This window comes from Eumetopias jubatus, unplaced genomic scaffold (genome assembly GCF_037043125.1).
Source record: "Eumetopias jubatus isolate StellerSeaLion01/CBP00866 unplaced genomic scaffold, mEumJub1_p1.0 scaffold_5, whole genome shotgun sequence".
Taxonomy (NCBI): Eukaryota; Metazoa; Chordata; class Mammalia; order Carnivora; family Otariidae; genus Eumetopias; species Eumetopias jubatus.
In genome coordinates this window covers 1,481,434-1,552,244 of record NW_028274811.1, presented here as the reverse complement: position 1 = coordinate 1,552,244, position 70,811 = coordinate 1,481,434, and the positions used below count along the sequence as shown (strand labels likewise).

At 50.2% G+C, this 70,811-nt stretch overlaps 1 protein-coding gene across 1 annotated transcript; it reads right to left on the bottom strand.

Annotated features, from left to right (window-relative positions):
• Positions 1 to 18,484: 18,484 nt before the first annotated feature.
• On the bottom strand, positions 18,485 to 51,862 carry RASGEF1C (RasGEF domain family member 1C). Its single transcript, XM_028093779.1, has 13 exons — positions 51,686 to 51,862; positions 51,407 to 51,529; positions 50,083 to 50,220; positions 44,177 to 44,377; positions 43,017 to 43,091; positions 34,186 to 34,275; positions 32,555 to 32,657; positions 31,992 to 32,071; positions 31,814 to 31,909; positions 26,568 to 26,663; positions 24,665 to 24,788; positions 19,248 to 19,320; positions 18,485 to 18,741 (listed from the first exon to the last, which is right to left on the bottom strand). Exons 1-13 carry the CDS (start codon positions 51,860 to 51,862, stop codon positions 18,717 to 18,719), a joined length of 1,401 nt encoding a protein of 466 aa, XP_027949580.1. The 3' UTR covers positions 18,485 to 18,716.
• Between the last annotated feature and the right edge of the window lie 18,949 nt (positions 51,863 to 70,811).

Sequence of the window (70,811 nt, the reverse complement as noted above, 5' to 3'; positions counted from 1 at the left end):
TAGCATTGGCTACATTGGTTTGGGCAGGTGTCTATACCCTTTTAAGCCTCAAGTTCTTTATCTTTAAAATAAAGGAATTAATATTGATCTAACATGGTACTTGGGAATGTTGAAAGTTGTATTTTTGGGTTCTGATGCTGGTCAAGATGAAGTAAGACCACTGTAATCTATCTATCCCACTGATTACAACTAAGAACTCTCAACAAAGTAAACAAGGAACCAACTGAGGACTTTGACTTGTTAACAATGGCAGGCAGGTTGGAGAGAAGAACCAAAACTCAAAGAATGACCTGTCAATAGAGTGAGATTCCCAGTTTCTCCTTTTCTCCCTGGTTTCCCAGTTTTTTTTTTTAAAGATTTTATTTATTTGACAGAGACATAGTGAGAGAGGGAACACAAGCAGGGGGATTAGGAGAGGGAGAAGCAGGCTTCCTGCCGAGCAGGGAGCCCGATGCAGGGTTCGATCCCAGGACCCTGGGACCATGACCTGAGCTGAAGGCAGATGCTTAACGACTGAGCCACCCAGGCACCCCTAGTTTCCCAGTTTTGAATAGAGGTCAGCTCCAAGATAGAATGTGCAGAGAAACCATCTCTTTAGCCAGAGGACTAGGGTAGGGGCCTCTTCAAGATGAAGTGTGTGTAGGAAAATCCTTGAACTCACTTTATTTCATCTTTTTTTCCTCTCTTGCCTCTGCGCTGAGGACAGCCCCAGCTGAAGAGCTACACTATGGTACCAGCAGCACAAACACTACACCTCTGGGAGGAAACCCATGTGAGCCAGAGAATATGGGGTGAATCCTAGAGAGAAGGGAATTGGAAGAGGGAGTCCTATTTCTGTGGGTGAACTGACACAAATCCCAGGCGCACCTCCAAGCTGCACAGAGCAGATCCAAAGCAGTATGGCAAAGTTTTTTTTTAAAGTTTTTATTTTGAAATAATTATAGATTCATAGGAGTGTACCCTTCACCCAGCTCCCCCAACGGTGCATCTTAAATAATTGTAGTGCAATATCAAAACTAGGAAGTTGACAGTGGTCCAATATTATTAACCATACTATAGACCTTATGCAGATTTCACCAGCTTTCATGTGCACTCTTTGTGTGTGTGTGTGTGTGTGTGTGTGTGTGTGTGTGTGTGTAGTTTTATGCAATTTTATCCTATGTATAGATTTGTGTAAGCAACACCACAATCAAGACACAGAATGCCTCCATTGCTGCAAATAAACCCCCTCCTGCTGTACCTTTACCATTGCACCCACCCCCATCCCCTTCCCTGTCCTCTGGCAATCACTAACCTTGTCTCCGTTTCTGTAGTTTCATCCTTTTGAGAATGTCATATAAATGGAATCATACAGTACATAACCTTTAAAGATTGGCTTTTTCCACTAAGTGTAATTCCTATGAAATCCATCCAGATTGTGTCATGTATCAATAACCTGTTCCTTTTTATCATTGAGCAGCATTCTATCGAATGGCTGTGCCATTCTATTGAATGGTTGAAATTTAACAATCTACCTGAGGAAAGGCATTTGGGTTGTTTCTAGTTTGAGGCTATTCTAAATAAAGCTGCTGTGAAGATTCATGTACAGGTTTTTGTGTGAACATAAGTTTTCATTTCCCTGAGATAAATGCCCAAGAGTGCAATTGCTGGGTCATATGATAAGTGCATATTTAGTTTTACAAAAAACTGGTAAGCTATTTTCCAGAACAACTGTGCCATTTCACATTCCCACCAAGCAAAACCTTTGAAAACTAAGGTGACATTGAATCTACTAGTGACAGAAGATGAGACAAAACTTGTGGTCTGAACCTAACCAGAATTACTTGATTGCTAAAACTACTGTAACAAAATTCATCCTCCAAGGGATTTTAATAGTACCTGGCATCTCACAGCATGATATTCAAAACGTCCAGGACACCATCCAAAATTTGTTCAAGTATCAATAACAAGGAAAATGTGACCAATTCTCAAGTAGAAAGACAACCAACAAAAGATGCCAACCCCCAGATAACTCAGATGTTCAAGCAGCTATTAGAACTATGCTCTAGGAGGTAAAAGTAAATACTCTTGAAAAAAATGGAAAGATAGATATTCTCAGAAAAAAATGGAAACAGCCAAATGAAGATTTTAGAACCAAAAAATTACAGCTTCTGAATAAAAAATTCACTGAATGAGATATGTGGCAAAAGGGAGATGACAGAGGAAATAGTGGATTTCATGGTAGACAACTAGAAATGATCCAATCTGAATTATACAAAGAAGCGGAAAGTGCAAAACAAAAGAATCCTGAGGGATCATGGGATAATATTAAAAGGTTCATGATTCATGTTATTGGAGTCTCAGAGAGAGAGGAGGAAGTGATTGGTAGAGAAAAAAAATTAAAGAAATAATGGCTGAAATTTTCCCAAACTTGATGAAAGACACCATTTACAGATTCAAGAAGCTCAGTAAATATCAATAGGATAAACTCAAAGGAAACTACGCTCAAACGCATCATAATCAAGCCAATGAAAACTAAAAGTAAGGAGTAAATCTTGTATGCTGCGTTAATGGATTGGAAGAACTAATATTGTTCAAATATTCATATTACCCAAGGTCACCTACAGATTCAATGCATTCCCTCTCAAAATTCCAATAGCATTTTTCACAGAAGCAGAAAAGCGATCTGAAAATTTGTTTGGACCCACAAAAGACCCTGAATAACCAAAGCAATTCTGAGAAAGAACAAAGCCAGAGGCATCAAACTTCCTGGTTTCAAACTATATTACAAAGCTATAGTAATGAAAACAATATGGTAGTGGCATAAAAACAGACACACAGACCAATGGAACAGAATCAAGACTCCAGAAACAAACTCCCTCTTAGAAGGTCAACTAATATTTGATAAGGGAGCCGAGAATATTCAAAGGGTAAAGATAGTCTCTTCAATAAATGATGTTGGGCAAATTGGATATTCATATGCAAAAGGATGAAATTAGACTCCTGTACTATACAACTTACAGAAATTAACTTAAGACCCAAATATAAGACCTGAAACTGCACAACTCCTAGAACATAGGAAAAAGCTTCTTGACATGGGCCTTTGCAACAGTTTTTTGGATATGACACCAAAAGTACAAGCAACAAAAGCAAAAAATAAGTAAGTGGGACTACATCAAACTAAAATGCACAGCAAAAGAAACACTCAACAAGTAAAAATGCATCCTATAGAGTGGGAGAAGATATTTGCAAACCATACATTTGATAAGGGGTTAAAATACACAAGGAACTCATGCAACTCATTAGCAAAACAAAAACAAAACAAAAGAACCCCAGATACTCAAATTTAAAAAAATGGGCAGAGGACCCGAATAGACATTTTCCCAAAGACATACAAATGGCCAACAGGTACATGAAAAGGTGCTCAACATTACAATAATCAGGGAAATGCAAATCAAAACCACAAAGGGATCTCACCTCACACTTATTAGAATGGCTATTGTAAAAAAAGGCAAGACATAAGTGTGGGTGAGGATATGGAGCACTTTTGGTGGGACTCTGAATTGGTGTAGCCACTATGGAAAAAAACAGTATGGAGGTTCTTCCAAAAATTCAATTCAATTCCAAAATAGAGCTATATATATATATATACATATATATATATATGAATATTATTCAGGCATAAAAAAGGAAATCTCGTCCCTTTTTTGTTGTTGTTAAGTATGCTCTACACCCAGTGTGGAGCCCAATATGTGGGGCTTCAACTCTGACCCTGAGATCAACACTTGAGCTGAGATCAAGAATTGGATGCTTAACTGATTGAGCCACACAGGTGCCACAATCTTGCTTTTTTTTTGACAATATGGATGGACACTGAAGATATTGTACTAAATGAAATAAGTCACACAGAGAAAGTAAAAAACCATATGATACACAAAAACCATATGTGGAATCAAAAAAAGCTGAACTCAGAAACAGTAGAATGGTGGTTACTGGGGGTGGGAGGAAACGGGAAGATGTTGGTCAAAGGGTACAAATTTCAGTTAGAAGATGAATAAGTTTTAGGAACCCAATGTACAACATGATGATAGTTAACAATACTGTATTATAATCTAGACAGTTCCTAAGAGAGCAGATATTAAGTATTCTCACCACATACACATGCACAAAGAGTAATTATGTGAGGTAACGGATGTGTTAAGTAACCTTAACTTGGTAATCACTTCATAGTATACATGTGTATCAAATCATCATGTTGTACACCTTAAGCTAACATAATGTTATATGTCAATTGTACTCAATAAAATTGTGGAAAAAAAGAAATGCATTCTGGAAAACAGCCAGAGAAAAGCAGCACATTGCATACAGAGGCACAACAATGCAAATGATTGTGGATTGTTCATCAGAAACCATGGAGGCCAGAAGACAGCGGGGAAACATCTTTAAAGTGCTGAAGGAAAGGGGCATCTGGGTGGCTCAGTAGGTTGAGTGTCTGACTCTTGATATCAGCTCAGGTCTTGATCTCAGGGTCAGGAGTTCAAGCCCTGTGTTGGGCTCCCGGCATGTCTCAGGAAACCGAGATTTGTCACCAGCAGAAACACAATCAAAGAAATACTAAAAAAAGTTCTTTGGGTAGAAGAGAAAGGATACCAGAGGGAGACATGAGACTTCAGGAAGGAGGGAAGAGATATGTGCACAAATAAGAGGTCTGTGAGCACACAGCAAGATGGCAGGTATCTGCCTGCAAGCTAAGAGTAGAATCTTACCAGAAACAGAATCAACTGGCATCTTGGTTTTAGATTCCTAGCCTCCAGAACTGTGAGAAAACAAATTTTACTGTTTAAACTGCTCAGTCTATGTTGTTTTGTTATGGCAGCCTGAGGAGGCTAATATAAGTGCCTATTTCCCCACAAACTTGACAAGCTGTTAAGAGTGTGTTGCCAATATTATGGGTGAAAATGTGTTGTTGTGACTTTGCAATTCTCTTATCATGAATGAGAATGTGCACTGTTTCATATATTTAAGGGCCTCTCATTCCTCCTTTTTATGTATGAATTGTTTGTTCATTCTTTGTCCATTTTTCTGTTGGAATGTTTGGTCTTACTCTTTCCTATTTCTAGGAATGCTTTATTGGGATAAGTAATAATGGGATGATTCACCTTAGGAGCAAAATCTAAAAAGGCACTAAGCTAAGGATTGGGCAAGGGGGATTTCTCTTACTTTCTTGTGACCTTATATATGTATTTATCAACTATTGAGAGAGGTATGTTAAAGTCTTCCTCTATGATTTTGGATTTCTCTTTTTGGTTCTTTCAAGTTTGGCTTTTTATATTTTGAAGCTGTTATTGGATTCATACAGATTTTGAATTATGATATTTTGCTGTTGAACTGAGTTCTTTATCATTATATCTCTATAGTTTTAATATTTGTGTCCCCTCAAAATTCATATGTTGAAATCCTAACCCCCAAAGATCATGATATTAAGTGGTGGGGCATTTGAGAGGTGCTTAGGTTATGAGGGTGGAACCCTCATGAATAGGATTAACGTCCTACAAAAGAGGCTCCAAAGGGATTCCTTGCCCCTTCTACCATGTGGGGACACAGTGAGAAGGCACCATCTATGAACCCAGAAGGGGGCTTTCACCAGAAGGTAAACATGCTGGTGCCTTGATCTTGGACTTCCCAGCCATAAATTTCTTTTCTTTTCTTTTTTTTTTAAAGATTTTATTTATTTATTTGATAGAGAGAGACACAGCGAGAGAGGGAACACAAGCAGCGGGAGTGGGAGGGGGAGAAGCAGACTCCCCGCGGAGCAGGGAGCCCGACGCGGGGCTCGATCCCAGGACCCCGGGGCTACGACCTGAGCCGAAGGCAGACGCCCAACGACTGAGCCACCCAGGTGCCCCTCAGCCATAAATTTCTGATTGTTTGTAATCTACCCAGTTAATGATATTTTGTTATAGCAGCCTGAATGGATTTAGACATTATATAATATCTTTTTTTACCTTTACTAATGCTTTTTTGCCTTAAATTCTTCTAAGTCTATTAGTACAGCTAGACCAAATTTCTTTTGGTGAATATTTGCCTAATACATCTTTGTCTACCATTTTAATTCCAACCTTTTAGTCTCCTTATATTTAAGGTTTATTTCTTTATAACAGTATAAGGTTGATTTTTAAAAATCAAGTCTGACAATTGTGGTCTTTTACTTGGAATATTTAGCTCATTCATATTTAATGTATAATTGTGTTGATATCTACCACTTTATTAATTTTTTTCTCTTTGACCTACTTGTTTTATATTTCTTTCTCTCTTCTCTATTGTCTTCTTTTGGACTAATTAAATCTTCTTGATTATTTCATTTTATAGTTAGCTATATTTCTTTTATCATTCTTTTAACCTGGAGACCGCAACAAGCACTCTTGTTGCAAATTATTACTTTTTACCATTTCCTAATACAAAATGTTACTTTTTACCATTTCTCTATTAATGTTAGATGCTTAAAACATTTTAATTCCAGGGGTGCCTGGGTGGCTCAGTTGGTTACATGTCTGACTCTTGGTGTTGGCTCAGGTCATGATCTCACGGGTCATGGGATCAAGCCCCGTGTCAGCCTCCTTGCTCAGCAGGGAGACTGCTTGAAAGATTCTCACCCTCTGCCTCTCCCCACTCTTTCTCTCTCTCTAAAAATAATAGATAAATCTTTAAAACAAAATAAAACATCTCCATTCCATAGACTCTTTCTGGATTTTGCAATACAGTTGATTTCTAACATGTATTTTTAAACCCCACATGACATTGCTAATATCGTTTTGTAGTCACTACTCAGTCAATACTCATTCATTTTCATCCATATATTTACCCTATTTGTACTTTCCATTCCTTTCTTCAATTCTGTAATTCCCTCTGGGATCACTTTTCTTCTAAGAATTTTTTGTTTGTTTGTTTTAGGTTTTATGATAAGTTTGCTGACAGTGAATTCTTTCTGTTTTTGTAAGTTTGAAAAGTTTATTTCCTTCCATTTAAAAATAATTAATTAATTAATTAATTTTAGAGAGAGCGAGCATGAATGGGGATAGGGAGAGAGGGGGAAGAGAGAGAGAGAGAACCTCAAGGAGACTTCCCTCTGAGTGCGGATCCCTTCTTGGGGCTAGATCTCACAACCTTGAGATCATGACCTGAGCGGAAATCAAGAGTCGGATGCTTAATTGACTGAGCCACCCAGGCACCCCTATTTCCCTCCATTTTTGGAGGACATTTTCTCTGGCTTTAAAATTCTAGGTTAGTTATTATTTTGTTTCAATGTTTTAAAGATGTTGTTTCATTATATTCTGGTTTTCATAATTTCTGTTGAGAAGTCAGTCATCAGTCTTATTTTTGTTTCTTTGAAGGTAACATATCCTTTTTCTTTGGATGTTTTTAAGATTTCCACTTCTTTCCCTTTGGTTTTAACATTCTTACTATAATGTGCCTGAGTGTGGTTTTCTTTGTATTCATCTTGCTGGGGTTTGCAGTGTTACTTAAATCTGTGCTTTGATGTCTTTAATTAATTTTGGAAAATTCTCAACATTTATCTCTTCAAATATTGCTTCTGCTCCATTTCTCTCTCCTCACTTTATAGGACTCTAATTCTCATGTTTTACTTTCATTCCTGTGTTCCACATATCTCTTACACTTTCTGTATTTTCTTTCATTAAAAAAGAAATCTCTATTTCAATTTGGATATTTTCTATTTGTGGTAACTTGTCTCCATGATGTCCATCATTAGTTATTTCCTGCTCTGAATACTAAGGTATTTCTCCATTAAGAAGTAAATTCTGGGGTGCCTGGATGGCTTAGTTGGTTAAGCGTCCGACTCTTGATTTTGGCTCAGGTCATGACCTCAGGGTCATGAGATCCAGCCCTGTGTTGGGCTCTATGCTGGGCATGGAGCCTGCTTAAGATTCTCTCTCTCTCCCTCTCCCTTTGTTCCTCCCACCCTGGATGCCCCCCCTCTCAAAAAAAAAAAAGCATTAAAATCTATTCCTCTTCCTTTCTTGCATCTGGGCTGGGTTTAGAACCCACCTGAGCAACGTAATGCTGTGGAGGTAATATTCTGGGACTTTTGAGGCTAGGTCATAAGAAATCAGGCACTTTCTCACTGTGGAGCAATTCAGCCACCATGCAAAAAGCCTGATCATCCTGGGATTGCCATTCTCTGAGGAGTGTTGAGCCAATTGTACATAGAGGACAACCATAGGTGCTCCAGTTAATAGTCTCAACTGAGCTCAACCTTATTGTCATTCCCCCCACCAATGTGCTAGTCATATGAATGAGTGTGACATAACAGAAAATAGTCTCTACTTCTGGTTCCTGGCACAGAGCTCCTGAAAACTTTGTCATTTCCTCAGTGATAAGGATACTAGGAATATCTCTTGTTTTAATATTTGGCCTTTGACTCCAACCCTGATACAGAGCTTCTAAGACCCTTGCAAATTCCTAAGCGATAAGAGCTCTAGGAGCATCTATTATTCTATTTAGGTGACTCTGTGTGGCCCCCTGGACGGCTCCTGGCTGGAGGCTGGTCACGAGAAAGACCAAGCCCTTGATCAGAAGCTTGGAATTTTCAGCACCCCCCACCTCCGCCATTCTCCAAAGAGAGGAGAGGAGCTAGGAATGGATTTAATAATTTATCATGCCTACAGGAAGAAGACTCCATAAAATTCTAATAGGAGGGGGCTCAGAGGGCTTCCAGGTTGGTGAGTACCTCCACTTTGGGAGGATGACACACACCTCCTCCATGGGGACAGAAGGTCTCGTGCTTAGAGCCCTCCCAGACTCACCCTATGTATCTCTTCATCTGGCTGTTCTTCTGTATGCCTTATTATATCCTTTAATAAACTAGTAAATGCAAGTATTTCTCTGAACTCTGTGAACTGCTCTAGCAAATTAATAGAACTCAGGGAAGGGGTCACTAGAATCTTCAATCTATAGCTGATTGGCCAGAAGCACAAGTCACAACCTGGTCTTGCAATTTCGCACCTGAAGTTGTGATGGTGGGGACAGGCTCGTGGGACTGAGCCCTTAACCTGTGTCATCTAACACTATCTCCTGGTAGATAGTGTCAGAATTGAGTTAATTTGTAGGACACCCAGCTGGTGTCACAGAGAATTGCTTGCTGTGGGGAAAAACCTCCATACATTTGGTGACCAGAAATGTCAGAGGTAAGGTGTTCTGTGTGAGTGAGTGAAGGAGACTCATAGGGAAGAAACTCATGGTAGGGAAGAACTGGGTTTTTCCCTAGATAGGAAGAAAAAATCTGGGTTTTTCCTTTTATGGTGAGATTCTCTTAGACCAACCCATCTATTAGTTGAATACCACCAAGTGACCTCTGTGATGTTGCGTGGAGCAGGAGAATCTTCAACTGAGCCCTTGAATTTACCACCAACAAAACTGTGAGACAAAATAAAGTGATTGTTTTTAGGAAGCCACTAATTTTGGGGGTGATTTCTTATGTAGCAATAGCTAACTGCACAAAATGTCAGTTTGTGGGAAGTGGGGCACTGTCTCGTTGGAAGCCTGAAACATGGGACTTTGGCTTTGGGAGTGGTTGGTGGCCTTGACGATATATGGTCATGAGCACCTGATGGACAGTGAGGTCCTTCCTACTATTGGAGGCTGGGGAAAAGAAGACTCGTGACTGTCCTTTTCCATGATTCTCTCTGGTAAGCTAGCTGATTTATGGCTTAGATTGTTCTCAAGAACTACCAGTTTCCTATTAATTGCTTACCTCCAAAATTTATTGTTTTCGAGAGTACCCTTAAGTTGGAGCTCCCCTACACTCTGTTTCAAGTAAAGTCATTTTCTTTGGGTAGAGCTTGAGAGTTCTCTGTTCTTACAGCTTGCCTCTCCCTACCGAACAAAATTTCTGAGCCACCACTCCATAGTGGGACAGTGGCTCACTTTCTCAGAGTGACATCCTTGCTTCGTGAGCAGAGCAGAGGATATAGCCTCTGGTCTTCTTGGCTTGCCTCTCCCACTATGGAACACCCTACAAGTCAGCTGGGCTGAGGGTGATCTGGGCCTCAATATTCCCTGACTCTACCCTGGGGGAGAGTTTCCATTCTGAATGGGGACTAGGTGGAGGAAAGGGGTCCCCAACCATTCAGCAGCCCTCACTCAAGCCTTACCTTTTGCAACATGTAGCTGGAAGGCAGTTTGTTCCTCTTGAGGAGATATGGTACCCTGACTTTGATCTGGGTGGGGGGGTGGGGAGAGGGAGCCCTGTGTTTTTGGTCATATCCACCTGGAGTAGAGCATCTATCTGGCCACCTCTCCCTGTCCTCCCCAGGTGTTCTTCCTGGTAGCCCTGTGCATTTGGGATCATATTATTTTGGAAGGAGATAACCTTTGAGACATCTATCCATCATTTGCTGTCCCTGCACTTCCCCATGGCCCTGCTCATTCCTCTGGGTGCAGACCTCTCGGATTTGCAAACCCGACCCTACCTCCCACTGGGAATTACTGTAATTCTTTGAAAATGCTTGAATGGAATTTTATGATTTGGCTTTAGAAATTATTTTTAAAATTAAAATTTAAAATCAAGGTCTGACTTGAAAATAATTCAGTGTTAAAGGCTTTTTCTTTGTTGTTTTATTCTTTTTAAAGATTTTATTTATTTGTCAGAGAGAGAGAGACAGAGAGAGAGAGTGCACAAGCACGGGGAGCGGCAGGCAGAGGGAGAAGCAGGCTCCCCGCTGAGCAGGGAGCCCGATGTGAGGCTCGATCCCAGGACCCCCGGATCATGACCTGAGGCAAAGGCAGCTGCTTAACTCACTGAGGCACCCAGGCGTCCCCAGTGTCAAAGGCTTTGTAACAGAAGCCAGTCATCCCTCGTCTTCCCTCTCCTGTTTTTGTTTTGTTTTTTTCCCGCTGCCCAGAGGCAGTCTGGACTGATGGCTAGGATGGTCACCTCTGCGAGCCTTCTTTCAGCGCTAGGCTCTTCCCGGAGCCCGGAGCCCCCTGCTCACTCCAGTCGATCCCGGGTCCTTTCTTGACACTGCCCCTTTGTCTCCCTAGGACTTCCCTTGTCCTCTTCCTGCGTTCGATCCTACAATGGCTGATCCTCATCATCTCTCTTGATTGATTTCTTCATGTTGGTGCACATATCTTGCAGCAGAACACATCCTGAGATGCTAAGTCTTGTCAAGGATTTGGGGACCCATGAATCCTGTTGCGGGAGCACACTGTGGTACCATCATTCTAGAAAGCAACGTTGCAATATTCTGTGAAATTGAGAATATACAGATCTTGTCCAGCAATCCCACCTGCAGGGAAATCTCCCACAGCTGGAAACTGGAAGCCCTCTCCCCTCAGATTCCCAGATATATGCTCTCTCCCTCTGTGCGTTGAATTTTGAAAATTAACTTCATCTTTGAATAGGTGACCTGTTGCATGGCGCCAAGATGGAAAGTCTTTCTCTGTTCACCCAGTTAACTGTTATTATTAGGTTTTTGTGTATTTTTAAATGTTTTTAAAGTTTTAAAGAGATTTTTAACGTAACATAAGCAAATGTAAATATATATTCCTTCCTGTCCCTTTTTACGCAAATGCTAACCTACTCTACGTGTTGTGTTCTGCCTATATCATCTCACGGGTACCTTTTCATATCAGTGCATCAAGAGAATCCTTACTACAGCTGCACAGCGTTCAATGCTCGGGCTGTGCGGTGCTTGATTTCACCAGTTTCCTATTTATGGACACTGGGTGTTCTCCAATCTTTTGTTGTCACCCAGTGCCGCAATGAATAGCCTTAGGCAGGCTCGTTCATTTGGCGGTGTGCGAGCATGACGGGAAGAAAAATTGCTAGCGGTGGGATTGCTGCATCCCAGAGTGCACATACTTGTAATTTTGATGGAAACTGCCAGATTCACTTCTGTAGGGGTGTTATCAATTTGTACTCCATACAGCAAGGTAGGAGTGCTTGTTTCTTCAGCTTTGCCCACATGACGTTATGATTATGATTATGATTATGATTATGATTATGATTATGATTATTTTGGTCAATCTAAGACTTACAAATGGTATACCTGTGTGGTCTTCCTCAGAGTGAAGGTGAGCATTCCTGGGGGGAGGAGTTAAGATGGCGGAGCAGTAGGGGGACCTTGGGCTTTCCTTGTCCCTGGAACACAGCTGTATTGAGGTCAGATCACTTGGAACACCCAGGACATCGATCTGAGGGCTGGGAGAAGGATCTCCATGGTTGGAAGGAGACAGCGTGGCCAGTGCGAAGGTGAGCACCACTATGACCCATGAGCATCTTCTCACATGTCTGGGTCACTCACACCTCTTCTGTGAACTGTTTTCATCTCCTGCGCATTCTTCTCCAGGATCCTAGAGCTTTCCATTTTCTTTGGCACTGTTGTTTTCAGATTTTCGCCCCTCACATTTCCCTGGAACGCCTCCCTGTGAGGCTGCCGTTCATGTCCGTGTTGATAACCCAGAGGCCAGAAGCCTTGTCTTACCTGGCTTCTCAGCAGCATTTGACACAGCTGACCACCCTCTCCTTCTTGAATCTATATCCGCTTCAGATTCTTCTTTGGTTTCCCTCTTAACTTATAGAAACTCCTTCTCAATGTCCTTTGATGGATCTACCTTGTTTCTTAGCCCCTGAACATTCGAGAGGCCCACGGCTTGGGTATCTCTCTCTATTCACTATTCCATAGATGTATCACCCAGGCCCGTGGCTTGACGGGTAACCTGCACATGGAAGCCTTCCAGGCCTGATCTCCCTCTGAACCCCAGAATCATGGGCTCCGTCCATACTCACTGTCTTCCCTGGCCTGTCTAATGGACATCTCAAACAGAACATGCTTCGTGTCAAATTCCTGACTTTCCTCTGCAGTCCTGTTCCTCTCCCGGTCTTCCTGCATCTCAGGATATGGCAATGTCACTCTTCTGTTCTCTGAGGCCAAAAAACCCCAGAGTCGGCTTTGACCTCTCCTTGGCTTTCACGTTTGACCTGCACATCCTCAGCAAATGCTGTTGGCTTTACCTTCAAACTGTGCCCCACATCTGGCCCCTTCTGGCCACCTCTGCTACCACACCCCGGCCCAGCCCACCTTCTTCTCTCAACCCCGTCACCTGCTAGCAGGTCTCCCTGCTAAGCCCTGTGGTGTGTGAGATCCAACGTTGAACGCTAAAGGCAGACCTACCCAGAGAGGTTGTGTACGTTAGCGTGAAGAGATCTTAATTTAAACCCCAACTGTGCTTCACATGGCTGTATTCCAAAGAGGTAAATCATTATTGAAATAAAGAGGGTGTAACTGTCCATAAAGCCATAGGAGTAAATAAATCGATTGAAAAGTTTTCTGTGTTGCTAGGCTGCACTGAGCTTAGTGTAGCACTTAGCCCCTCACTGTTAGCTCACCCCGTGTGCAAGCGGAGGCCAGGAGAATGCACCTGTCTCCCCCGTGGGTGCCAGGAAATGGTTCAGGTGTGGCTCCTCAGCAGGTGGGCTCTCTCCAAGCTCCGGGCTTGGCTGGGTTGGGGAGCTAAATCCCCCTGCTCTCTGCCTTAGGAACAGGAATAACGTAACCATTCGTTACTTTTCTGTTATGCAAATACCGTGCTAATCTTGAATTTTTTTTCCCCTTGGGATAAATTACAAAAGTAGAATTATTGCGTTAAAAGGTATCAAAGAGATCTTTCTAAAACTGGCCATGTTCCACCTTGTATTAGTCTGGGTTCTCCAGAGGAACCGAAGGAGAGGTAGGTGATGGATAGACAGATTTATTATAAGGAATTAGCTCACATAATTATGAAGGCTGAGAAGTTCCAAGATCTGCTGAGTGCAAGATTATTGGAGAACCAATGGTGTAAATTCCAATGCAAATGAGGAAGACAGGCAGAGAGAATATTCTCCCTTCCTCCATCTTTTGTTCTCTTCAGGTCTCCAACTGATGGGATGAGGCCCACCCACGTTGGAGAGGGCAATCTATGTTCCTCAGTCTACTGACTCAAATGGAAATCTCATCCAGAAACACCCTCACAGACACACTCGGAATAACGTTTGCCCAAATATCTGGGCAACCTATGGCTTTGTTGAATTGACACATCAGATTAACCATGACATCCCTCCCTAAAATTCTTCAGTGCTTGCCCCCCTGCCCCGCTCCCAGAGCCTGCGGTATAAACCTCAATCTCCTTGGTCTGCCCTCTGGGGTCTTTCACCATCTGGCCTCTGCTGGTCTTTCCTGCCATTGCTCTCCACCCCAGACATTCTGGATTTCGGCTGCCTCCTCTTTGCTGAACTGTTGTTCTCTTAAGTTCGTCCCCTTGGCGAAGGCCCACTGGTCAGTAGTGAGGGTTCTAGCTCATGCCTCAGGCCTCTTCATCTCCAGTGAATCTTCCCACCTCTCTGGTCCTGCCTGGAGGCCCAGGGTCGGACGCCACAGGATGATGGCGTCAGGCACCCCGCTCAGCCATGGGCAAGGGCGCAGTTTTGGCTCAGACGTATGTTTGCATGGGTTTCCAGGTCTCCCTATTGGATCTGGTCTCCTGGCCCAGGACCCCAGGACTCAGGGAGGAGTCCTGGCGAGTGGAAATGGGGCCGTTTTCAGCGAAGATGCGAGGCTGCAGGACAGGAACCTCGGAGCATCCATGTTGGTGATACGGGGTGGCATGATGGGGGTGAGGCTTGCTGTCCTCTGTCTTCTGGAGGCAGCAGGAGGTTTTGTCCTGAGTATGTTTGAGACCCCGCAGGGCAGTCCTGAAGCACCAGGGCCACCGGGGGCACAGCCCTTCGGCAAAAAGCAGGGGCAGGAGTGGAGGAGAGATGCGTGTCACCGTGTCTGTGTTTGCTGCAAGACCAGGAGGCTAGCTGGAGCCCCCTTGTCCCCCTGGCTTCTCCACACCCTCAGGAGCAGAGCTCCAGGGGCTGGTGGATTCTGGTAGGTGCAGGCATCATCCCCGTAAGCCGAGTGTCCTTGGCCAGTGGCTTTGCCTTTCTGAGTCTCTTGTTTTGTCACTCACCAAATGGGACAGTGATGTGGGGTTTGTGAGGCTGCGTGTAAAGTTCCAGGCTTGGAGCTCGGCACATATGACAGTTTCAGGGTACAAAGGCGCTTCTAGCCGAAGCACTCCCTGACTACAGTTCTGGGCTGAATTACTCAGCTTCTTGCCCCCTTGGCGCCTCAGTGGGTGTGTCAACTGTTGAAAGTTAGAGCCTGGGGCATTGCTTGAGGGGTGCCCATTCCTCAGCTGCCTCATCTGAGCTCTGCAGCGCTGGGGGAAGCAGTGGTCCGAGGTCTGATGCCCGCCTGAGAGGTCCGAGGCACCAGGGGCCATGCTGGTGGCCATCTGTTCCTGAGTTGTTAGGGAAGGGGGTTGTTGTCTGTTACTTCATCCTCTGGGACAGTTTTGGCCACACCTTTGAGAACGCCCCCCCCCCGGGGTCCTCGGGGTCCTACCCTGGAGGGCTGCTAGCTGGGATAACCAGGCTTCTGCAGAGGCCTGGATGTGGCTAGATTCCCGGGATAAATCTCTGGTTGTAATGGACACGCCCTCACCTTGGGAACTGTGGGGGGCTGGGGATGGTGGGGGTGCGTCTCCAATGATACAGCCATGTGTGGTCAGGGGTTTCGGCAGACCCATGCATCACCCGTGGGAGAATGGATTGAATCGGAATCCCAGCCAGGCCCGGGGGCCTCTGAAGCAAACCCTGGTCTGGGATGTCTTCTGGTCCCTCCTCCCCACCCAACTTTTCCCTCTCTGGAGGGCTTGGAGAAAAAGCATGAGAAGAGACCACAGCCAGGCCCTCTCCTTGGCCTCCTGGGCACAGTGGGGTTGCTGGCTGCCCTTGGAGCCCCAAGGCCCCGATGCCTGCCTCATGGCTGAGCTGGGCTGTGTGTCGGGGGCCCATGTCGCCTGGCCTTGGGCTGAGCCTCCCGGGCATCAGCCTTGGGCACCACCTAGGCTGCTGACCGTCCCCCCACAGCTGTAGGGCACCCCCCCGCCCCCTGTCATTGAACCCAGCTGCAAGGACTGAGGTCAGGTCAGCAGGAGGATAAAGGGGCTTCTGTAGGGAAGGGCCATGCGTGCTGGATGTGGCCATCAGCAGGGCACCATTCCTGTTGGGGCTCTGAGGCTGCACCTGGCCAAGGGAGACCGTGCTTTTTACCTAGGGGGCCGCCAGGCAGGTGTCCGAGAGAAGGCCCTCCTCTGGGCTGCTCAGAGAAGCAGAGCGCAGGTTCAAGGGCCCCCCTGGGTGTACCGGAGACACAAACACACTCAGCCGGAGCCCCTTCGGGCCCTGCCCTTTCTGTGGGGCTCACGGGGTGCCTCCCTCTCACCTGCCCAGCGGGGGGGTGAGTGCCAGCCTTCCCCTGCCATCCTCCCCACCCCCATTCTGCACTGAGCCACTGAGGGGCTGGAGGGAGCGGGCATGGAGATGGTGGTGGGGGGGTGCTGCACTTGTGACTGGCCTGACAAGGTGGGAAACAGCATGCCAGGCAGTGGGAACAGCATGTACAAGGTCACAGAAGCAGGAAACAGGGAACAGTGTTTCTTTTGCGTTGGGGCCCCAAGCCTGGGGGCGGTAGGGCCCGCAGCTCCCTCTATGGGTGCCGACAAGCTTGATTTGCCACTGGAGCTGCGACTGTGGGTGCTGTTCTGCTCTCTCCAATAGGCTTTCCTCATGCTCCCCACAGCCTGGGGGGAGGTTGCTGCCATCTCTGAGCGGGAGAGAGCAGGGACTGAGCTGGGCCTTGGCTATAGGGAGGCATGGCTGTTGGGGGGGGGCATTTGGGGGCTTGGCTTTGGAGAATGAGCTGGTACCCTGGGCCTGGGTGAGGGATTGTAGGAGGCAGGGGAGTCAACCGTGGCCTGCTGCCCCCCGGGTCCCTCCCAAAGCTTAGCACTCTGGGGTTTCCTCTCGGGTCCTGGGGTTTCCTGCACCAGGTCGCTTGGGAATCGGGAGATGGACATGGAGCCAAGTGAGTGGCAAAGCTGGGCCCTTGGGGGTGAGTGGGGAGCCTGCTCTGGAGTGTCCTGTCTTCCTGGGGCTGGGGTAGGAGACAGCATCCTCTGGTGGACACTGGACTCTGAGCAGGCCTCCCTGAGCTCTCCATCGGCATCGGCCCCGGACTGGCCGTCATGTGTCTCCAAGACCGCGGACCCCTGTGACCTTGCTCCCCGCCTCGGACGGGCCGTACTCAGGGTGACCAGGAGGCGGGGACAGTGGCCACTGCTGTCTGCAGAGGGTCCTGTCATAATGTTGCCCAATGTTGCCCAAGGGATGCCAGGGAGCGAGGGATGCGATGAGGAGGGGCTTCTAGGCAGCTCGTGGGGCCCCAGCAGGAGCTGGGTGTGGTGTAGGGCAGGGCGGGAGCCTGAGGCTGGCTGGAGTCCAGTGCCTATCCCCCCGCTCTGGGGTCTCAGATGCAAAGGGGGTGGGCTGGTCTGGGCAAAGAACGTTCTCATGCCTTCTGGGGACTTGCCGAGATTCTGGGTTTGCTGAGCAGAATTCCCCGAGTCCGAGGAGGCACCAGGATGTGTTGGCTGCTCTGTCTTTGTCTATCGCTCGGAGGGGACCCAAGTCCATGCCACCAGGACAGCCATGTCTGGCACTGAGGGGGGCCTAGGCGCTGGCCAGCGTGGGTTAGTGCACCCCAACACACACCCCCCCACTCTGCCCAGCAGGCCCTGACTGGGAGAGGATATGGGGGTGCACATCGTACTCCCTGCCTTCCTGGCTGGGGGACCTGGTCACGTGCCGGGTGGGGGTTCAGCAGCTCCATGGCCCATCTCCTCCCTGGCACAGAAACTTGACTCAGTGTGTGCGGGTCTGGGGGTGGGGGGACGCAAGGGGGAACCCACAATGGGGCTCCTCCACCCCACCCCACCCCAAGAAGAGACGTGTCTGGCCACATGCAGGGCTGTGGGTGTCCATGTGCCGGGCCCTGTCAGCCCAACATGGGCTCTATGGAGTGGAAATGGCCACCATGGCCCTCTCTGGACCCGAGGCCACAGCATCCCCCGCCTCCCAACAGAAGCGCCTCCCAGGCCCACGAGTGAGAAGCAGTGTGGACGTGGCTATGCAGGGTGTACGCACGTGTTTATACCAACTCTAAAGTTTACAGTGTCCTGTACATGTTGTCATTCTTGTGACTCAAATTTGTCCTGTGACCTGCGTCACAGCTGTCACCAGAAAGCTGTCCCCTGATACCAGCAGGATCCGGAAAGGGGGTGAACTGGGCTGCAGAAACCAGCCCATCCCAGGGTTGGGGGGTGCAGGGTAGGGTCCATCAGCAGAACGACAGGGGCCGCTGGTGGTGCCTGCTGGAGATGTGGGTGCTCCCAGGCCACCTGGGGACAGATGGGGGGTCAGCCTCAGTGCTGCTCATCACCCAGGGACAGAGTGACACCGCAGTCACCCAACGCTCTGGGGGCGGTGCCACGTCCTTGCTGAGGATGGACCGACTGGCCAGCAATGTGACCCCCACCGTCCTGAAGGCAGAGCCCCCGAGGCACGTGCTACCCGCAGGTCAGGAGGCCCTGGGCCCTTCCCCGGAGCTGAAGTTCCACAGAAGGTGGAGAAAGGTCTCCCGGGCCGTGTGGTTGCTGGGGCGGGCGCCAGGCCGTGGGGTCACGGTTTGCAAAGCAGTGAGGTGCCAACACCTCTTATTTTCTGCCGGGCCGGCTAAGGCAGGGCTGTGGAAGGCTTCTGCTGACTTCCTCCTTCCTCCTCCTCCAGCTTCTCACGTCTTCCCCAAAATAGAAGATCTGCAGATTTAAACATGTTCGGGGTGGTGATTATACTTCCATCCGGCGTGTCACCTGCTAGGCAGGCAACTCCCGCCCCGGAGGGGCTCTGTACAACCCTCTTGGCTCAGTTGTCAGGGGCCACTGCTGTGGGTCCACGAACCTCCACTTGGCTGCATTTGTAGGCTGAAGAAGCAGGAGGGGGGGCTGCCTCACTTTCTGGCATAAGAATATGGACCGGGGCGGGGAGGGTCCTGGACCTGGACACACATCTTGACAGCCCACAGGGGCAGCCTGCAGCCATGGATTTTGGGGGACGGTTTGCAATCCCAGCCTCCCTCCTACCCCAGCACCTGAGTTCTGCCACCACCCCTAAGAGCCTGGCCTGACCTGCCCCCGTCCCCGGGGACCTGGGTATCCACAAAGCCCCCGGGCCCTGGCCTGGCCCTAAGCACCCATACCTCTCTCCGCCACCTGCCCCCACCCCGTCAGCCTGTCCCCACTTCTGTCTTGGCTCACAGACTCACCTTAGAGATTTCCACCTCTCTTTTTCTGTTTGGTTCTCTGGGCTCTCACTTTCATAAGAAGCCAAATAAAGACCTAGTCAGGAAGCAAGGTGAAATTACACAGTTACGGTTGGTGATAATAACCTGTTCTACACCGGAGTCTGACCTGCTTTTGGTTCCTAAATTAAACTAGCTGCAAGGGAATCTGTAGACTCCCATGCAGTCCTATGAACTGATTAATACAGAGAGGTCAGTGTACCCTTTCCCTAGTTTCTCCCCATGGGAAGCACTTGCAAAATTATAGCCCAGGACCACCAGCGGGACGATGACATCGGCACCCATCGGGACACAGAACACCCACATTACCACCGGGATCCCTCAGGCTGCCCTCGTAAGGACCAGCCACTTCCCTCCATCCCACCCCCTTCTCAGCCCCTGGCCACCACTAATAGGTTCTCCATGTCCAGATTTTGTCATTCTGTGAGTGTGATATGAGTGGGATCAGTACGTAACATTTGGGACGGGTTCTTCACTGGGAGTAATTCTCCGGGGTTCATCAAAGCTGTAGTGTGTATCCATCCTTCACTCCCTTTTCCTGCTGTACAGGACTCCACAGCACGGATATACCACAGTGTGTCTTTAGCCACTCAGCCACTGGAGGATATCTGCCCTGTTTCCAGTGTCTGGCTACAACAAATCAAGCTGCTATAAACATTGGAGTGCGGGTTTTTGTGCGAACATGAGGGTTTGTTTCTCTGGGACAAATAAATGCCTGAGAGCGCAATTGCTGAGTCAGACGGTAGTTGCATATTTAGTTTTATGAGAAACTCTAACTAGTTCTACATCCCGAAGATTTGCTGTTGTTTGCATTCTTCCTGAAAGTTGTATAGTTTTACATTTTGCATTCGGGTCTGTGATTCATTTGGAGTTAATTTTTTTGTAGAAGGTGTAAGGTTGAGGTCGAGGCTCACTTTTTGGCTTATGGGTGTTCAAATGCACCATCACCGTTTTGGCAAGATCTGTCTTTCCTCCGTTGTATTGCTTTCTCTCTGTTGTCAATCATCGGGCACATCTGCATGGGTCTATTCTTGGGTTCCTCATTCTGTCGCATTGATCCATGTATCTGTCTCACAAATACTACATGGCCTTGAGGAGCATAGCTGTATTATATCAGCTTCACTATTGGTAGAGTGATCCCTCCCCTCTTATTCTTTTTCAAAATTGTTTCAGCTCTTCTAGTTCCTTTGTCTTTTCATATACATTTTAGATCAATTGTGCCTTTATCCGCAAAAAAGTCCTGTTGAGATTTTGATAGGAATTGCATTAAACCTGTACTTAAATTTGGGGAGGAGAATTAGTATCTTTGCTATGTGAGCCTTCCCATTCATGAACATCCTGTCTCTCCGTTTACTTAGATCTTCTTTGATTTCTGTCATCAATAGTTTTTGGCATACGAACCTTGAACATATTTTGTTAGATTTACACCGAAGTATTTCATGTTTTTGAGTGACTATCCTGAGTGATGGGATTGTATTTTTAATTTCAGTGTCCACATATTCATTGTTAGCACATAGAAATATAATAGATTTTTGCATCTTTATCTTGTATTCTTCAACTTGTGCTTAACCACTTAATTCTAGGAGTTTTGCAGATTCTTTGAGACTTTTTACATTTTCGCAAATAGGGACAATGTTAAGTCTTCCTTTCTGATCTGTATTTTCTTTTCTTGCCTTATTGCATGGACTAGATCTCCATTACTATCTTGAATAAAAATGGTGAGAGTAGATATTCTTGCCTTGTTACTGCTCTTAGTGAGAAAGCATTCCGTCTTTCACCATTAAACATTATATTAGTGGAAAAGTTTTTGTAGATGCAATTTATTAAGTTGATAAATTCCCCTCTATTATTTTTCTGAGAGTTTTTCCCATGCCTGCATGTTGAAATTTGTCAAATGCTTTTCCTGTATCAATTGATATAATCAAGTGACTTTTCTCCTTTAGCTTGTTAATATGATAGATCACACTGATTGATTTTCAAATATTGAACAGCCTTGTATCTCTGGAATAAACTCATTTGGTAATGGTATGTAATTATTTTTTGGTATTGCCAAATTCTATTTGCTAAATTTTGTTAAGAAATTTTTGCATCTATATTCACAAGGGATCTTGGTCTTTACTCTCTTTTTCTTTACTGTCTTTGTCTGGTTTTGGTATCAGGGCAATACTGGCTTCACAAAATGAACTGGGAAGTCCTCTCCTCTTCTGTTTTTTGAAAAAGATTGTGCAGGATTTGTATTAAGTCTTCCTCAAATGTTTAATAGAATTCTCTAGTGTAACCATCTGAAGTCAGAGATTTCATTTCTGGGCTGTTTTAGAATTACAAATGAGATTTCCTTAATGGTCATAGGGCTATTCAGCTGATCTTTGTGTTGAGTTTGCGGTAGTTTGTGTTTTTTAAGGAATTGGTCCATTCCATCCAACATGTCAAATTAATGTGTGTAGAGTTGTTCATATTATTTCCTTACTAGCTCTTCAATGTTGGCAGAGTCTGTGGTGATATTCTCCATTTCAGTCTTGATATTAGCAATTTCTGTCTTCTACATTTTCTTTGTCAAGAGGTTCTTTGCTGGAGGATGGCAATTTTACAGTTCTTTTCAAAGAACCAGCTTCCTGTGAGCTATCTGAACAGTGTTTAGAATTCCATTTTGATTTATCTGTAGTAAATTCCTGAGGGATAGTTTCACTGGATATGGAATTCTGGGTTGGCAGTTATTTTTTTTGAAGCACTTGAAAACTATGCCACTGCCTCTGGCCATCGTAGTTTCTGATGAGAAATCTAACGTCATCCAAATAGTTTTGACCCTGTAGGTAAAGTGTCATTTTTCTCTCCGTGCTTTTAAAATTTGTTTCTTTTTCTTTGGTTTTCAGAAGTTTGACTATGATGTATCTTGGTGTGGGTTTCTTTTGATTTATTCTCTTTGGGATTCACTCAGCTTCTTGAATCTCTAGGTTTATACCTTTTCCAAATCTGGGGACTTTCCAGCCATTACTTCTTGGATGAGTTTTTTCAACCCTGCCTGTTTTGTCCCCTTCCTTTCCAGACTCTGATGACAAGAGTGTTAGATCTTTTGTTGGGGACCTCACAGGTCCCTGAGGCTCTGTTGTTCAGATCGTATAATTTCTATTGTTCTGTCTTCTAGCTCACCAGTTCTTTCCTTTGTCCTCTCCATTCTGCTTCTGAGCCCATCCACTCAGTTTTTTATTTCAGTTATTGTACTTTTCAGTTCTATAATTTCCATTTGGTTCTTCCTTATGTCTTCTGTTTCTTTGCTGATACTTTCTATGTTATCATTTATTTCAGGGAGCCTCAAGGTTGACCTGATTGCTAGGTGGGTCCTGCCACGGGGAGCCCGGAGCTGAGGGCAGGACAGGATTTCTGTCAGGGGCTGTGACTGACCCAGTTGGGGCTCAACCCAGCTCAGGTCCCTTCTCCTGCTTTCTCCACTTTTTTCAGGGGACGGGGAGGGAGAGGAGGAAGAAAGGTCACTGGAAGGTGCTGGTCAGAAAGGCCAGGGTTTGATTTGTATGTTCATAGCCAAATCGCCACTTGGCACATAGTAGGCTCTCTAGAGATACTCTTGGCTAAAGAAAGGAATGAAATGCCCTTCTCTCACTCCTCTCCCTGCCCCAGGCCCCCCCACCCCTCTCCTAATATGCCTTTGACACATTTTATTGCCCAACCTCTATTGGCTAATTGTTATTAGCAATCATCTCAGTAACCAGTGTTGTAGGTTGGATAATGGTCCCCAGAGATATCCAGATCCTAATCCCTGGGGCCTGTGAATATTTACCTTCCATGGCCGAAAGGGACCCTGCAGATGGGATTAAGTTAAGGATCTGGAAATGGAGGGATTCTCCTGGATTATCCAGCAGGACCCTAAATGCCACTGCAAGTGTCCTTCTAAGAGGTAGACAGAGGGAGACTTGGCCACAGGAGAGGGAAGATGATGTAATGGTGGAAGCAGAGGTTGGAATGGTGTGATCTGAAGGTGTAGGAAGGGTGACTAGCCAACGAATATGGGTGGCCATAAATACAAGTCATTACAGGCCAGGAAACAACCCTCCCCTCAGAGCCTCCCAAAATAACCAGCTCTGCTGACACCTTGATTTCAGCCCAGTGCAACTGATTTTGGACCATAACCTCCATAAGGGAAAGAGGATAAATTAGAGTTGTTTTGAGCCACCATGTTTGTGGTGATTTGTTACAGGCCCAGTAGGAAACTAACACAAACTAGTATCAGTGGAGGGCTGTCCTATGGGCTTTGCCTGTGCCAACTCAAGTAATTCTCACTGTGGCCTCTGAAGTAGGTTCTCTCATTACCCCACTTTATAGAATGCAGCAGGTGAGGCTTAGAGAGGGTGAGGCACCTGCCCAGGGTCATACAGCTTGCTGGGGTGGGAACAGCTCAGGCTGGTTTATCCATCATGCTGCTGGGCTTCCAGTTACAGGTGAGATCCCTCCAAAAAGTTACTGGCTCCAAAACATAAGAAAAAACTTGAAAGTATTAACACTTAAAAGCAAAATCATTAAAATGATCCTTCCCCTAAGTTTTTGTTTTTGGCAGAAAATGTTCTCCTGAGCATGAGTGGGGAATCCCTTCATAAGATGCTTGCTGTGAAGAGGAGCCAGGCCTCCTTTGTGCTGAGCAGGGGCCTCTCAGGGTGGGTTGAGGGTCTTGGATCCAGGAAGCAGCTAACCATGGGACCATACCACCTCCACTGGGATGATCAACTCGGGCCCAGATGACCACTTGCTTCCAGCACTTTCTCTTCCTGAAGGAGGGGACTCCTGGAGTAAGCTTGCTTAGCAAATTCATAAGCAAATTTGTCATATTTGATAAATGATCAGATGGGAATGCTGATTTACTGGAGGGGATAGACATGAACGGCACTCTGGAGAAAAGATGCCTCATATATGTGCGTACACACACACACACACACACACACACACACACACACACACACACGTACACATACCCAGCTGTGGAAAGACGCACAGTGAGCCAGGGCTCCACCTTCCTTGTGTGAGCACTGGGAGGGGAGTTCTTATCATTATGCCAACTTTACCAATGAGGGAGAATGGGTCAGACAGATGGTTTAGATTTATGATGCCCAACAGCACCCATGCTGTGTCCAAGGGGAAGCCTGGCCCTGGGGACCCTTGAGGTCCCAACCTGCAGCTCCTTGGGCGCCTGTCTTGTGCTGTGGGGGTGGCAACCATCCAGCCAGGGGATGCAGCCTTCTCTGCTCCCTCTCAGATCCAGGAAACATGGGCATAGTACACTCTGCTCAGAGCAGGGGCCCCAAATGTAGATATGACTAAGAGACCACCCGAGAGCCCCAGATCTGGGGGTGACAGAGGCCATGGGACCACCTTACCATCTTCGCTGAAGATGGGAGCGGTGTGCAGGTAGTGGGTGATGCTGGGGTCCTGCTCAAAGGGACACTCCACTTGTTTCCATGTGATGAACTCTCCAACCTGCTTGGCCAGCTCCAGAAATTTCTGCCAGGGTCAGAGAGACACAAAATGGGAGCACCCCAGTGCCTGGAGGTCACCTGTAAGAGTGGGCCAGCCCCACCCATCTCTCCTAGGGAGGCCCACCTCCGGGGAGGGCAGGGCAAAGCACCAGGCAGTAAATGACAGAATCCCCCAACGGGAATGGTGGGTGTTTGCTGTATCTCTTCATTCCCTCTGAGGAATCTGGGGAGAGAGCATCTAGGGCTCATCAGCAGCAGGCAGTGCATTTGGCTAGATGTAAATATTACTCTAGTTTACTTCTATTAATTTTTGTGATTATCCTTACAAGTTTGTTTATTTAGAGAATGAGGCAAATAAATGTACATAAATATATTTAAGGAAGATTAAAGTAAATCCATTTAAGTAGAATTTTATTTAAGTAAACTTTAAGTAAATTTATTTAAATTAAAAAAAAAAACGGTGCTAACTTGAAGGATTTTAAATAAATAGCAGCACCAAGTCATGCCTGGGTGGGAACTATCCTCTGTGGCATCCTTTGATCAGTCCTGGTGGCCGGCTCCAGCCCCCACTGCCTGGGCCCCAAATCTGGGGCCACACGAGCACCTTGCAGTCTTGCCTTTCATCCCTTGATCCCTTGGCCTTGGTTTTGAGGACCAGTTCAAGAAGGGCCCAGTACAGGGCTTCCCACACCTGGTATGTGTAGGCTCTCCTGGACAGTCCAATCCAAGCCCCCCCAGGCCCCTGCAGTCTCACCCAAGCCCAGCCTCCTCCATGTCACCTCCAGCCCAGACTGCCCCAGGGATGCAGCGCCCAGGCTGCCTCAGGGGTAGCCAGGCCTGCCTGTGGCACATGAAGATCTGCTGGGGGGTCTGTGTCTGTGTGAGACCCCACAGCACACGCAGTTCCAGGCCAAAGGGCCCAGGTGTTGGGTGGGGGCCCCCCACCCGGCCGGGGACACCTGCAGGGCAGCTGTGGTTGAAGCCCCGCTTTACAGAGGGAGAGACTGAGGCCCACAGAGAGCAGGGGCCAGCCCAGACTGACTGCCCCATGGTGTTGGAGGCTGGGTGGAGCCGGCGCTAGGGTGCACCTTCTCCCCGTGGAGAAGAGCCTCGTCCTTCCTGCAGACTGGGGCATGCCACCGCTGCATGGCATGCTTGTCTGACTCAGTGACCGCTTGCTCTCACTGCCCAATGCTCTCAGGGCTCCTGGGCCTTGGCCCCACCATGCCTAGCCCACTGGCCACTCCAAGACACGTGTGCCGGGTGGTCCTATGTGGGAGGTCAGCCTAACTTTGTTTCTAAGGAGCTGTGAGGGAGGAATGCACAGCCCACTGAGCACAGGCCTCCCTCTGTCTGGGTGGTCAAAGGGGGCTTCCTGGAGGAGGGGACACTCGAGCTGGTGTCAGTGAGTGTCTTCAGAGGGAGTAGAAATCCTTCTTTCCCTCTGCCCACTCTGCCTGACCACCTCTTCGGGGGCTCAGGGGCCCTCCTTTGGGAGGCCTCCCCTGGCCCATGCCCTGTGCCCCATCCTAGCACCTCGCCCATTGTCACTGTGGGTCTGTGGGGCTTTTCCCTAGCCTGGTGCTCTTCAAGGGCTGAAAATGAGTCTGCCTCACCTGTGGGTGGGCAGTGGGGGATCAATGAGCCTCAGTCTCCTCCTGTGGAAGGGAGAAGTGGGGGGTGGGGGGGGACCCTGGTAATTCCGCCCCGATGTCTTGTAAACTGCGGCATTCTGCCTCAAGTCCCCATTAGTCCAGTACCCCTGTCCTGGGGGCTTTGACACTCTGAGGCCCTTGGACCCTACCTCAAAGTTGACGTGTCCATTGGGGAGGCGGTTGGCACAGCCCTCGTTCAGGAAGTAGATGTCTTTGATGAGCAGGCTGAAGAAGGGAATGACGATCTGGAAGGGAGAGGATGCTGGTCAGCCCTCAGTCAGCAATGGCCAGACTGTTTCCTCCCAGGCCCCATCAGACTCCGGTGCCAACTGAGCGCCTACTGTATACAGTGCCATTCCCCCTGTGTTGGGGCTGGATCAAAGATGCATGGTCCCAGTGCCCCTTGAACATTTCTTCCACTGCCCGCTGGGAGAAGCTGTGGCAGTTTGTCCCCACAATCCAGGGATCCACAGCTCTAGGCCCCATGGTTCAAGTGCTCCAGTTGGAATACAGGTGCATGCGGAGGCCGCCATTAAATACATACGGAATGTGAATCATCTGTTGCACAGTTCTGTGGCCTACTTTTAAAAATATATATTTAGGGATTTGTCATTTTATGCCTGATGCTAGAGATCCGATCCTGTTGCATCCCTGTTCTGGTGCCTGAGGGGACTGACTTCTGAGCTCAGCCTGAGAAGGGCGGGGGTCTCTGTGTGTCACTGCTGGATGCCTTGCTTCTCTCTCCGTGCTCTGCACAAAAGCCAACTGCTGACCTCTAGAGAAGGGACACCCACTGCTGACAGCTCAGACAACCCTCAGGGAGCTGGCTGCTGTGGGTTGAACTGTGGCCCCCCAAAAGATACGTTCGAATCCTAACCCCCAGTGCCTGTGAACGGGACCTTATTTGGAGATAGATAGTTTCTGCAGATGGGACTGAGTTAAGGTGAGGTCACACCGGGCGTGATGAGCTCCACTCTAGGGACTGAGGTCCTTGAGGAAAGAAGGCAATTTGGGCATACGCAGCAAAGAGAGCCATGCAAAGACGGGGGCCGAGGCGGGAGGGACTGGCCCCTGGCCAAGGAATACCTGGGGCCACCAGAAGCCGGAAGGGGCCAGGAAGGATACACCCTTTGGAGGGAGCATGGCCCTGACAATCTTGATTTTGGTAGCTGGCCTCCAGAACCGGGAGATAATACATTTCTGTTGTTCCAAGCCACCCAGTTGGTGTGCTTTGTATGTCGGCCCCAAGGGACTAATACACCTGCTCTGCCCTAGGGCTCCAGAGTTATGCACCTGCTGCCAGGCCAGCCAGGAGCAGCCTCTAGCCCATCACCTTTGGGACCAGGCGCCAGGCCCCGATGTTTCTGGCTCTCCCCCACCCCCGCCCCCCCGCCATCCAAGTTGACAAGGGCTTTGAGGTGAGGAGCTGGGCATGACCATGCTGCTCAGTACAGAAGCATGGACGGCTCGATGGGGCAGGGCAGATGGGAGACTGAGGCCCACAGAACAGCAGGGCCTGGCCCAAGGTCACCCCGTGAGTGAACACTGGGGCTGGGACCTGAGCCAGATTAAGCGGGGAGACCAGTTGCCTGGTTCGTCCAGGACCGAGGGGTGGTGGGCCTGAGGACTTCACTGTGCCAAATATTCCGTGCACGGGGATCAGAGTTTCATTCCTAGCAAGTTCTGTGAAGCAGGGCTCTATTACCCCACCTTATGACAAGAAGCCGAGACCCAGAGAGGTTAAGCAACTCATAAAAGCTCACACAGCAATAAGTACCAGAGGCAGGACTAGGACCAGGTGGCTTGGCTCCAGAGCCCCTGTCTTGCTGGCTTCCTCCCTGTGCCAGGAGGGTGGGTGGTCTCTGTGCATCTCCCCCACACCCCACCGCTGGTGCTGAGCCCCAGGCCCAGGGTCAGTGCATGATGGTTGCACTAGGTTGGAATGGGGACATGGGCCAAGACAGGGAGGGGATTAAGGGCAGTGGGACTCTGTGGACACAGCTCCTCAGGGGCCCGGAGCAGGCCTGCTGGACACTGGGCACTGGGGCTGGTCCTCAGGGAGGCAGCGTTCTCCATGTCTGAGAACTTCTCACCATTTCTGCCTGTCCACGTGGGTCCAGGCTACCATCCTATCAGGCTTTAGCATCCTGGCTGGCAGGACTGTACCCCACTGCCCTTGCTTTCTGGAGCTGAGCAGTTCCATCTGGGGGTCATCCGAAGAAGCTCGTGTGCAGTGGGCCCCATCACAAAGATGGGGGGAGGGGAGCAGGCAGGAAGAAAGCAAGGAATGCCATGACCACTGGAGCCTCCTGGTCTCCAGATTTCAGCTGGGGCAGCCGGGAATTGCGAGAACATCTGCAAGCATCCTTCCTTCCTTCCTTCCTTCCCTCCCTCCCTCCTTCCCTCCTTCCTTCCTTCCTTCCTTTCCTTCCTTCCCTCCCTCCCTCCTTCCTTCCCTCCCTCCTTCCCTCCTTCCTTCCTTCCTTCCTTCCTTCCCTCCTTCCCTCCCTCCTTCCCTCCTTCCCTCCCTCCTTCCCTCCTTCCTTCCTTCCTTCCTTCCCTCCCTCCCTCCTTCCTTCCCTCCCTCCTTCCCTCCTTCCTTCCTTCCTTCCTTCCTTCCCTCCTTCCCTCCTTCCTTCCCTCCTTCCCTCCCTCCTTCCCTCCTTCCTTCCTTCCTTCCCTCCTTCTCTCCCTCCTTCCCTCCCTCCTTCCCTCCTTCCTTCCTTCCTTCCTTTCCTTCCTTCCCTCCCTCCCTCCCTCCTTCCCTCCCTCCTTCCCTCCTTCCTTCCTTCCCTCCCTCCTTCCCTCCTTCCTTCCTTCCTTCCTTCCCTCCTTCCTTCCTTCCTTCCCTCCCTCCTTCCCTCCCTCCTTCCCTCCTTCCTTCCCTCCTTCCTTCCTTCCTTCCCTCCCTCCTTCCCTCCTTCCTTCCCTCCCTCCCTCCTTCCCTCCTTCCTTCCTTCCTTTCCTTCCTTCCCTCCCTCCTTCCTTCCTTCCTTCCTTCCTTCCCTCCTTCCCTCCTTCCTTCCTTCCTTTCCTTCCTTCCCTCCTTCCTTCCTTCCTTTCCTTCCTTCCCTCCCTCCCTCCTTCCTTCCCTCCCTCCCTCCCTCCCTCCTTCCTTCCTTTCCTTCCTTTCCCTCCCTCCCTCCCTCCCTCCCTCCTTCCTTCCTTCCTTCCCTTCCCTCCCTCCCTCCCTCCTTCCTTCCTTCCTTCCTTTCCTTCCTTTCCCTCCCTCCCTCCCTCCTTCCTTCCTTTCCTTCCATCCATCTTTCTATCCTTCTATCCACCCAACCATCCATCCTCCAGTTTCCCACCCATTGATGAAGCACCTCCCGTGGGCCCAGCTGATGGTCCGTATCTCTTTGGAAGTTAGAGGAGAATGCAGCGAAGTGAAATGAATGCACAGCTCTGTAAATCACCCACCTCTAGTCCCAGACCTAAACCACGGCATCCCCGCACCCCCGAGCTGGAAGGGCGCTCAGCGTGCAGGTACAGGGCAGCCCAGTCTGCCCCACGGCCACCTGGCCAGCACGGATGGAGGAAAAGCCAGTTGCCGCAGTTGACAGCTCAGCCCAAAGGCTGCAGTCAGCTCTGCATACACCCCCTACCACCCCCACCGCAGTCCCGCTCCTGGGCCACAGGTCAGCAGCTCTGTGATTGCTGCCCAGCACCTGCGCCCTGGGAACGGGAGGCAGCCCGGTGGTGTGCCGGAGAGGCTGAGTCTGATTCCTGGCCCTGCTGCCTACTTGCTGTGTGACTAGACAGTGAGATCTCCTCTCTGAGACTCTGTCTTCTCATCCGGGAAATGGCCCTGCTAGACTCCATCAGTCGTCGTCAGAATTAAATGGGGCCGGTGACAGAGTCGAGTGGCCCTCGGGTAGCAGGTGCTCAATAAAGCAAGGTCGCTGTCCCTGCCGCTCTGGCTTTCCAGCTTCCTGGCTCCCGGGGGGACAGGCTCACCTGCCCTGGATTTTGAGATCTTTCCTCTCTGAATGCTGCTCCCCGGCAGCAACCCACCTCAGACCTAGAGTTGCCGAGGGGCTCACAGCCTGACCAGGAAAGGCCAGCTGCATAGCATGTAACCAGCAGTGTGGCCAGGATCTGTGTGCAGTCCCCCTGCTGGGCGGGGCGTGCAGGGCTGGAAGGCCTCCCGGGGGGCACAAGTGTGCCTGTCTCGGTCTGCTCCCCAAGCCGAACTAACCCCTGGTGCCCATCCGGTCCAATTCTGAGTGACTTTGAATTTCAAGACAAGCAGCTTGTTCTGCGACCCCGCGGGCTGGAAACAGACCTGCGCAAACCATGGCAGAGACCTAATTCCACCAATATTCCTGCCCAGAGACCAGGCAGACAGGGCACAGCAAGCCTTGGTGGTTTCTTCCCATGGAGATGACCACTCTAATTGCCAGGCTGGTGATAGGTCCTAAGTCAGAGGCTTGCTGCAATCCCGAGGCGCAGTTTCTGGTGTGGGAGGCCACCAGGAGAATTTGGGAGACCAATACAATCGATCAGGGTCAGCAAAGGCACCTCCCCCCCCCCCCCCGCAATGTAGAAGAACAGAGCCTGTGAAAAGGCAGTTTTAGTGAGTGAGAAGCTTGGTTCACTCAGTGTCAAAAACGTGACTGTGATCTGAGGCCCCATCAGTGAAGGTCTTGCATTTGGAGTAAGGTGATGGAAGACTCTGAGCACTTAGAGACCATTTGATCTGAAACAATTTGATCTGACAAGTCAAACTGTTCAGGGACCAAAGAGATCCAAGTGGGGAGGGGACTGGAGCCTGGGCTGTTGACTTTGGAAGCAGGAGAGGCCTGGGGGGCACTAAAGGAATAGTCTGGGGGGGGGTGAGGAGCTGGGTAGTTCAGCTAGTTGAGCATCCGACTGGATTTTGGCTCAGGGCATGGTCTCAAGGTGGTGTGATTGAGCCCTACGTTGGGCTCCATGCTCAGCGAGGAGTCTGCTTGGGATTGTCTCTCTCCCTCTGTCCCTCCCCACTTGCGCACACTCTCTCAATGAATGAATGAATGAATGAATGAATGAATGAATGAATGAATAAATAAATAAATAAATAAATAAATAAAATCTTAAAAAAAAAAAGAGAGAGGGAGCAGCCTCCCTCTGCACGGCCCTCCAGAGAGCCAGAGAGGACAACCCCAGTCCAATAAGGAAGCATTTCCTACCAGTGGAAGCTGTGTGAGTATGGGCTGATATGTCCTGTGAGGTGGTGAGTTCCCCATTTTGGAGGCATGCAAGGAGCATGGCTGTCTATACAGATGCTGCAGAAGGGCAGGGGGCTGGACCAGGTGACCTTGGAGTCTGCATCCTGGCTCTCTGCTACAGCCCACCCGGGGCCAAGGTACGGAGTAGGGAGGCGCTCTGAAGACCAGGCAAACCTCAGACCTACCTTCTCCCGGCTGCTGTGGGCGGTCAGGGAGCGATGGGCTGCCCCCCGCAGGGCTGTCCTGTAGTTGCAGAAATTCCCTGTTGGGTCCATCTGGTGCTAGAAGGAGATAGGGAGGCATTTGGACAGCTGTGTCCCAGGGTCGGCCAGGGCCAGCCGGCAGCCCAGCAGCCTTGCTCACCTCGAGGATGAAAAACTTGGCCGTCTTCACTTTGGCCCAGGTCTTCTTCAGCCTGGAGACGGGGCTCATGTTCATGCCAGCTGCAAGAGGAAGGGTCGAGCTGGGCGGGGGGTGGGGGGGCATCTCCGGGCCACAAAGTCTGCTTACTCCCTCGGGCAGGACGCCTGGGGGTGGCTACACCTTACCGAGGCTGAGCCCGCTGCAGACGGCTGGATGGTGGATGGGTGGGTGGGTGCTGGTGGACACTGTGTCCCAGGGAGCCTGGCAGCTGTGTGTGCAGGCCCCTGCCCCACTCCCCACCACACTGGCCCCACACAGTGACCAGGGTCTGCTTTAGGTCCCAGCTCTCCCTGGATCTGGGGATACACAGCCAAGTCTTCATGAAGCCCCTCTGAGGAGGGTAAGCTTGCCTCAAAGGGGGCACCTCTCCAGGACCTCCGGGCCCAGCAGCACCCACCCTGCTCCGAGGAGCACCCTGGCTCGTAGCCCACCCACTGTGGGTGCCCGCTCCAGCCTCTCTGGGGGCGCTCCCAGCAAGGCCCGGGGCCCACCGGCCTACTCACAGATGATGGCCATCAGAGAGTTGAAGTTGCCAATGTTGAAGCACTCACGGGCCACATCGATGAAGAACTCCACCACCTGGGCCCTCTGCTTCTTCTTGGCGGGCTGGGGACAGAGCACCTGAGCCTCAGTGGTAACACGTCCCCACCCCATCATGGGGCCAGTCCCTCATCAACATGCTCTCAGCCCCGTTTATGGCCGAGATGCCTGATCCTGGGGCAGTCAGCAGCCCGAGGGCTCAGGATCTCAGCGCGTCCTGGGCAGGCCCAGCAAAGCCCACCGCCCTGGAGGGCTCAGGTGGGGCCTGGCAGGACTCCATGGGGCAGAGGAGCCTGCTGCTGTGCTCAAGACACCAATCCGCCCTCTTGGTCTGGCTCCCTCGCCTGTCCCCCCACACCACGCTCGCTCTGCCCACACTGGGGCCACACACTGACCCAGGCCCTGTCCCTGGAGTAGCCCCTCCCTTGCTTTCTGTTGAATGACCGCATGACCTCATCCCCAGCTTATGGCCACACGCTTGGGGCTGTGACTTCTCTGATGGCTCCAAACAAACTGGGTCATCCCCTGGGCCGTCCTGGACTGAGGCACTGCCCAAGTCCCGGGAGGGTTCAATCCAGCTTTGCCCAAGCAAAGCCCCCTCTGAGCTGCCAGGCCAGAGATGGAAATGCAGGAAGCAGGTGGGGCCTCTGGAAGCCTTGCGTTCTTCCCATACAGATCTTGCTTGCTTACTTCTGTGCAGCAGTGGTCTTTACCAAGAAGTGTGAGACATGCTGCCCAAACCCCCTTAGGAAAGCCTCCCTCCTGAGGTCCTTCCTGTCCCTCCCGGGCAGCCTGCACAGTGACAGTAATGGCCGAGCAAGGAGGGGGACAGAGGCCAAGCATTCCACCCGCTGTGGGCCCTCAGCCGGAAGCACTCCCGAGGCTGAGGCATCGCAGACCAGCTTCCCCTTCTGAGTGGCCCTGCCTCTGCTCCTTTCTCTCTTATCCCAATTTCTGTCTCAGCATTTGCTCCCGGAGAGCTCCACCCAGCACCTGTGTTGCCTCCAATCTTTCCCCGACACAAATGGCCCCAGGGCTTCACCTGACGGTGGGAGGGGGTTTTGATGAGGCTCCCTGCACTCCAAGAGAAGAGGGTAGACAGGGAGGGACCATGCCTTGGTGACATGTGCCTCTGGCCCAGTGTTGACAAGTCTTCCTGCTTTCTGGGAGAAGTTGGAGACCTGGGCTTTGCATGTATAATCTCCCAGTTCTTAAAGGTTGGGTCATTTCTACTCTAAATCCAGAGAGAGCCAAGCACAGTGTGGCTGCAGGCCAGGGCACCCAAGGCCGACAGGCACAGATGGAGGGAGCAGATCCACCTGGCCGAGCAGCAAACTGCCTCTCACACCTTCAGCAAGTGGTCTCTGATGCCCCATGTCGGAGTCCAGTGGATCCGTGCCAGGCTCTACCCAGAGGGAAATGTCACTGCAGGCAAGCTGGGTGACACCTGCTGTCCCAGAGAGGTGCCCAGCTTGATCCTGGGCTTGGATACTGACAGGCTCAAGATACCCTTCTGGTTCCCTCCCAGGTGGGCTCTCCCCAACCCCTGCCACCTTTGGCCGTACCGGGTCATGCTCTCCAGCTTTCTACCCACCATGCAGATCTCAGTCGCCACGAGGTAGCACAGTCTGTTGAACCATTTCACGTAAGCCTCCAGATTGTTAGTCTTGTCACTGAAACAAGGCTAGGAAAGACACAAGGACCACACTCAGCCTCTCTGTCAATAACTTTGGGAACATGAGGTCAGTTCATTGATCATTCTTATAGATCATCTGAAAAATGCTGAGACCTCAAAACTGTCCACAAATACCCATGATTTGATGTGTATCCTTCCAGTCTTTTTTCTATACATTCAAAGATGTCATTTAATATGATATATATATGTAAGTACACCCCCCCACATATAGTTGATTGTCATTATTCATAGATTCTATATTTGTGAATCTGTCTGCTTCCTCAAAATGCATTTGTAACTCCAAATCACTACTCATGTCTCTTTCACTGTCATTCATGGATCTGTGCAGAGTGGCAGAAAATTGGAGTCACCCAAAGCACCCATGTGTTTCCAGCTGAGGTTGAGCTAAGTGACAACGTGCCTTCTTGTTTCAGCTCCCATACTGTGTGAACAACTGTCTTTTTTTGTGGTCTATTCAGTGTGATGGTGAGTCCCATGCTTAGAGCGGCTCCAAGCACAGCAGTGTAGTTCCTAAGCACACGAGGGCTGTGAAGTGCCCTAAGGAGAAAATATGGGTTGGATAAGCTGCACCTAGACAGGAGTCATGTTTTTCCATATGAACCTTTTCATATGCCATAAAATATCCTTTGGAAATTTTTCAATTGCTGTATTTTCCAATTGATGTAGAATAATTTTTCAACTGATGTAGAATAATTTTTCAATTGATGTAGAATATTCAACTGCATAAAATGCATGAGAGTTTAAAAGATTAAACTTAAGGTAATTTAAATATCCATGTTGAAATGGACAGTGTGACCTTCAGTAAGTAGAGGGGAAGATGGAACAAGGGATCTATTAATCCAAAAGAAGTAAAGTAAGGAGGAGAAAAAACAGGGAAGGCATGGGAAGACAAGCGAAGGATGCACAGAATCCATGTAAGTCGGTAATTACAACTGCTGTAATTTTAAAACTCCAGCTACTTGCTATTTTCAAGAGGCACACCCCAAACCCAAAGATATAGGTGAAAAAATTGAAAAATATATATGATGAATATCACATAGCTGTACTAATATTAGACAAAATAGATTTTTTAAAAGATTTTATTTATTTATTTGACAGAGAGACAGACAGCGAGAGAGGGAACACAAGCAGGGGGAGTGGGAGAGGGAGAAGCAGGCTTCCCGCTGAACAGGGAGCCCAATGTGGGGCTCGATCCCAGGACCCTGGGATCATGACCTGAGCTGAAGGCAGACACCTAATGACTGAGCCATCCAGGCACCCTGACAAAATAGATTTTAAGGCAAAAAAAAAAAAACAAAAGACTCTAAGGCAAAAAGCATCAGAGGACATTCAAAGGGAACCACATCATGATAAAAGGTTTGATTAATCGTGAATATGTCACAAATCTAAACTCGCCTGTGCTTAACAACATAGCTTCAAAATATGGAGGCAAATATAGTCAGAAAGGTAAACTCCTTTATAGGGAGAAATCAAATCTTACTGCCATGGTGGAAGATTTTAACATAAGGTCAGCAATTCATAGACTGTGGAGATTAAAAAACCAGTATAAATATAAATTTAAGCAGCACACAATTTACATAGTTGAATTAACAGACAAGTATGGAAGCCTCCCTGCACTCAATCATGAGAATGTGTATTCTTTTCAAATAGTCAGAAATGTAAAAACACATTTTAAAATAATCTATGGGTCAAAGATGAAATCATCATGGAAATGATCATGAGAATACCAAAAAACAAAAGTTTGAGGGTGCAAATAAAAAATATACTTAGAAAGAAATGAATAGTCTTTCATACTTTTATTAGGATGGTATATGTGCTGCCGAAACGAGCACTATACTTTTATTAGGATGGAAGAAAGGATGAAAACGGGCTGAACATCCAACTTAAAAAATTAGAAAAAGAATAACAATGAAAGAATCCAAAGAAAGCAGATGGAGGGAAATAGTAAAGATTAGAGAAAAAAATGAAATAGTAAAGAAAGATGCAACATATAGAATCAACAAAGCCAGAAGCTCTTTATTTGAAAAGACTAATAAAACTGATGAACGCTTAGCAAGATTGATGAAGAAACAGAGAAGTGAATACAAAGAATATTAGAGGTGAATATGAATGTGAAAAAACTGAAAAGATAACTAGAGAGTATTTTTTTTTAAAGATTTTATTTATTTATTTGAGAGAGAGAGAATGAGAGATAGAGAGCACGAGAGGGAAGAGGTCAGAGGGAGAAGCAGACTCCCCGCTGAGCAGGGAGCCTGATGCGGGACTCGATCCCGGGACTCCAGGATCATGACCTGAGCCAAAGGCAGTCGCTTAACCAACTGAGCCACCCAGGCGCCCTAGAGAGTATTGTGAATAACTTTGTGTCTATAAATGTGAAAATAGGACTGAGTCAAATTTCTGGAAAAATATAAATTAAAAAGTAGAGTAAAGAAGAAATAGAAATCCTAAATAGTCCTATAATTACTAAAACAAGGAAAATATTGAACGGGCACATAAAAGTCTTCCCTAAAAGGAAATACCAGGCTCGGATGGTTTCACTAGCAAATTCTACCAACGGTCCAGGAACAAGTAATTCGGTCATTCACACAGAACAGAAAGCAGGGAGAGAGAAAACAAAGATGAGACAAGAACAGGGACAGAAAGGAAAATGACAAGTCAATCGCATGATTATAGTTACAGAAATTCTAAACAAAACAAGAGCAAACTGAGCCTAAGGATGTACAAATAGATAAGGATCATGACCCAGTTTCATTTATCCCAGAAATGCAAGGTTGGCTTGACAATGAAAAAGAAAGAAACCGATGAATACAATAATTCCCCCCTTATCTGTGGTTTGTTGTCCATGGTTTCAATTACCTGCCATCAACCATGGTCCAGAAGTAAGATGATCAGTGGTAGTCTGATGCTACATCATGGTGCCTATGTCATTCACCTCACTTCATCTCATCCCATAGGCATCTTATCATCATAGGGAGAAGGGTGAGTACAGTGTAATAAGATATTTTGAGAGAGAGAGGCCACATACACATAACTTTTATTAGAGTATATTGTTGTAATTGTTCTATTTGCTTATGAGTTATTGTTGTTAATCTCTTACCATGCCTGATTTATAAACTTTATCATAAGTATGTGTGTATAGGAAAAAAATGTAGTATATACAGAGTTCAGTACCATCCATGGTTTCAGGCATCCACTGGGGGATTTGGGAACATATACCCCACAGATAAGGAGGGGGACTACTGTATAAGTAATCGCTTAACAGTTTAAAAGATAAGTAATCACTTAACAGTTTAAAAGGGAAGAGAACATAAGGTTAATAGACCCAGAAAAAGTAGTCAATAAAATGCAACAACCATTTATGATAAGAACTCTCAGCAAAGGAGGACCAGGGGACTTCCTTGAGCTGATAATGGGCATCTAAAAAAAAAAAAAAAACCTCATAGCAAACATCATACTCTATTATGACATGTTAAAAGCATTCTGTTTAAAATCAGGACAAAAGAAGAATGCCTGCTAGCAACACTTCTATTTAACGTTTTGCCAGAGGTGCTAGTTAGCACAATAAGCAAGAAAAAGAAATCCTATTGGTCAGACTTAGTGGGGTTATTCTGCAATAACTAGTAATCCCAACATTTCAGAGAATTAAAAAACAGGACCCATCTGTCATTCATGTCCATCTCATATCAGTGGAGGATTCTTTGTATGACTACCCTAGAAATAAAAAGAATAAGGACTGGAGGGGTGCCTGAGTGACTCAGTTGGCTAAGCATCTGCCTTCAGCCCAGGTCATCATCCCGGAGTCCTGGGATCGAGCCCCGCATCAGGCTCCCTGCTCAGGGGAGTCTGCCTCTCCTTCTGCCCCTCACCCTGCTTGTGCTCTCTCTCTTTCTCTCTCAAATAAATAAAATCTTTTAAAAAAAGAATAAGGATTGGAAAGGAAGGAGCGAAACTGTCATTATTCCCAGATGATGTAACTGTCTATATGAAAAACACCAAGGAACACAGAGAAACTATTAGAATTAAGAAGAACGTACAATATCATCAGATACAAAGTTGATATGCAAAAGTGAAAGACATTCCTTAAGCTACACAAGCAGTTCAGAAATAAGTACAATAGAAGATGCCATAAATAATAGCAAAAATATGCATCCCGCACCTCCCCAAAAAAACATAAAGGAAAAGGTTAGTAAATTTAACTAGGTTAATTTTTTTTTCCCAACTAGGTTAAAATTAAAAACACCTTCACATCCAAAGAATCATGAGAATGAAAAATCTAACTAAATCTGTAATATTTTTATGGAGATAGTTATAAAACATTAGAAAGGTATTATGACGTAGATCTAAGTAAATGGCAGGACACACCATTTGTATGGGTTGGGGGACTTGGTATCATGAAGATGAAAATTCTTCCCAAATTGGTCCATGTTTCATATATTCTAACAAAAATCCCAGTAGGGTTTTCACTGAATTTGGCAAGGGTTATAAGATTTCAAATAGAAAAATAAAGGGCCAAGAATGGCCAAACCACTCCTAAAGAACAGGAGGGTTTGTTTCACCAGGTAGGGAGGAAAAACCCGAGTATACAAGCATAATCATGAAGACGATGTATACTGATGCAGAGATAGGAAAACCGACCAGTGGACAGAACAGACATCTACACGTGTAGATCAAACCTGGCATATGACAGTGATGGAACTGTCAGGGCGTATAGGCAGGCAAGACAATATATAAATAATGGTGCAGGAACACCTGCTATTTGTGTGGAAAACCATGAACATGGATCTCCACCTCAAGCCATAGCCATAAAGTGAATTTCAAATCCAAGGCTTAAATGTGAAGGACAAAATATTAAAACTTCTCGAAGAAAACATCAGAGATTATCTTTATGACCTGGGTAGGGAGTAGGGAGGGATTTCTTAACCCGCCCCCCCCGCAAAAAAAAAAAATAAAAAATATAGGAAATATTTAAAAAAATAAAGGAAAAGGTTAGTAAATTTGACTAGGTTAAAAAATTTTTTTCCAGGGGCGCCTGGGTGGCTCAGTCGTTAAGCGTCTGCCTTCGGCTCAGGTCATGATCCCAGGGTCCTGGGATCGAGCCCCACATCGGGCTCCCTGCTCCGCGGGAAGCCTGCTTCTCCCTCTCTCGCTCCCCCTGCTTGTGTTCCCTCTCTCGCTGTGTCTCTCTCTGTCAAATAAATAAATAAAATCTTTAAAAAAAATTTTTTTCCCAACTAGGTTAAAACTAAAAACACTTTCTCATCCAAAGAATAATGAGAATGAAAAGCAAAAAGAAAAAAAAAAAAGGAGAAAATTTGCAGTTCACCTGACAAAGGATAGTCATCTAGTACATATTTTTTTTTAAAGCTTACCAAAAAACCTCTTTAAAATCCTTAAGAAAAAGCCAAACCACCAATAGGAAACCGGGTGACAGGAATTTCATAGAAGAGAAAGTAGGAATGTCCAAAACACACGAGAACATGCTCCCTTGAACAGTGTGACACATTTGGAAGTCTGATGATTTCAAGTGTCACTTAGGATGCAGAGCAAGATTACTTCCTTGTGGGCAGCCTCACCAGCCCCACCCCTGACACAGTCATTTCCCTCCTGGGTGTATTGTAGAGTGACAGTTCTCCAAGGGCACAACTAGTTTCGTGTTCATACAATGTCATTGTCTTTTCATTGTGTTGACATTTGCACTGATGTGTGAAAGACTAGTGGGTGAAACTGCCCCCCCCCCTTAGTCCCAAACAGAGTCACCAAACCATACTCGTGGTCATTGTGTTCTTCACTATTACACGTTCCTAGTCAAAGAAAAATGTGGAGTGTGACTTCAGTACGTCCTCAAGGAGGTGAACTTTTCAATTTTATTGAACCTCATTCTTGGGATGCCTGGGTGGCTCAGTCGGTCAAGCATCTGCCTTCAGCTCAGGTCATGATCCCAGGGTCCTGGGATCGAGTCCCGCATTGGGCTCCCTGCTCAGTGGGAAGCCCGCTTCTCCCTCTCCCTCCGCCTGCCGCTCCCCCTGCTTGTGCTCTCTCTCTCTCTCTCTGGCAAATAAATAAATAAAAATCTTAAAAAAACGAATCTCAATCTTGTGCACATATCTTTTTGGTATTCTGTGGGATTGAGCAGTACACAAAAGCATTTCTGGGGCATACAGAAGTCAGGTTTGAGGAAAAACATTAGTGTGACTTGTAAGCAGAACTGGCCACTTTTCTCATGGAACACCATTTCTACTCGAAAGAAGGACTGACCAACTATGGTTTTTTCAGACTTCAGTATTTGGTTGATATATTTTTTAAATTATTTATTTATATGAGAGAGGGAGTGAGCACGAACAGGGGGAGGGGCAGAGGGAGAGCTGAGTGCAGAGCTCGACATGGGGCTCCATCCCAGGATCCTGAGACCATGACCTGAGCTGAAGTCAGACACTTAACCGACTGAGCCACCAGGCACCCCAGTTGGTTTTTTCTTGAAAATCAACAAAATGAGCCTGTCACTTCAAGGAAGTAATTGATAGTATTTGTTGTCACTGATAAAATCCAAGGTTTCAAGAGAGAATTGGGAACTTATAAGACATGTATCCCCATCTGTGACCTTGACAGTGTCCCAATACCCAAGGGCTTTTTTGGAAGGGTGAGATCAGTAGTGATATTAGTGGATATGGTTTTAAAATATCATATAATGAAATGCACCAACATTTGGAAGATCTGCCTGGTTCAGAGAACTCATATTTTCCAAATGACCAACGTATGATGTTATAAAATCACACATGGGCAAAAGATCCATTAAGATGCAAGATGGACCAAGAGATTTTAATGCAACAGAGTACAGAAAGTCCACTGATACATTTTCAGATTCCAAATTGCAAGTAATCTTAAAAAACACTACCACCTGCTGAGTTTTAGCATAGTATCAAAGAAAAATATTCACTTATCCGAAAATAATGTAAAATACTCTTCTCTTTTCCAACCACATATTTCTGAGAGGTTGGATTTTTCAACCCAAATAATGTATGTCAAGAGATTGAATGCAGAAGCAGATAAGAGAATCCAGCTGTCTTTTTGTTACATTGGTCATTAAAGAGATTTGTAAAAATACAGTAAAGCAGTATCACTCTTCCCAGTAATTTTTTCACTTTGGAAAATCTAGTTATTTCCATAAAATATGTTACCAATGTGAACATGTGATAGGTTATTATTGCTATTTTGAATAAATAAATATCTTTAAAAGTTATGGTTTTAATGGCTAATATGATGGATGTTGGTAGATACCATCTACATAACCAAAAGTTCTTTGGGGTCCTTGATAATTTTTAAGAGTATAGAGGTCCTGAGACCAAATCATTTGAGAACCGATGCCCTAGAAAAATACACACCGATGTACATGGAAACGTATAAGAATATTCATAGTAGCAGCATCTATAATAACAAGAGGCTGGAAACAACCACAAATGTTCATCGACCGTAGAGTGGGTGAAAAGAGGTCACGGGTCATCTCCGATGTACTTCACAATAAAAAAGTAATCCTTGGAGATGGCCAAAAACCAAAACCAAACATAAGAACAACTTGCTGAGAGTGGCCGAGTCTCCTTGCCACTCCAACCCCCGCCCTCAAGCCAGGGCTCCCAAGAGTACTCAGTATTCCTAGAGATTGCCTACACGCATGCGTTGTGCAAACAGGTATCACGCTCCCTCCTTTTGTTGTTACACAAATGGCCATATCCTCTTCGTCACTGCTCTTCACTCTAGATTTTTTTTTTCTCTCTATAATGGATCTGGGTGATTATTCTCTACTTTTTAGCCTCTCTTATTCTTTGTAATAGATGCATAGCATTCCATGTGTGGACGTACTGTAATTTGTAATTGAGTCCCCGTGGGTGATAAGGTAGGTTGCTTCCAGCGTTTGGCCATAATAGCCACAGTATATCCTAAATATCTCTATGTATACATCTTTGTGTACACGAGCGTGTATATCCCCAGGATAAATTATTAGGCAGGTAAAGTTGAGGTCAAGGGTATACATTTCAAGCGTTGATGCTATTGTGAACTGCACCCCCCAAAGCCGCCGTGCCAATCCCCCCCACCAGCCGTGTATGAAAGTGTGTCTCTCCCTACACACCCACGATGCTTTATCTTGGCTTATCCGAGAGGTGAAAATGCACTCATATTTAGTTGCTCTTATTTCATTACGCCAGAGGGCAGAAGACAACAATGTTTCCAGTTCTGATTTGAATTGCACCCAGCTGATAAGCACCGGGCACCCTACTGGTTGGGCTCTAACAGAGGAGGGACAAACCCGAAATCCCGTGTGTGGACCGGTCCACAGTCCGTGGCCCGGGGGCCACTGCACCAGTTAGGGGGAAGAGCGCGTCCTTAGCTTTCCTGGGCGGCGCGCAGTAGCGCGCGCGCTACCCCGGGTGGCCGCTGGAGGGCACCAGCGCCCACCGAAACGCTCTGGGAGAGCTTGGGGGTTTGGAGAGCGCCTGGGGCGCGCTCCGCTCTCCTCCGCACCCCGGTCCTCTGTTCCGCGCCCAGCCCCGCCCTCCGCCCTCGCTGGGTGGGTGACCGGCCGGCTTCCCCAGGACTCGGGGCTGTTGGGCTGGAGGGGTACGGGGTGGACGCAGCCCCTGAAAGCCCATCTGCTCTGCTCCGGGCCCCTCCGAATTCCCCAGAGGGGCCAGTGGGCGGGGGTCGCGGATGGGACAGCCTGTCCAAGGGCCTTCTACCTTTGTGCTGGCCAAAGGGTCCTTGTTCACAAAAGCCTGGACAAACTCCTCAGGCCCGATGTGCCGCAGCCGTTCCTGCACCAGAAGGGAGAAGAGGAGTTGGGAAAGGGGGCAGGTGCCGGGCGGGGCCAGTGCCCACCCGGGACCTGGCATGGTGCTCCTGCGGGCTCCCTGCCTCTCAGCCCACCCCAGGACGGTCTCTGGACACCTGCCCTTCTCACTAGGGCTCCACACCCCCATTCTGGGTTGTCACAGAGCTTGAAACCATCCTGAAGGAGGCACCCCTCTTTTCCCATGCCCAGGGGCTGCCGAAGTTCATGGGGGGCAGGAGGCAAGGTCCCCACAGGGTGTGCTTGGGAGGGGTTATACCCAGGAAACCAGGCTCAAAACTGGGTCATTGAAATGACCAGCTCCCTCCGGGGGAGGTCTGAGTCAGAATCAAATTCTGGCTCTGTTCTTTCTGCTGTGTGACTTCAGGCAAGTCTCTTAGCCTCTCTGGACCTTAGTTTCCTCATTGGTGCAAAGGGAATCATAATAGCACCTCCCTGGCTGGGTGTGGGAAGATGGAATGAGATGGTGCACATTAAGTTCTGAGTATAGTGCCAGAAAGTAAGGGAGCCATAAATGGGGGAGGATTTAAAAGAGAAGAAACCTACTCCCCCACCTCCCGTCTCTCTGGGGCAGCCCCTTGGCCCCTCTGCATCTACAAGGAACCCAACATGCTGGAGGCTAGGCTGGGGTGTCCCCTTCACACGCAGGAAGGCCTACCTGCACTTCTCTGGAAGGCTATGGTGGATGCAGAGTGTCTGTGAGTCCTGGACGGGGAAACTGAGGCCCTGGCAGGGAAGGCACTAGTGGCAGGAAGCTCACACGGCAGGTGGTGCCAGAGCCAGCATTTGAACCCAGTTCCTCTGTCCCGGGCCCAGACTCTCAGGCAGGCCAAGGGGTCCAAGCCGGGCAGGCCTAGCATGTCCAGCCCTCCCGCTGGAATGGCGAGAGACTGTTCCAGAGCCAGGGCGTCCTGGAGGTGCCCGGCTGGCCCTGCTGGGACAAGCTCGAGCCCTGGGTGAGGCAGACACAAGGCGGGGGGCCGGGGATGGCCGGTTCTCAGTTGTTCCCCGGCTCTGGGTCTGGCTAGAGGATGGCACAGGCCTGCTCACCAGCTCCACGTGGGTCAGCTGCTGGGCCAGAGTGTAGGGGTCACTGCAGATGCCGAGGAGCTCCCGGTGGATGGAGGCCGGCGGCTTGGTCCTGTAGGAGATGGGCTTGTCGGCACCGAGCAGGCCTTCCGGGCCCTGGCCTTGAGCGGCCAGCTTCTGGTGCAGAGCCTGCAGGAGCTGGTGCATCCTCTTTCGGTATGCCTGGAGGGGGCGGAAAGAGAGGAGCGCATGCCTGAGCGTGTCTAGCATCTGAGGCTCTGGGCTGGCCGGGGTGTGAGCGATGGCGGGCAGTGCCCGTCCCTGTCCCCACCCTGGGCACATGGACAAAGTGTCTCACTGCGCAGCTCAGACAGACGCATGCTTGCTTTGGGCTGCCCTGGATGGGGTGCAGGGAAGAAAGGTCATGATACCCACCCCCCCAAGGTGATTCAGGCCCCACAAGCCGAGGGAGCTGGCCCCGGAGCAGGGGTGGGTGTCTGGGACCTGGCGTGCAGGCAACAATGAGCCATCAGGCAGGCGGGTGGGGTGCCTGCGGCCCCAGAGGCCTGGGAGGATGGTGGGTGGTCAGTAGTCAGATAGAAGATGTGTGCTCTCTTCATGCTACTTTGAAACACACAGATCCAGCAGCATTTTGTAGGTGGGGCATCTGGCTAGCCGGGCCGAGTGTGCACAGGGGGCTTCACACTTCCTTAAGTCTGACAGGGCTCCTGGGGGCTGTTGAGGTCCAGCATTGTTGGTGCCCAGAGCTCTGGTGACCGAGTCGGCATCCACCTGCCGCTCAAAGAAGTGCTATTCTCTCAAGTGGCCATGGGCAGAGGCCTCAGGACACGGGAATCAGGACAGGAGACTGCTAATCCTACCCAAACCCGAACCCTAGCTCTTGCTCCCAGAGCCGTGGGGCCAAGCCCACTGCTGAGCAGGACGGTATGTGGGTAAACTGAGGTCCAACTCTTCCGTCCATTGCCTGCAGAAGGAACAGCCCCTCTCAGCTCTGTGGGGTCCAAGAGTGTGGTCGGCACGCTGCCAGTCAGGTCTTCACTTGCATGCTGGGAAACTAGGGAGCTGGGTCCATCCTGTGAGCTCTGACACCTGCACCGGCCCCCCATCTCTGTCCTCACTCAGCCTGTCAGGAAAGCCCGGGGCCATGTCTCAGGCTGGGTCTGTCTCCGGTTCCTCCTGCCTCGGGCTCTTGGCAGGCTCGTCCACACCGTCCTTCCGTGCTGGGTGCTGGAGATCCCTCCCATCTCCTCTGGCCCCCCCCTTCCCCTTCAGTCTGTCCCTTGGTCCTGGGTAAGCTGGGTCCTGTCCAGAGTGTCACTCAGTGTTTGTGTGGACAACATCCATCTTACACATGCAGCTTCTTCTTAGATCTGCAAAGCCACATGGCCAAGGGGCCACCTCGACCCAATGTGTGTGAGTGGCCGTCTCGCCCCCCTTGCCCAGAGCTGCCTTCTCTGTCTGCATCCCTGTCTCAGCCACTGGAGCACCTGTGTCCTGCGCACAGGCCAGCGGCCATCCTCAAGCCCCCCTCTCCCGCACACCCCTCCTGGCCATCATCGATTTTGCTTTCTGCGATTTCCATGCTTTGTCTCTGTGCTGCAGGTCCTTGGAGGGCCCCCCTGCATCCACGCCAGCCTCTCTCCACTCCACTCTGCAGTCTGTTGAAAATGCACATCTAATCTCTGCATCCCCCTTCTTTAAAATGCCCCAGTGCCTTTGCAAAGACAGAAGCCCCACGGGGCTTGGGGGTCCTGAGGTCAGCTCTGGCTACACTTGATGGCCTCCACATGGCCCCTGTCCCCCTCCTTCACCCCTTTGGCCCCTTCCCCACCCCTCACCCCGAGACCCCAGGAGGGCCTGTGCAGCCTTCTCTCTCCTGCACGTTCTTCTCATGCTTGTGACCTCAGAGCACCGGGCTTCCTTCACACCCTTGGCCAAGCCTCAATCGGGGGATTGTGCATCTCCTCTCTCTGCACTACCAGCTCCACGAAGATTATACCGGATCACTCTTTGCTCGTCCCCAGCATGAAGGACTCGGGAGGGGCTCACACACATGTGCCGACTGGAGGAACATGGCCTTCACCTGCTTCTAGCTGCTGGTCAGCCTCGCCGGTGTAGACTGCGGAGCCCTCCTGAGGCCAAGGGCTCAGCGTGTCTGTGCCTAGAGTTTGATAGAACCACGGGCTTATGCTATTTTATAAAATATGCAGATGATTTCTCAAGACTTGTTTCTACTGAACCAATATATTCACTCCCAGTGATGATCCTTTTCTGCTTGCTAATTCCTCTAGAATTCACCCAGCGGTGTTAACCTCAAGTTCATCTGTTGGTTCTTTCCCGAATCTTCTGCACCCCTCTGAATAGGGGGATGGTGTGTGCTGGTTCTTCTCTCATGATTCCTACACCCTTATACATAGGTACGTCTGAGCAGACCCAGAGACCCAGCTCTGAGAATGTTGAGGCTGTCCCTTGTCCCTGTCAGGAAGGCACATTCCAAGCACGGAGGGCTCCACCCCTCATAGCCTGCCCGATGTCATCCATTTCCACGGAGCCACCTGCCGTGTACATGGACCCGGGTTTCAAGTACAGAGGTCGTCCAAGGGTGAAGGTTGTGGCTCTCCAGGTGCCTCCTGGCCATTCATGGTTAGAACTCATCTCTGACTGGACAGTCATGGGCCTCTGTTCTTCAGACTTCTTGAAAAATCCCACCTGAGCCAGCCCAGGGTGACTTGCAATGGGCTCAGCCCACCCTGCAGAGGCAGGGGCTCTGCACCTGCCACCAGTTTTTTCTCTGTGTTAGCTTTCCACTCCCTGCACCCATGGGCGGGGGGTGGCGGTGGGGGGAGCCTCTGAGGGCAGCAGGGTGAGCCCAGCAGATAGTCATGGGAATGGGAAAGCAAGGCCATCCCCGGGAGGGCCCGTGGTATCAGCTTCCTCTGCAGCCGCCCTGGTGGGTGTGGCCAGGGCACACGTGTCCTGTCCTCTCTCCTTTACTGGAGCTGTGGCCTCTGGGCCTCCCCTGACTTCCCCCTCAGTCTCAGCACTGGCCTTCCTGAGCCAAAACTGCTGAGTCCAACCTACGGGTAGCCCCTCCCAGGCAGGGTCCCCTGGCTAGCACGAGCTGGCCCCAAGCACGTATCTTGATGCAGTGGCCACGTGCAGTCATGGAGAAGGGCCTTTCCAGCTCCTCTCTGGACTTTTGTTCCCAGATGCTGAGAGGTGGCGGGCAGTGCAGGGACATCATGAGGGTTCGGGAGAGGGAACAGCACGTAAGAGGAAGTGTCCCCTTTCACGGCCCTCTGATGGGGAAGCCCCCTTGGCCCTGGCCCTGTGCTGTTTCCTCTTCTTCCCTGAGCCACACTGTTATCTCACAGCCCTTATTACCCTCCCTCTTTATAGAAAGACATTGAGGGCTCAGAGAGGTTAAGGAACCGGCCCAAAGACACACAGCTCTGAGAACAGTCGTGTTCATTTCACTGACTTGGGCACCACACTTTACATCATTTGATTCGGTCCCTGTGTGAGAAACCTTTTACAGGAAAATGCTGAAATATTCTTGGAGCTACAGGTATAATGGTTAAAAATAATTTGGAGGGAGGGGGAAATGGGTGGAGGGAGAGAAGAAGTGAATTTGGCAAAATGTTGATAATTGTCGAGCCTAGGTGATGAATACATGGGAGCTCAGGGCGGTTATTCTCTGTGTTTGTGTATGCTTGAAATGTTCCACAATAAAAACTCCATACAAGTTAAAAATAAGCCCCACATCCCCTGAATTTTGGAAATAATTCGTTCCCCGTCATAGTTCACCAAGTGCTGAAATAAGAACACACGTGACTTCAGGGACTCTTCACTGCAAACTTGTGTGGTGGGTGACGATTATCCTCTGTTTTGCTGATAAAGAGACTGAAGCTCAGAGAGGTGAAGCACCTTGCCCGAGGTCACACAGCTGTGGTTTCTGAGCCAGGGTCTGAGTGGGCTCAGGCGGTCTGATCCAGACCCTATGCTCTGAGTCCTACCGTGGCCCTCCCTGGTCAGACGGGTCGCCAGCTCCTTTCTGGGCCAAGCCCTTGTGCTCTGTGCTGGGAGGGGAAGCAACCCATGGTCCACCTGCAGCCTCCAGGGGAGGGGAGGCAGCACCCAGAGGCCATGCCCTTTGGAGCGGCTGCTCTCTGGGCAAGGGCAACTCTGGATCTCAAAGACACAAGGAAGCACCCCCATTTCAGCCCACACTGCTCACCACACCTAATTGGATCCCAAGGCAAGGAATGAGAATGTCTCAGGTGAATTATGTCTGCCCCCAAAACCTACACCTGGTGGATGGCTGCTCTCGACAGCCATTCTTAGGCCTCACTCATTTCTCATCCACGGGGTGGTTAGAAAAGATTTCCCAGCACAGCCCTGGTGGCAGGCCTGACAGCTTCTCAGGGGAGGAAGCCCTGTTTCCCTAGGAAGCCAGCCCAGGACTTACACCCATCCCCCCACTGCAGCTGGAAGGACAGGGTCTGCCTTGGAAATGGCTGCACCAATGCCAGAGGCAGGCTGGACAAGGGTGGATGATTCTGTCTTGTCAGTGGTTCAGATCTTATTCTGCTGAAGACCTCCTCGGGAGAGGGGGCTGAAGCAGGAGACTGGACTCTCATCCCCCTGCATACCCTCCACTGCATCCATCCATCCATCCATTCATCCATCCACCTACCCACCCTCAAATCCTCTCATACATCCATCTTTCCACCCCCCAACCTACCCATCAATCTGTCCACATTCACTCACACTCAAAATCCATCTGCATATCAGAATACCCAACATCTATCTTACCCCCTCCACCCATCCATCAAGGTAGCAACTATCTAACCATCAAGCCAGCCAGAATCTCCCTCCCAGCTTGTACCAACCCCTCCTAACTCATCCAATTGTTGAGTTTTCTCTGACCCCACTTCCTGCTGCATCCTAAGCCAAGTGTCAGGATCCCCAGATGGATTAGGAGGTGCAGAGGAGGAGGAGGAGAGGACTCTCATCTCACCGAGCCCTCAGAGTGGCTAAGTCACTTGTCTGCCATATGACGCGGCCCACAGGCAAGGTCTCCCTCTCTGCTTTATGGCTCCCTATTGCCCATTCTGCCTTGGCGGTTTTCACTGGTTTCACAAGCACTGGGCTCTGCCATGTCCAGACCCACTTCGAGGCACATGACTAGCTACCAGCTTGCCACATGCAGTCTCCTCCCAGGGCAACTGACCCGCATTCCCCCCAACGTTCTCTCCTAGGGAAAGCAGCAGCATGCTGGCCACAGAATCACTCTGGAGACTCCGATGAGCCTGCCCCTTCCAAGTGTACCAGGAGACCTCCCTCCCCTTTGCAGGGTCCTTCTCTGTATTCTGACCCTAATCCTGAGAGGTGGGGATTTCTGTCCCCCTTTTACCTTTAAGTGTCTTCCCCAGAATAATGAAGCTGGGAGAACAGGGCAGGGTGTGGGGTGCCTGATGCCCACCCCACTGGCTGCCTTCCAAGCCACAAGGGCTGCCTTTACCTTGGGATGTGGTTTTAGCCACAGGGGGGCCCTCCTTCCTCCTCTGCCCCAACCAGGGCCCTCCAGGCCAGCCTAATGGGTCACTGACCAAGGGCCTGGTCGCAAGAGACCGTGAGGGGGTCTCTCCTCATCTGCCATCTGATGCCGTATATGAACGCAAGACAGGAGAGAGGTCAAGAGACCGGACCTGGAACCAGAGGCCTGGTTTCCCGGCCAGCTCTGCAGGGCCTGATTTCCCGATGGGGCAAAAAGGGGCTGATTTTAGAGGGGCTGCAGTGTACAGATGGGGGGATGAGGGCGCTGAGGTTGGCCCCAGGAACAGGCTCAGGTCCCGGGTGTAGGGGTGCAGACAGGGCGTAGGACTTGGGTTCGGCTTGCCTACCTCGTCACAGGGGGCAATGCGGCCCATCACGTCCTTCAGGTGCCCGATGGTCGACTCCTCCTGGAAGTCCCGCGGGAATGTCTCCGTCCATTCGGCCAACAACTGGAGCAGTTTGGGGCCAAACTTCCGGACCCGGGCCTGCAAGGCAAACCAAGGAGCGTCTGCACAAGGTGAAGGGGCCCCATCAGCCGCTGCATCAGCCACGCACTGCGCATGCTCTGCTGGGGTCGAGCTACCCCGGCAGCGCCCCTGGTGGCCAAGGGTGGTGTGCCTCGTGCCTTCCCTGTGTCAAGTGATAGGGATGGGGGCTGACCACAGGGGAACAGAGGGGGACAGACACACGTGTGGCGCAGGATCCTCTGTTGTTTTTGCCTGTTGGGCATCCTACCTCCCTCTCTGTGGTGATAACATCTCAGTTTGCTTTGGGGGTTTCCATCTCCCTCATTCCTCGCCCTTGGGGTTCAGAGGCAGCTTACCTCGCCTCAGGCCCCCTGGCAGGGGCCCAGATCAGTGCTGGCCAATGAGAACGTGGTACAGCCCCATCATGCACACTGATTGGCTCACAGATGGGCCTGTCGCCTAAGCTAAGCCAATGAGATTGGGACTTTCCTTGGGACCCATTTAGAGCGCGGCTCGCTGTTTCCACGGGAATTGGGAAGAGTAGATGGCGAGCCTGGAGTGGCAAAGGCCACCTGTCACTGGGCAGGGAGACCCTGCCTGAGTGTGGGTGGGGCTGGCCCCGAGGAAAACGGAGCAGAGGGTCAGAGGGAGAAAGAACTCGTTTCCATGGGGGTCATTGGAGCCCCGGGAGCCAGTGGTACTTGAGACATCGCAGTTGCATGAGCCAGCAAAGTCCCTTTGTCTTAGGCCAGTTGTAGTTGGGCTTCTATCACTATAGGGCCAGAGCCCGATGGACACACCTATAAATAGTCACAGCCCGCGGAATCTGGCCGGGGACGGAGGAAGGCTAAGCCATCAGCAGACCCCACAGGCGGAGGATGGAACGGAGTGTGCTGAGGGCAGAAAGCCCAGCAGATGCCGCAGGGCCATCCCAGGTGGCAAGAGTCCTACTGATGGGGCTCTGGGGGCCCGGGTCTGGGCGTGCTGTGAGCTCAGGGCCTCCCACAGGGCAGTGGGAAACAGCACCTGGTTAAAGGCTCCAACTCTGTCCCTTCTAGCTCTGGGCCTCAGACAAGTCAGAAAGCCCCTGTGGGTTTCGGCTCAGGAGCATGGGGGACAGTGACCGCCACTCCAAGAGGTCAACGCATAAGGGCATGTCAGGGGAGTGCCTGTATCCTGGGAGGCCCCCTTCCCTGGCCCTCACCTTGTCCAGCACGGGCTGGTCCAGTTGCTGTTGCTCAATGCACAGGTGGCAGACGCGGGCCAGGAGCTCCCGGGGCTCGATGAAGAGGCGGGCGCTCAGGAGGAAGGTGAAGATGTAGGCTTTCTGGCGGGACACAGAGAAAAGCAGCATGTGCTCACAAAGGCATGGCAGGGCTGTGCCCTCAGATCCAAGAGCAGCCCCAGCCCTAGTGTGTCCCCCATGCGTGGGGGAAGAGAGCCCACTCTGATGCCCCTCCTCCCCGCTGCGTGGGTCACCCACCTCGGGGTAGTAGTCAGTCGTGGGCACCAGGTGCTGGATCAGGGTGTCCAGGGAGGCTGACGAGGGAGCCCCATCCAGGAGGGGCTGCCCAGCCTGCTCGCCATCCGTGGGCTCGGCGGGGGGTGTGCCAGGGCTGCCGGGGGTGACCATGTCGGAGGCGCTCAGTGTCCGGGGCATGCCTATCTGCAGTAAAAGGAGTAGTTGAGGCACAGCTGGGCTGGGGCCCGTCGGTCCTCTGGGCGCCTGGCTGGGTGGGCCCTGCCTCGTCCAGGAACTTCGGTGCCCATCACTTCCTGGGAGGGCTGCCAGGGATCCCTACTCCCCAGCACAGCATCCCTCAGGAACCAACCCTCCTCCACTCTTGGTCCAAGCCACTTAGGGACTGACTCTTTCCGCTCCTACCCCCAGGCAAGGTTATTTTTGACACGGCTTAGACCGCAATTTGCATATTGCCTCTGCCTGTGGCCACAAAGACTATTAGTTCAGGGATGGGCCTGCTCCAAACTGGAGGGCTCAGGTGGGATCCCAGAACATCTGCGGTGCTCAGAAGCTCTCCCCCCCGCCCCCCCGCTGGGACCATCGTGGCTCACCAAGCGCCAGGGAAGTGGGCCCATTCCTGAGTTCGTCGGGTGAGGCCTTGCAGGAAGCTGTGTGAGTTGGGGTTCTCTCACGGGTCTCTCAGTAGCCTGATATTCCAGGCTCTGTGAGATTCTGACTCACTGACCCATCCAGCTGTTCTCCCCACGGGAAGGCTCTCCCACTGTGTTCACCCCTCATCCCTCTGGACAGGGCTAAAATGCCTCCTCCTCGGTGAAACCTTCCCTCCTTCCCTACAGTGACCCTCCTCCCCAGGCTGGGTGCCGGGTGCAAAGGAAGGCCCCCTATGGCTGTTTGTATTCTGACCTCTCCACCCAAATCTCCTCTAGGCGGGGCTCGGGGCACACGCTCGGGGCAGCACCGAGTCAAGGGTCTGGCCCACAGCAGGTGCGCCTCCAAGCATGGGCCGTGGACCTGTGTCTCCTCTCCCCGGTTCTTCCACATATCCCCAAGGGCAAGTCTTCCAGAACTAAGCCTTCAGGACACTCATGGCAGTGAGTCCTGGCTAAGCCCGTGTCCGTCTAACCAGCATTCCCCATGACATTGAAGTCACCCCCACATTCTTAACCGTGGAGTCCCGCAGGCTCACTACAGGGACCTTCCAGGGGACAAGGTCTCCCCATCACCCCGCTCACTCTGCCTGTGCCACCCCATGGCAGACAGGGACTGGGACCCGGGCCATTTCTGTCTTTTCTGACCCCTGGGTGCCCTGGCTCTCAAAGTAGAGATGGGGATGTGCAGAGTCAGAGCTGATGTTGGGGATTGGAGGGGGTCCCCAGGAGGAACGTCCTGAGGGTGTACAGGGACCGGGTCACAGCATGGGGGGGGGGGCGGCATGGGAACCGGTGTGGACCGCAGCCTGAGCCGCCCTGGCCCCAGGGATGGCGGCAACTCTATTTCCCCTTCCCGGCAAAGCTGGAAGTGTTCAATTCTCAACTGATGAAACTGTACAGTGTCACCAAACCACCCTCTGCCAACCTGGTGGGGAGGCTGCCATGCATGTGGGCACGCGGGGGGCTGCCTGTGCGCATTGGGGAGGGGTGGGCAACTCTGGTTGTGGGGGGACGCCAGCTCTGCCTCATGCCCAGGGCGCAGAGTCTGAGCCTAATACCACAAGACAGAATACACGCGAGGCTGCCAAAGTGTGGTCTCTCCTGCTGGACGCTGGGCACCTTCTCTCTGTGGCATTTGGGCTGCCCCAGATCCTAGGTGGATTTTCTCAAAGATGAGCCAGTAGCTCGGGTGGAGGTGATTCTGGAAACCTCTCTGCAGGGCAGGGTGGTCTACCAGACAGTGTGGGAGAAGCCTCTCTGGGGAGGCCAGGATGCTACCGCTTCAAGAGATGAACTGGGAGGCCTCCAGAACGCCTCCGGGCCTGGCCTGCCACTGGGGTCTGGATGCGGGATGCTGGGCACATGGGGAGGGGGGTGGGCTCAGACTCAGCTCTGCTCTGGAGCAACAGGTTCACGCTGGAGGCTGGAGTGAGGCTGGGGACCAGAACCATCACCATCCACAGGGATGCCCGAAGAGCGGGCAGGCTGCCGGTGTCACCCCTCTCTGGTCTCCAGCCACCCACGGTGTCCCCAGCTGGGCCCGGGGCCGGGTCTCTGTGGATGTCCTCCTGTTGCAGTCTCTGGGTACCTCCCTCCCTGGGCTATTGCAAGGAGTGACTACTGGCTCCGTTCGAGGTACTGTGGGCCGAGAGGGATCTCTTGGAGCTGGTGGTGGGATGCAGACAACAAGCAGGCTGACATGTGCAGACAGACTGTGCCACCGACGCAGGTGCTTTGCAGGGGGTGCCCAGGCGAGGAGAGAGGGTAGGTGCAGTCAGAGTTGCGGTGGTGGCCCGCCCATCTTCCTGCCCCTTCCTGCAGGTGTGCTGGCTAGCATGGGGCTGTGGGAGCCCCTCCCTGGCCTCCATGTGAGGACCCCTGGAGGCACAGGGGCTCCAGCTGGAGGAGGGGTGCTGTGGTCTGTGTGGAGGACTGAGGGCAGGAGGCAGTCTACCTAGACACTTGTGCGGCCAAGGGGCTCAGCGTGTGCAGAAGCTCAGCCAAGCTGTGGGTGGCTGCGGGGTGGGGGGGGGGGGAATGGGCAACATGCTGTGATCATGGGAGTGTGTGCTTAGGTGGCAGGAGCCAGGCTGTGCGTCCTGGACAGATAGTAATGATCGACCAAGCAGGGGATCAGGGAGAGTGCAGGGTGGTGGGGTCATCGCATGCCCGTTGTGCAAAAACACAGCCACGTGAAGTTAGAGCCCCCCATACGCCCCCATCCCATAAGGAACTTCTTTATTAGTCTCCTATCTTTCAGAGCTCCTTTATGCAAGGACAAAGAAATAGAAGTACATACTCTCCCTTTTCTGTCTTTATTAGCACATCGTGCACATTCTCCTGTGCTCTTTTCCCTAACAATGTATTTTGGAGAGCTTTCCATGGCAGGACAGAATGTCTTTGTTCTTTTTTTTTTTTTTTTTTAATGGCCATGATTTGGCTGTCCAGGGGTAATTTTTAAAAGCCAATGATGAAGCAACTCAAGTGCCCGTTGCTGGGTGAACGGATAAACAAAATGTGGGCTACCCCTACAATGGAATATTATTCAGCTGTAAAAAAGAAGGGAATGCTGACATAGGCTTGACGGTGGGTGAAGCTTGAGGGGAGTACGCTAAAGGAGACCGGCCAGCCCCAGAAGGACAAATACTGTGTGACTGCACTTACAGGAGGTGCTAGAATAGTCACATTCGTAGACAGAGGATGGTGGCTGCCAGAGGCTGGGGGGAGGGGGAGAGTTCATGTTTAATAGGGACAGAATTCCACTTTCGCAAGCTGTAAAGGGTCAGGGGGATGGCTGCTCAACAATACGGATGCATTTAATACCACTGAACTGTCCCCTTAAAAATGGCTTAAAAAGGGCTAAAATGGTAGATTTTATGTTATGTGTATTTTACAATTATTTTTTTAAAGCCAGTGATGATGGGGAAATTGTTTATCATCACAATTTCCCTTGAAAGTCCTTGAAATCACCAGTAGGCCTTCCAATCCGTGTTTTTTTTTTTAACACAGCCTGCATGGTGTACATGCGTGGTGGGCTGGGGGCCGGGGCTGGCCTAGACGGGGTCCAAGCCCGAGGGGCTCACCACAGCTGGGGACACTGGGGGACCAGCAGGCAGCTCTGCCTGTGCCCTCTGAAGAGCAGTTTCAAGTTCTCGCTCTTTCTGCTGTGCTGGGGGCATGGGGCTCCGCGTGTGTGTGAGCAGACGCGTGCACGGTATGACCCCAGCAGGCTTCCCTTTTACCCCCGTGACACGAACAAGACTGTTAAACCACCAATGCGATCAGGCTGCAGCACTGAAAAAGGTGTCACTGGTGGGCCTCCCGCCACCCTGCTGTCCCCGTTGCTGTGATTCAGTGTCATTCCTTCCAGTTCAGTCATCACACAAAGCCTCGGGCACGACAGGCCCCAGGGACACCTGGACAGATCCCAGGGCGGCAGTGGGTGGTGGGTCAGGGGCATGTCCACCCCGGGTCGAGGCCACTGAGGGGGCACAAGTGCCTTGTGCTGGCATACAACCAAGAGTGGCCAAGCCACTCTCTGCAGCTGGAACTGCGAAGGCTGCTCTCTGACCTGTCCAGGTGAGGGCCTCTTGCCCAGGACGAGCCACTCACCAGGCCTTGGCACACACTGGACCTGCCCGCCTTGTGGCCTCCCAGTCCCAAGGCCTCATGCTGGCCTGGGTCTCCCTGTGCTGCATGTCCTCTAGGAGGGGCCTGGCTCGCTCACTGCTGCACTCCAGGGTCCGCCCGCCCCCCCCGCCCCCGGCCCATACATAGTGGGTGCTCGGTCAAGGTGCACGGTGTTCAAGTGACTCAGCAGCACAGGTGAGAGCAGAGGAGCCTGAGATTAGAGTGGCATGGGGGGATGCTGCTGACATGCGGGCTTCCCAGTGGGAGAATGAGCGGGAGGGAGGAGCAGGGAGAAGCCCCTGGGCCTGGCCCCGCTCGCTCACCCCTCAGCCCTCCCATCGTTCAGATGAGAAGATGAATACTCGCAGAGAAAGGCGGGAGCCCAGCTCCCTCGATGAGTACCTGGCTGAGTGGGACTTGAGCACAGGTGGATCTGAGTCCCAGGCTCCGTTCCTGTCCACCAGCCCAGCTGGGCCCTGATGCTGGCGTTCCCCAGACCACAGCCTCCAGGCGACGCGGGCAGACTCCGGAAGTGTGACCAGCAGTGCGCAGGGTGTGAGGAGAGCACCATGTGCTGGCTGGCCGTGGGGGTCACCTAAGCCCCTCCTGGGGACAGGCCAGCCCTCGCCCACATGGCGCCTGGCCTGTGGGCACCAGTCCCAGGTGCCACGTCTCCTTCCCAGCTCAGACCCTGGCTCCAGACCCAAGTCCACCCTCCTGGTGCCTCCATCTGTTGGGTCTGCCCCCTTGGCATCCATTTCCTTTCCTTGTGGCCAGAACACCAGGCTTCACGGGTGTTCCCGCAATAACCACGCCTTCTGATGAACACAGACCGGGGTGCTGAGACCGTCAGGGAGGCTCCGCCCACACCTGGCCAAGGGGAGGGCACCAGCACGGGCTGATCAGACGCTGCCACCCTGAAAAATGCACTTGAAGGGGGCCTGACCTGAAGAGGCCGGCCTGGGAGGGCTTGGCTTCTGAGTCACAGCTGCCCCCTTTCTACGCGTGCACTTCTGCCTCGGTTTCCCTGCTCACATCCCCTACTCCCGCTGCCCAGCCCCCACCCATGAGGCACATCTGTCTCTGCGTGTTTAGGTCTCCAGGCTCAGCATCTGGAGGTCCTGGGGGCTCCCCCGACAGTTACGAGGCAGCCAGTCTCCGTTGCATCTGCGGGGAGGACCCTGCCCCCGAAAGCCATCCTGCAGGTGGGCACCCTTCATTCTGGGTTTTTGCGCTGTCAGACCCAGAGCCCACCTGCCGCTGGGATCTAGTGCTGGACAACTTTTTGGGACTGTGTGGCCTAAGCCTAACTCCTGTATGTGACACAGGGACAAGTGTTGGACCAGATGGAATTCCCAGGAAGGTACAGACCTAGAGGGTAACCCTTCTCTCATTCCCCAACATTTCTCTCATTCCCCAAATATCTAACCTTCCTCTTCACTGGACAACACAAAAACACCCAGCAAGAGGCTGGCAAGGGCCCTGTGGTTCCCCGCAAGGAGAGGTCCATAGAGAGAGTCTAGAGTGTGGCCACAAAAACAGCACAGCTCCACTGGGATCCTGTGGGGCTGACCACACGCTCAGACCGCCTCCCAAGTTTAAGAAATGTCAGGACTCCTGACTTGTATGCTTAGTATCCTCATTTTTTCTTTTTCTTTTTCTTAGAAGGGGGATCAGAGGGAGAGAGAGAATCTCAAGCAGGCTCCACGCCCAGGAGCCTGATGCAGAGCTTGACCTCACAACCCTGAGATCATGCCCTGAGCCAAAACCAAGAGTCAGAAGCTCAACCGACTGAGCAACCCAGGCGCCCCAGCTACTCTGATTTTAAAGGTGGCAATTCAACTTATTAAAAAAAAAAAAAAAAGCCACCATGGGGGCCACAGTGTGGGACAAAAGCATATTTAGAAACAACATCTCTAGCTCTCAGGTGGGCAGTTTCCAAGCCCCGCTCTGCTGTCATAGTCCCCGGTTCTGTTGGTTGGCATTCAAAAATCTGCAAAGAATGGAAAGCCATAGAACCTATGGAAGAAAAGCCCATGGCTGGTCAGCAGAGTGTGTCTTGGGGGCTGAAGAGATGTGTTCCCAGGCATCTGTCCCTGGCTGGGCTCTGGGCCGGGCCTGGCTGAAGGGACAGAGACAAAGGACGCCCCTAGAGGATGACCCTTTGCAGCATGAAGAGTCTCCTGGGCTTTTCAAGTGTCTTCATGTGCTGAGAATGGGAAGAAGAATCCCTCCTCTTCAGTTTATGGAGAGGAGTCACGAGATTAAGTGCACAAAGCACCCAGCACAGTGCCTGCCATGGAGAAGAAAGGGCTGCCAAGACCAGTCCTCCCCAAGGGCCCGCGCCACCTGCAGGGCCTGGAACCATAACACGGGTCGTCATTCCAACTGCTAATGGTGCTCTGGGCCAAAAAGACTTGTCCACTGGGCTCCCACGATTTACCAGGGTTTCCAAGCTGGCTGAAGCTTGGAGGGCCCTCTACCCCAACACCATTGGAATTTTGATAGAGATTGCATTAAATTTGTAGATTGCTTTGGATAGAACTGACTTCTTAACAATATCAATCCATGAATACAGGGTGTCTTTCCATTTATTTGTGTCTTCTCTCATTTCTTTCAGCCACGTTTTATAATTTTCACTGTATAAGTTTTTCGTTTCCCAGGCTGAGTTGATTCCTAACTATAAGCTCCTAAGTCTATTCTTTGTGATGCTATTGTAAATGGGATTGTTTTATTAATTTCTTTTTTTTAAAAAAAGATTTTATTTATTTGACAGAGAGAGAGAGAGATAGCGAGAGAGGGAACACAAGCAGGGGGAGTGGGAGAGGGAGAAGCAGGCTTCCCGCTGAGCAGGGAGCCCGATGCGGGGCTCGATCCCAGGACCCTGGGATCATGACCTGAGCTGAAGGAAGACGCTTAACGGACTGAGCCACCCAGGCACCCCATCTTGATTTCCTTTTTTGATTGTTGTTAGTGTGTAGAAACACAACTGTTTTTGTTTTTGTTTTCGTTTTTTTGGTGTTGATTTTGTATCCTGTTATTTTGCTAAATGAATGTTAATTTGTCCAATAGGTGTGCACGCACGCATGCCCATGTGTGTGTAACAGTCTGTGTGTTTAGGGTTTTCTACATATGAGAACTAATTTTACCTCCACCTTTCTGATTTGAGTGGCCTTATTTATCTTTGTGCTGGCTAGAATTTCTTGTACTTTGTGGAATAGCAGTGGCAGAAGTGAGCATCCTTGTGTCGTTCCTGATCTTAGTGGAAAAGCCTTCCGTCTTTCATCATTGAGGATGACGCTATCTGAGAATGTCTTAATTTCTCCCTCATTTTTGAAGTACAGTTTTGCTGCATGTAGGGTTCTTGGTTGACAATTTTTTACTTTTGACACTCTGAATATATTAACCCACTGCCTTCTGGCCCCCAAGGTTTCTGATAAATCTGCTGGTAATATTATTGAGGATTCCTTGTATGTGACAAGTCACTTTTCTCTTTGTTTTCAAGATTCTGTCTTTCAACAGTTTGATTATAATGTGTTTCAGTGTGGGTCTCTTTGAGTTTATCCTACTTGGAATTTGTTGACCTTCTTGTATGTTTATATTCATGTCTTTTATCAACTTTGGGAAGTTTTCAGCCATTTTCTCTTCAAATAACCCCTCTGCCCCTTCTCTCTGTTCTCTTTCTGGGACTCTCACAACATGTATGTCGGTCTGCTTAATGGTGTCCACACATCCCTCGGGTTCTGTTCATTTTTCTTCAATCATTTCCCCCCCTGTTCCTCAGAATCAATTACTTCAATTGTCCTATCTTTAAGTTCACTGATTTTTCTGTCTGCTCAAATCTGCTTTTGGAAACTTCTAGTGAATTTCTCATTTCAGGTATTGTATTTTTCTGCTCTAAAAATTTCTTTTGGGTTCCTTTTTCTTTATCTCTTTATTGATATTTCTGTTTTGTTCATACATAGTTTTCTTGAGTATCCACCTTTAACTTTAGCTCTCTGAACATCTTTGAGACAGTTGTTTTGAAGTCTTTGCTAATCAGTTCATCATCTCATCTTTCTTAGGGATGGTTTCTCTGACTAATTCCCCCCACCCCCTTAATAGTCCTTTCCTTCCCGTTTCTTTGTAGGTCTTGTGATCTGTTGTTGTTGTTGTTGAAAATGGGACGTTTGAATCTTGTAATGTAGTAACCCTAGAAATCAGATTTCTGCAGGGCTTTCTGTTTTGTTTGCTTTTTTAAATTGTTGTAGGGTGCCTCTGTGCCTGGATCAGACTGAGGTATGAATTTAAGGTCCTTTTGGGTCTTCTCTGAGGCTACACCTTTCTCTGGACATGTGCAGTAACTTTTTAAATTCCTTTGTATACGTGGTTGCTTTTGAATACCCTAATCCTTGAATGTCTGGCTCCCAAAAGAGGGAAAAGGGAAGAATGAACAGGGGAAAGTAACAGGCTCTGGCTCTTTAAATCCCCTGGAATCCTCTTCAGCCAGTACAGATCGCAGTAATGATGGCCTGCCTCCGTATCTGCACCTCTGTGATCAGAAACAGCAATAAGCATCAGGACACAGATTCCCCAGTATTTACAGGACAAGGCCCTTCTTGCCCACCTTGGCTTCTGCAGCTGTGGGTAAGCTACTCCCTGAATATGTGCAAGGCTGCTACCAAGAGGCCGGGAGCGGGGGGCGGGGGGTGGTGGTTGGTGGAGGATGGGTAGCTGCTACTGTGTTAAGAGCTTAAATTGACCAAAATGAACTGAAACTTTCCAAGCCTTCCTCTGAAGCTGAAAGTCTTAGAATAGGCTCCAGAGTCCTAAGACAGTTATATCAGATGGATTCGGACAGTTCAGCTGTCTAGCTGGTGGTGGAGTCTTAGTGCTTCTTGCTCCACTGTCTTTCCCAATACTCTCCTCTCCCCATTGTATCTTTAACTGGATGTTGCTATTAGATTTTATATGTGGATTTTTAGATCTCATTAGTTCTAACAGCCTTGTTTTTCCAGGAGACAATTATGTCTACAATTCATGGTGATTTAATCTCTTCCTTTCTGGTGGTTAAGCCTCACACACTTTTCTTGTCATAATGCATTGGACAGAACTTTCCAGGACAAACAAAGAGAATAATGCTGGTGAGAATAAGCACCTGACACTGTTCCATCTTTCTATCCGGGCCAGGTGTGCTCTGGGGGTTGAGCTGAGAGCCCTTCTAGGGTGATGTTCCTAGTCCTCCTGCAGTGTTTTGGGAGGAGCTGAGGCCACACAACTCCCGGCTCTGTGGGTGTGTCCTGAAAACCCCAGGTCTCTTCCTTTCCCTGTCATGAGAATGAATGCCTACTCCAGTCTGGCTGCTTCTCCTCATGGCCCATGTTTCAGCTTTGTCCAGTTTTGCTTTTATCTGTGCAATCTGTGCAGAGCCTGCAGGAGCTCCAAGAAGAAGCCTGAATTACAGGTTTCCTTGCAGGGTCCACACCAGACTTCTCCCCAGGTAGGAAGTTGGGAGCTTCAGCCAGATCAGGTCATTGTTAGAGAGCCAAATGGGCATCTTTGCTTGGGACTGCTTCTGCAGGAACAGGGACAGTCCCTGTGACCTTGGGGGTGGGGTGGGGAGCTGAACTTGGGGCCTTTTCCAAGGGTCTTGGATGAAATGCGTGTGCCACCTGACCCAGACAGTTTCTATGTCCCAGAGGTTTCAGTTCAAGAGAAAACATGTGTCATCTTTATGTGTCTTTTGTTCTCACACATCACTGAATTCTTAACACAACCATATGGGAATGATTGACCACTCCATAGATGGGAAAACCTGCACCCTAAAAGGTAAAGTGGGGTGTGCAAGGTTAGCAGCTGGCGACTAGTACCCCAGAACCTTGGGCTCCTGACTCCAGACCCAGCTCCTGGCCCTGGCCCTCAGAGGGAGAAACTGGCAAAGGCTGAGTGGGAGATAGATATGGTCTGGAGACTCATCAAAGGAGCTGGGCTCAGGGACTAGGAGCTTGGGGAGGGCAACCTGAATACCAGGAACCCCAACATGCCCTGGATTTCAGGAGGCAGGGAACCTGCTGAGCAGCCCCTGAAGTGGAGACCTCAGCTTATAAGCAAGTTCTCCTTGACTCTCACAGGCCACCCTAGGTAGGGCCCTGAATCATGCCAACTCATGCCCTGCTACTCTGAGCAGGGGCAGCGTCTTGTCCAGGGCCCCAAAATGCTGTGGTTCCCCACTTCTACCTCCCCAACAAAGCCTGGGGCTGAGACACTCTTCTCATTCCAATTCAGGTCCTGTGAAGGGTTCCTCTCTGTTCCCTGGTGTCTGCAAGGATGCTGTGGAGGCACCAGGGCCTCTCTCAGGCCTGAGTCCAGGGTTTCTGCTTCCTGGGCTGGGAATGCACCTGGCCTTTCCTTCAGGAGGCATCCAACAGATTTGGTCTGACGGAGGGAGCGAAGGACTGGCCCGAGTTAGTTTTATACACCATATGGCCCTCAGCTCCTGCTGACAGAGCCTGCTGCTTCTAGATCTCAGGAAGCTCCAGTTTCTTGAGAGCTCAGGGCCCAACTCACAGCCAGTCTGCCAAGTGCAGGTTGATAGCGCCAAGCCTCACCACAGGACGGTGACTGAACATAGAGCTTTTCAAAGAGGGAAAAGTCGGCCTCTCTCCTGCTCCATAACCCATGTGACCCCTCACTCTTGGTCTCTATCCTCAATTATTTCCTGAGGACAGACTTCTGTAAGGAGAGGCATTGGGCTGAAGGATGCCAGTCCTTTCAAGGGAATCAAAATATACTTCCCAACTGCTTCCCTGAATCACAGTGAAGAGGTTTTGTTTTAGGCTCCCAACCATCATGCTTCCTTCCTTCCCAGAACCCTGTCTCCCCACTGGCTGGAACCTTGGTTAGAGTGGGGGTGAGGGGCTGAGTCCTGGCCAGTGAGAGCGCAGCAACCCCCCCTCCCACCCCTGACCAGGGACCCGGCATATCCAATTAGAGTAAATCCTGGGCCTTGTTGGGAGATCACCCCAGAGACATGTTCCCTTGATACTTTTTCTTCTCTAAACCTCTACAAAAATTAAACACAAAAGAGTCTGTAAACACATCTACAATTTAAATAATAATAATTTTTTATTATTATAACTAAATGAACATCTGTGAACTACACCCAGGCTAATACAAAAAGGATCTTCAGTACCTTAAAAGCCCTTATGCACCTTCCCAAATCAGGCAGACTTCTCAACCCTCAGCTCTAGCTGATGACCATGCTTTTGTGCTAATTGTTTCCTTGCTTTTCATTATAGTTCTACCTGCATATCTATCCCAGACAATATAGCACCTAGTCTTGAAAAACAGAGGGCAGGCACACTGGACAGAGGCTCTAGGAGGAGGTGAATGGAACAAACAAGTCTTCAGGTCGTGGTCTGACTTCTCCTTCTGTGGGAGTTGACAAGGCCCCTTCTGGGGAAGTTGCAAGCAAGGTCACGAGTGAGTCTTGGGAAACACGGGGCTCTTCACACTTGGGCGCTTAGCAAGACTGAGGTGTGGAGCAGGCACCGGACATGTGGCAGAAGTACGGCCAGAGGGAAGGGGCTGCCTCCCGTTCTCAGGGAAATGCTGAGAACTTCTATGGGGGATATGCGTGCCCTCAGCAGAGCATCAGGGGAGAGACCCTCGGGGGCACATGGTCAAGACAAGCCAAGTCCTGATGAGAATCTGGGCCACGCCGTCCTGGGTGTTCTGTCCTTGGTTTAAGAGGAAGGCCCGATGCAAGTGGGGGGTCTTCGTGATGCCCGGCTGTCTCTGGAGTCACCCCGCTGCAGGATGGCTCAGCTCCCTCCACATCTGCTGCAGAGCTGCCGTCCTGGGAGCGCTCCATCATCCTCCAAGGGAGTCCCTCCCCATCTCTTGTGTTGGGTTGCTTTCTGTACCTTGTCTTCTCATCCTTCTTGGTTTATGCTTTCATTTTGATGGAGCACGTCCTCCAAAAGCCCCTTGGGAAGAGATGCTTAGGAAAAAAATTTTGAGACCTTACATGTCTGGAAAGGTTCTCTTTACCGTCACACTATAGTATGATTGAAAGCTCAGCAGGGTATAGAATTCTAAATTAGAAATCACTTTTCTTTGGAATTTTGAAGCCATTGTCTTCTGGCTTCTCTCTGAGATTTGTAGACTTTTTGGATCCCAGTAGGGTGACTGGTCATTCCGGGTTTCCCAGGACCATCCTCGTGTTAGCACTGAAAATCCATATTCTAAGAAACCCCGCAGCCCCAGGCAAACCAAGATGGTTGTTCATCCCAGTCCTAAGTGTCCTGAACGTTCACAGTGATGCCCCTTGCTACGGGTCATTTCCCTCCCTTGTGTGGAGCACTTTCCAGCTTCTTCTGCAAGAAAGTCATGCCCTTCAGTGCTGGGACATTTAATTAAGTGATTTCACTGAAGACTTCCTCTCTTTTCTTTGTTTGGGACTCTTAGTACTCACGTTGGACCTCCTGGGCTTGTCCTCCAATTTTTGTCCTTTCTCTCCTATTTTCCATTAAAAAAAAAACAACAAACATATCACCCTACTTTCTGAGTTTTTCAATTTTGTATTCCGAACCTTCTGTTGTTTATTTCTGTTGTTCTGTTTTTAATTTCTATGAGGTATTTTTCCTTTGAAGGTTCCTTTTTAAATGTATGAAGCTCCGTTCTTTTCTCGTAGATGTAAAATCTTCTCTTACCTCTCTGAGGATATCAGTAGCCTAGTTTTATTAGAAATTTTCTTCTCTCCTGCATTGCCTTTGTTTGCCCCCAATTTGCCTTTCCCCCTCATTTGTCTTGGTCAACACATGCCCTGTTGGAAGGATTCCTCAGGTGTCTGGGAATCCTTGGCTTCAGAGACTAAGAAGCTGGTTGGACACTCTGAGGGAGAGGGCAGGGCTTGTGGAGTAGCTGGTGGAGGGGGAAATCCGGGTAGGCTGCCTGGGGGAGGAACTCTGTTCTGGAGGCTGGGAAGAGGAGCTGTAGGCCTAACTCCTGACTGGAGCCCACCCTCTTACTTAATCTGCGGGCTGTGGTTTGACTTCTCAGGCTGCTCTATAAGGCTGCTCTATCTTTGGTTACTTATCCAACCTGCTGTCCAGCTTCCTAAAGTTTCTTGCTGCTGTTGCTACTCCTAATCTCCCTGTCCATGTGTGTGCGTTTAGCAAGGGTCCTATTAGTGTATTTTAGTGGAGGTCTCAGTGTGGGGGATGCTCTCTTTCCAGCTGGAATGGAGATGGAGCAGATGAAGGTCTGAGCTGCTGGGAAGCCTCCTTCCTGCCCCCTGCAAGTAAGCAGGCCTGAGAGGGGGCAGGAGGAAAAGCCTTGAGCACAGTGTTTGAGATCCAGCTGCGCCCAATGTTAGCCCCACTGGTAGGCTTTTTTGTATGTGAAACAGTAAATTCTTATTTTTGTTGTTGTATTTTTGGTTTTCTGGTGTGGTTTTTTTTTTTTTTTTTTTTTTTTGGCCAATTTGACCTGGGTGACCTGCGTCCCCAGAAGTGGAAAGAATCTTGATGCCAAAAAAAAAAAAAAAAATTGCTCCAGGGATACTCCTACCTTCAGGGCTCACGACTGCCCACCCGTGGCCTTCTTTCCCCAACTGAAGGTGGACAGGGACGTACCAGTGGAACTCTTTGCTAACTTGGAGGTGCCTCCTGTAGGTTCCCCCTAGCTGCTGGTGGCTCTGTCCAGCAACCCTCTCAGGTCCCTCCTGCAAGGAGCCATTTGGTGCTGCTTGGGCCCAAGGAGCAGAGAGGGGTCAGTGAGGGCTCCAGGGTCCAGTCAGGGCACACGTCCTTCCATGTCACTGGACACCCCTTGCTTCCCACGCACCTGGGCATGTTGTTCTGTGGACCGTGATCTGTTTCTCCAGGCTGTGCAAGGGGTGGGCCCCATGCTGGGAAGAATGTCCTCTGTGTAGGTGACCTACACTGCCCCTCCCCCAGGTCCCTCCACCTGGCTCCCCGGAGTAGAACCTCCAGGGAAAGACCCTCTGGCAGATTTCCATCCTAATACAGTTCCAGCATCATCCCCATCATCCAGGTCAGCCTTGTCTCTGTGAAGAAAAAACCTGGCTCCCTACTGCAGATAAGCCATATACAATATGCTTGTCATCAATGACACAGTATTAGGAAAGCTTGTAAAAATGCCTTTAAAGCGGACAAATAGAAAGTTAACCTCTAGCTAGGAGCACAAAGTCGGGGGGGCGGTATTGAGAAGAATATCTCCTTTTGGAAAGGCAGCGATAATCCACCCACAGCTTAAGGACCTGCCAGTTCGGCCCCCTCCCCTGGAAAGTCGGGGATACTGAAAGGAGGAGGGGCATCACTTAAGAGAGTAACCAGTTTCCCTACAGTGTCCCCTTCCCCCCCCCCACCAGCCTGTTGCTGGAGCCCCAGGAAGGAAGCGGCAGCAAAGAGCAGAGAAGCAGAGAAACAGGACTCTCCCAGGCTTGGGGGAGAAGGAGGGGCTGCAGGGAGAGGCTGGGAGGGACAGGTGCAGAGAACCGTGGGGCCTGAACCGTGGTTCACCTGCGCTGCCCAGATGGGCCATGGGCATCCCCAGTCTGAGGGATGGGGACACCAAGTGTTTAATCCTAGCTTCCCACACTTTAGTGCCCTGGATGCAGCCCGGGAGGGCAGAGGTCCGTACAGACCAGGATCTGCGCTCCCAGGAGGGTGAGGGATTGCCAGGTCTCTAAACAGCAGGAGGGCAAGGGAGGTAAAGGAGATCCCGTCTGGCCTCCTCCACACGACTCAGCTCAGAACACTATCTGCCAGGAGCTCCCTTCCCTCACGTCACCTGGCTGACTCCCCATCATTCGGAGCTTGCTGGGATGCATCTGCCAGAGAGGACCTCTGTGATCTGGTCATTTCTAATAAGCAATATACTCGTCCCTGTTCCTGGCACAGTGCTCCTAAAACCATTTAATTTCCTAAGCGGTAAGAGCAATCCAGGTGTTGAGATAGTCATAATAAACCCCTTTGAATCGCACCTGGTTTCTGTTAACGAGATGACTTTTGCAAAGTGCTGAAGGAGGTGGGGGGCGGTGCTCACCAGGCGGAGCCAACCGTGTGATTGGAGGGTTAGAACCTTCAGTCCCGCCCCCTGACCTCCGGGGGAGAGGAGAGGGTCTGGCGGTTGAACCAAGTGCCCGCGGCCAGTGATTCAATGCATCGTCCCTACGTAATGAAGCCCCCGGTAAAAGCCCAGAAGGACGGAGTTCAGAGAGCCTCCAGACTGGTGAACGCGCAGAGGCTGGGAGAGTCACGTACTTGGACAGAGCGAGGAAGCTGCGCGAATTTCCCCAGACCTTGCCCTATGTACCCCCTTCATCTGGCTGTTCATCAGCATCCTTCCCCATACTCTTAAAATAAACGGGTAAATGTAAGTAAATGTTTCTCTGGGTTCTGGGCGCCATCTAACAAATCAGTTGAACCCGAGCGGGGTGTCAGGGGAACCTCTGATGTATAGTCAGTCTATCGGAAGCAGGGGTGACAGACCGGACTTGTGAGTGGTGACCGGGGTGGCGGGTGTTGGGGGAAGCCCTGTGGGGCGCAGGGAGCCCCTAACCCCTGGGGTCTGACCCGGTCTCCAGGCAGATGGTGTCAGCGCCGAGTTACACTGTGGATGCCCAGCTGGCGTGGGAAGTGACCCTTTCAGCTCACGTCCAGCAGACTGACCTTTGGTGGCCCCTCGTTATCACATCACCACGGAGATCTTCTCACTCCTTGCCCTTCCTGAGGTTTACACGTCTGTTAGCTTACTTCGTCCTTCTGTCTCCCCACGGGATCGTACCCACTGCAGCCTCCGCAGGGCCTGGACTGTGCTTGGTGGGTCCCCCAAAACACGTCTGAAACATGTCGGAATGGGTGCATGCAGTGGATACACACGGTGCATGACCGTGAGTGCCTGTCACTGCGGTATGGCCTTGGACATTTCGCTTTCCCTTTCTGGGCCTCGCAGGACTGAGGTGGGAAGATCCCAGGGCGGGGGGCCGCTGTCTGGCTCTGGTGTGCCCAGGGGCACGAGGACTGTCCAAAGTCAACCGTAGCCTGGCTTCCCGCTGGCGGGCCCTGCCTGCTTTCTCAAAAAAGGGACGGTGTGTGCTTGCTGTAGCCACCTGGTCACGGAGGCCCCATGCAGAGGCTGGGCATTCACCCCCGAGTCTCTCCAAGTGCCAGGTGACAATCCGGCGGGGCCAGCAGGTGGAGAAACGGAGGCCCAGCAAGGCCCAAACACTGGCCACCAGCCCCGAGGTTCCACAGCCCCTGGGTCCACAGCCCACGTGCCAGCATGCAGAGCAGACGCAAGAGGGCGCCAGAGGACGGAACCCTGGTCTGAACTTCGATTCCCCTCTGTGCCACCCTGGGCAACAGAACCAGACGGCCTCTCATTAGTGACAACGTTTGATCCACGATGCCTCCTGTCGCACTCAGGAACTTTTTCATAGGCATGTATGGTCACAAGCTGATTTATGTTTATTGCTACTCACATGTTGGTGTTTTAAGCTATTCTGATTCCTCTGCCTTTCTCACATTCGATTCAGAATGACCTTGTCTGTATCTACAAAAAACCCCTCTGGGACTTGGACCGGAACTGCAGTAAATGTGTAGATGAATTGGGGGAGAGTTGAAAGTGTTCCAACCCATGACCACGATATGTTTTTAATGCCATTGATTTTTGACATTTATCTTTATTATTTCCTTCCTTCCACCTGCTTGGGTTGATTTTGCTCCTTTTTTTCTAGGTTCTTAAGGTGAAATTTGTAAGTATTCATTTAAGACCTTTCTCCCCTTCTAATGTGAGAATTGGATGCTATCAATTTCTTCTAAGGACTGTTTTAGGCCCATCCCACAAATTCTCACATTCAAATGTAATGTTTTCATTCTCATTCAGTTCAAAATGTTTTCAAATTCGCCCTGAAACTTACTTCCTCTCTTCTCTGTGGACTGTTTAGACATGTGCTGCTTAATGTCTAAGTGTCTGGAGATTCTTCTGTTGTTTATATGTTTTGATTAAAAAATGTATATGTTACATAAAATATAATTATATATTCTTGAGTAAATATGTATTATATATTCTTGTTTATATATCTTTGCCTTCTGATTTGAGGTCATAAACGTCAGGCCCTTGCTTTCCTGAACCCCCCCTTTCTAAAATCTCTATGGCATTTTACAGTTTCCTGGGGCTCCCCTTTTGGGTCGGCCAGCCAGAAAGCTAGGGCTTAATTCACCCGCTTCTGCTGTGCACTCCCCCTGACTATGTCTACATCCAGTGGTAGGAGGACAGAGAGAGAGAGAAAAGCAGCGGGTTCCTCATGCCTTCTGGGGGACATCAGCTCCTCTACTGAGAGAGAGAATGTTCCCCTCATTTAGGGGTGAGGCTCATGCAGAGTGCAGGAAGGCTTCCCGGGAATGTGTATGGGCTAGGGTCTGAAGAAGTGGGAGAAAGATGTTTAAAAATGCATTATTTTAGACTCTGAGTAATAAGAGACCCCTTTCCTGCTCTTTGAGCCAGAACCAGAGAGTCTGCCCTGTATTTCTCTCATGGCGCAAAGGTCCCTCCATGGTTTCTGGGGGTGGGGGGACGTCCACAGAGGGAAAATGGTAAGCCCACTATCAGTTTGGTGGTGCCTCAAATTCTGCTTTTCTTCCCCAGTTGCCTGCAATGACTTAGCTTCCCAAGTCCCCAAATAGCTGCTCCCTGCCTTCTGTCAGATTTTAAGCTGTGTTCAGTGGGAGAGGTAGAGAACTGTCCTAGAACCAGAACACAGGTGCTTATATTTTATTCTGTAATTTTATTCTTTTTAAAAATTAATACTCATTTTTGTTACATGAATTTAAAATATTTTTGAGAGATTTTATTTATTAGAGAGAGAGAGCATGAGCCCATGGTGGGGAGCAGTAGAGGGAGAGGGAGAAGCAGACTCCCCACTGAGCAAGGAGCCCAGTGTGGGACTTCATCCCAGGACCCTGGGATCATGACCTGAGCTGAAGGCAGACGCTTAACTGACTGAGCCACCCAGGCGTCCCTGTTACATGAATTTTAACAGTCACTTTCTATTTATGGGAAGTGGTGCTGGTGATTTAGGTAGGAACATAAAATTTCATCACAAAATATATTCATTTTAATAAATGAGTTGATTTTACCAAAACAAAAAAAATAGCAAGATGACGCCAGACCTATCTGCTTGCTTGCCGTGCCCCAGACATGCCTCTGAGTCAGACTTTTCACTGTCTCCTCTGTTTTAGAACACTCTTCTCCTGTTCCCCTTGGAGGTCCAGCCACAGGGTCCCCTCCTGGGAGGGACCTTCAAAATGGCAGCAGGCAGGGGGCTGGGGCCAATGCATTGGGAGGATGCAGAGCTACTGGGATCCCAGAGCAGGACATGTCCGAGGGTTGGTCTGCTGGGAGAGGAGGAGCCGTGGCAGGTGGATGTGAGTGGCAAGGAAGTGTGCAGGCACCTCCCTGAGCCTCAGTTTCCCCCCATGCACAAGGGGGCTAACAAGCCCGTGTCAGCTCCGGAGAGGCTGTGCGTGAATGTCCCCAGCATCCCATGACAGGTCCGGGCCCTTCCCTAAAGCCCTTCTCATGGCGCATGAGGTCCCACCGACTGGGCTCCAAGACGACCTCTCTGATCTTGTCTCCAACTCTCCCCGCACTCCCCTGTTGCACATACTGCACTCACTTGTACCCCAGGGGAGCCCTGTGCTTGCTGTGCTCCCCCTGGGAATGCTCATCCTCCAGGCCTTCCCCTGGTTGCCTCCCTGTTACCCCCCAGCAGAGCCTCCTCTGGCCGCTGCCCACTCATGGCACCCCGGGCCTCATTTCATGTTGTTGCCACTTAT

Excerpts from the sequence above, each read along its gene's own strand:
- RASGEF1C (XM_028093779.1), bottom strand. The coding sequence starts at position 51,862 with ATGCCCCGGACACTGAGCGCCTCCGACATGGTCACCCCCGGCAGCCCT. Across the intron at positions 32,072-32,554 it reads CTCTCTGATGGCCATCATCT|CTGGCATGAACATGAGCCCC; the intron begins GTGAGTAGGCCG and ends TTCCTCTTGCAG. Across the intron at positions 31,910-31,991 it reads CCAAGTTTTTCATCCTCGAG|CACCAGATGGACCCAACAGG; the intron begins GTGAGCAAGGCT and ends ATCTCCTTCTAG.